The sequence below is a fragment of the Arvicola amphibius genome, chromosome 7 (genome assembly GCF_903992535.2).
Source record: "Arvicola amphibius chromosome 7, mArvAmp1.2, whole genome shotgun sequence".
NCBI lineage: Eukaryota > Metazoa > Chordata > Mammalia > Rodentia > Cricetidae > Arvicola > Arvicola amphibius.
Genome location: NC_052053.1, coordinates 138,593,922 through 138,658,583, shown reverse-complemented (window position 1 = coordinate 138,658,583; position 64,662 = coordinate 138,593,922). Strand labels below are relative to the sequence as shown.

General features: G+C 44.4%; 1 protein-coding gene and 1 pseudogene across 1 annotated transcript; both read right to left on the bottom strand.

Moving 5' to 3' along the window:
- Window positions 1–4,157: 4,157 nt before the first annotated feature.
- On the bottom strand, window positions 4,158–5,136 carry LOC119819933 (annotated as a pseudogene).
- An 8,892-nt stretch (window positions 5,137–14,028) lies between these two features.
- On the bottom strand, window positions 14,029–25,593 carry LOC119819932 (tyrosine-protein phosphatase non-receptor type 11-like). The gene is given in 3 exon segments (XM_038338140.1): window positions 14,029–14,352; window positions 14,354–16,017; window positions 25,578–25,593. Coding segments are annotated over 3 exon segments (2,004 nt in total).
- Between the last annotated feature and the right edge of the window lie 39,069 nt (window positions 25,594–64,662).

Genomic DNA, 64,662 nt, shown 5'->3' with positions numbered 1-64,662 from the left:
CCAGCTCTCCAATTATTCATAATTTCATATGTAGCCGGCCAATACCAGCTCTCCAATTATTCATAATTGCTCATTTAGCCGGCCAATACCAGCTCTCCAATTATTCATAATTTCACATTTAGCCGGCCAATACCAGCGCTTTCATATTCTTTCCCATAATTTCATATTCTTTTCTGTCATTACCGATGTACTCAGCACCACTGGGCCATTACCAGATTTTTCCCATCCCCTTATATGCAGCTGCAAATACCCAGTCATTACCGTTAAGAGTATATACCATTTGCTGTTTAAATCCCATTTCAGTCACTGTGCTGCTGCCAACCCTAGTCTGCCCTGCCCCTTGTTAACTGAAGAGGGGGGTTCTACTCATTCTTTAAGTCTCTCTTTCCCTGAGGGAAAAGCCTAGGTCTTCGTTCTTAGGTTTAATATTTTATTCAAAATGAGTTCTGTGTCCCATAACCCGAGAACACTCACATGCTCAGGTCAGTATCTTAGTTTCTGAAGGAACAGGTTTCACCCCACACCGGCAGCACAGCAGACACCGCGGTCAGCTCATCCCTCAGCGGGATCTCTGTCCAAGTCTCCCTGCGGCGCAGCAGCGAGTTGCAGGTCCGGATCAGGCTCCTCTCTGTGGGCCAGGCGACCGGATTCCCTCCGTTCCTCCTCTGGGCGGCTGTCGGCTAAGCCATCCTGGGGGTCCGCTGCCCTGCTGCTGACTACACAGCCTGAGTCGCCCTGGGAGCCATCCGGCTTGGTTCTCATCCTGTGAGGAAACAGACGCGCCCAGCGACCCCTGATTAGGATGGATCGGGTCCTTTACACATTCCAGAGCAAGGGTCCTTCCGCCTGGCTTTCGCAAATGTGGTTTTTATATTTTTTTTTATCATTAGGCCACAATCGTCCGCGGCTGATAGCTCACGGGACGTCCGCATTTAAAAGAAGTTGAGCGATCGTCAACAATGCGTGATTTAGGCATTGTGTGGCGTCTGAGAGACAACGCCCCTGTCTTTATTTCAGGGGTTGTGTGTTTCAAGGAGCTATGTGCACGCTCCACAATTCCTTGTCCTTGAGGATTATATGGAATACCAGTCTTAGGAACAATATCCCATGGAGTACAAAATCCTGGAAAAGCCTTGTTAACATATCCGGGTCCGTTGCCCGCCTTTATTACCTTTGGGGTTCCCATGCATGAAAAGCATTTTAAGCCATGAGTTATTACGTGCTTGGCGCTTCCCCAGTTTGTGCTGTGGCCGTCATGATTGTCACATGCACATATCTCAATTTCCCAAACTCAGTCATGTGAGTCACATCCGTGTGCCATATACGGTTTAGGAAGCAGTCCTCCGGGATTCACCCCCAAATGAGGCACAGGTAGATATCGCGGCGTCTTTCACATCGTTTCAGAATTTGTCGAGAAGCTTCTCAGCGTAAATTGCTTTCTCCACACTTAAGCTGTTTTGGTGGTGCAAAGCAGGTTCAACCTGAGACACAGCAATTATTTTTTGTAAGTTCGTCAGCTAGAGCATCACCTTCAGCTGACGGACCAGGAAGACTTGAATGGGCTCTGATGTGCCCCACAAAACGTGGCAGTTTTCTACATTGTATGGCTCTCTGAATCTGTGGAAACCATATTTTAACTTGTTCATCGCTAGTTCCTACATATGGCAACTGCTGCCAGGATTTACAATGCGTCAAATATCCAGACTATCGGTATATAGATTAAAAGCCTTATTATCAAAAAATTCTTAAATATCAGAGCCACAGCCCGCGGCTCCAGTGTTTGAGCCGAAGCCGGTTTCTGCCCGTACCCCGCGTCCTTTGCCGTCGGCTACATAAGCAGCTTTTCCGTTCGCGGAGCCATCCGTGAAAATCCACAAAGCGTCCTCGAAGGGATTCTCGGCTACGATCTTAGGAAAAAATGAATGTTGTCGAGTCAACGGTCAGCTGGGAAAAGATTATCAATCTGACCGTGAAACTGAGCAAACGCAATTGCCCACGAGTCACTGTTTTGAAAATAGCCATTCAATTTGCTGCTTCGTGTAAGGAACATCGATTGCAGCTGGTTCTTTGCCAAAATATTTTCTAGATTACATTCTGCTCTTCTGGGCTAAGCAGGTGGCTGCTGCTGCCAAATAAGGATTGAATGCTTTTCCTGGTGATCCAGGCAGAGGCAGCCATGAACGTGGCGTCCCTTCCGCCGTAAGACTGCTGTCGGGGCCAGTCGTCTTGTAGGTCAAAGACACGCTTGCCACGTTTGGCTGTCATCAGCACAGCACACGTGCATGTTCCCGTGTAGCCGCTCTATCTGTGAGAGAGTCTGTCTGGCAGCCTCTGAAAGCTGCCTGCTAGGAATCGGATCACCGTCTCCTTCAAGGATCTCAGTTAAAGGCTCGAGGTCTCCTGTAGGAACCTTAAATCAGGCCTTAGCCATCGTATGTTTTCCTAATAACCTTTGAAAGTCATTAAGAGATTTTCAGCTGCTCTATCCTGATTCTATCTCCCGAGGCTTCATTTCTTTGGGGTATACCATATGACCCAGATATTGAAAAGGCGGGGGGCCTCTGGACTTTCCTAGTCACAATAACTGTCCCTGCATGGCCCGGGCTTTGCTGCAGCCCACGTGTCTCCAGTAAAGTATCCTCATCGCCGATGAGCCAGCAGAACGCCATCCAGGCCAGAACGCAGACCCGGGGAAACGGATCTCCAACCTCCCGTACGGCCTGGGCCGCGAACCTCCAGCACAAAGAAGCACCGTTCCCCAATGCCCAGGGGCCAAACGTCCCAGCTACATCTCCTCTGCCCAAGATGCATCAGACGAACCCAATCCGTCTTCTCCTCTCTCTTCTTTTAAGATGTCAACATAAAACCAACAACACTTAAGCTCATAGAGGAAAAAACTGAGAATTAACACTTGGAGGCCCTGGTACCACTCGAACACATCCAGTGTGCGTGCACATGGTAGGAGAAACAATTAATCTCTTGAACCGAGAAGCTTCTGGTCTACAGTAAGGGGCATAATCAACAAGACACAGCAGCCTACAGAATTGGGAAGATAATATCGTCACTAATCACTAATGATTACCCTACTTACTAATCATCCATCTACTTTAAAAACATACAAAAGAACTAAGGGAATCGGTCATCAAAAGAACAATGAATCCCACTAAGAATATATGTGACAGACCTACCCTGAAAACTCTCATGAGGTGAACTTAAAACGAGCTGAAAGACATTCAAAACGTGCTCAGGTATCACCACCCTTAACCACGGGTGAAATGTAAACCAAATCAACGTTGAGACTCCATCTGTACCACGAGCAAGACCGTAAACACCGCTCAGGCCTCCTCCACGGCTGTCGAATTCCCAGAAAATTAGGGAACAAACGACTTTAAAACTCAGCTATAGCCTCTTTTGGGCCGATAGACAAAGATGCTCAACCGTGCCGCAGGACACGCGCTCCACCGTGTTCACAGCAGAATTACTTTTCATACACAGAACCTGAAACAACCCAAAATGTATCGCTTCCACACACGCCTATAACGAGATTCCCACAGATATCTTTGGGTCGCTCATCATCGCACAACTGGAAAACCCGTAGAACAAGAACTTTGAATTCTTGGAAGAAATTTAAGCCATTATTCTATGGAAAGATCTCCTGTTCTCTTGTAAAAGCAGCGCCCAACATAGGCAACATGCACAGTCTTACTGACAGCCATCCACAGATTTAATGCAAATGCCCATTAAACTATAACAACATTCTTCAGACTCTGAAGAAACCATCCTCAACCTTATTGAGAAAGACAAAGATTCCGGATAGCCCAAAAAAATCTTAAAAAATCCTCTGTACAATCAAGGAACTTCTGAATGCATGACCATCTCTGACTTTAAACGTCACTACTGAGCCACAGTCCTGAAGAAAATAAAATCAGCCCACCTTGGATACAAATTCACCTGCCTAAACACAGCGGACTTTTGACAAAGAAGCGAAACTGTGAAATGGAAAAAGGAGCCTTTTAACCTGCGTCTCTCAGAGGCTACCGAAATCGGGGCGTACACCTCCAACCCGGGAGCAAACTCAGTCAAGTTCAGTCAAAACGTCCAAATCCAAATACAAGGCAGAGAAAGGTGTAATGTGGAAAAGTTCCGGATCTTCATCTTCAGGAATTCCCAGAAGGTCCAAGTCCTCGCTGGGCTGCAGCGGGGGCAGGCAGATCCTCAGTGCAGCTCATCTGGACCCGGGCCTTCAGCCCCGCGCCGCTCGCGCCTCTCCCCCCTGCCTCTCTCCTCCTCCGCTCCGCTCCCACTCCACAAAGCTGTCGAAGATGCAGGGCCAAGCGTCGTCCGCATCGTAGTTGCTGAGGTCGGGGTCAATCTCCTCGACGAAGCAGAGAAACATGTTCCAGGGGTCCCAGGAGATGCCCCGGATGCCCGAGGGGTTCTCCGCGAGGAAGTTGAGCCACGGCTCCAGTATGGGAGGAGGGGTTCTGGGTGACACGAGTTTCCACGGGCGATGGCCGTCTCACGACGCAGGGCCCGCTGCTCGTGTTGAGGGTCCAGGCCAAACTGAATGTAAACCGGTAGAGATCCTTGAATCTCTCTTCTTGCTTGGCTTCTGCTAGGAGGCTGGGGAACTGTTGCACGGATCCCATCGATGCTGTCTGCACGGATCGCTTTACAGCCGTCCAAAACTCCTTCCTGGTGAACTGGAACATGTTCGCCGCCCGGAACTTCCAGGCCAGGAGCAGCACTCGAAAATCCATGGGATCCACACCGAGGTCACGGCAAAAGCGCTCCATGCCTCCCACCAAGATGGCATCCTCCCACCTGTCCCGGTAGCGTCCTGAACAGCACCTCCGACCTCGGCAAGGGAGCCTGCTCAGCGTCGGCCTTGGGCTTCCCCCAAGCATCTCTGGAAGACATCGGCAGCCGGCAGGCCTCCGCGACGGCCCTGTCCGCTCTCCTGGCGTCATAGACGACGATCTCCCCCGACGGTGTGAAATAAAGTAGCACCTGTTCCGCGCGGTGGCCGGCTCTCCGCCGGCCGTAGGACCTGCTGCTGCTATGGTAACGGTCTCCATGCCTGCTGCCCAGGGTGGGTGAAGGCTTCTTCTTGCACTTGGTGACACACTGGCCCATGGTGGCGACGTCCTGCCTTCTAGACCGGCCGCCTCTGGATCCGATGCCCTGGTTGCCACTGGCCCTGCGTGAGGACTTCACGGTGCCGTCGGGGAGAGGAGCCGGCCAACGGCTGCTCCACAGGGTCCTCCAGTCGAACCCTTTCTGGAAAGGACGGCCGCCCGGCGGGTGCAAGCCACCTATCATACCCCCGCTTGCATTTCCAGGGCGCCACCCCCGCCCCCACCCCCACCCCCACCTTTTCTGCCGCCGCCGCCGCGGCCTCCTCCTCGTCTGCGGCCCACCGGCGGCCCCACAACAACTCACAAAAGAGAGAATTTCATTGGAGCTTGCTGACACTTTCAGAGGCTTAGTCCCAGCGCGGCGGGAGGCACGGCGGCACGGCGGGCTGGAGGAGCAGAAAGTCCGACGTGGAGATCAGCAGGGAGCAGGGACGGAGAGACGCTGGTCTGGACCCCAGTGACTCACTTCCTCTAACAAAGCTGCACCGGTTCCAAGAAGACTGTAAACACCACCTACTGATCACAAATCTATAAATATCTTATTCTACGGGGGCCATTCTTATTCAAGCGCCCACGCTTCCCATTTACCTCCCTTTACTTGGCTCCCCCACCCACCCCCTCCACTGACTCTTCCCTTATCCTGCTGTAACACTGGATTCCATTTTCTCTTTTTGGAGGAGCCCCTACCCTGCCAACCCCTTCGTCGATACCTGACCTCTGTTTAGATCCTAAATGAAACACACACGTAAAGACAGCATCCGTGTATAACGTGGGGAAAAACACATTATTATTTGTCTGTTTGGGTCTTGGTTACCTCGCTTAGCCGGATGTTTCTTTTCAATTCCATTATTTACCTGCAAATTTTATAATGACATTTTGTTTTCACAGCTGAATCATACCCCACTGTATGAATGGATTATATTTCCATTATCCCTCCCTCTCTTGATAGACATCTAAGCTGTTTCCACTTCATGAGTAGTTGGGGAGAAAAGCCATGAGCGTTGGTGTGCGGACGGCGGGTGAGGCCCTTTCCGTGTGTGTGCAAGGGTGGTAGATCCAGCTGGAGCCAGAGGTATAATATTTGTTTTCAACCCCGAGAGGCCTCCCCACTGATTCAGTAGCGGCTGTGCCAGTCTGCACTCCCGCCAGCCATGAATATGTGTTCCTCTTTCCCCACAGCCTCGGACGCATGGGCTATCATTTCTGTCTTTCATCTGGGCCATTCTGGAGGGAATAAGATGAGGAAACCTCCAGGCAGTTACAGGTTTTGTTGCTGTGGTGGTTAAGGATGTGAAAACCATCGCCTGCTCTATCCACACGCAGTGACACACTCGTACGTGTAAAATAAAGCAAGCAAATCGTTACAGAAAAAAAAAAAAGTTGAAACGAAGAAACCGGGACGGGGCTGGCGATGAGGCTCTGCAAAAGGCTCTGCAAGGAAAGGCGCTTGTCGCCAGGCCTGACAACCCGAGTTTGCTCCTCGGAACATTCATGATGAGGGGAAAGAACAAACTCCAGCAGGTTGTGCTTTGACCTCCAGGGCACACCCCTCCAATAAATGAATAAAAACTACTAAACTGCCCAAATTAATAAAATTCTTACAAATAAACCATTGAAAATTGTGGATCAGAGGGTCAAATTTCTCTCCCATACCACCTTGAACTGTTAGTGGACCAGAAATTCCCCTCAAATCTATTGTCATTTCTTTCTGGGTACTTCCAGAGAGTCTTGTTGTTAATGTTTTTTTTTAATGATTTATTTACTTATATTTAACGTGCATTTGTGTTTTGCCTGCACCAATGTTTGTGTGAAGGTGTTGGATTCCCTGAAACTGGAATGACAGGCAGTTGGGAGCAGCCAGACGTGTGCTGGGAATCGAACCTGGGTCCTCTGGAAGGGGAGCCCGTGTTCTTACCTGCTGAGCTAAGTCTCCAGCCCCTTTGTTCTTGTCTGTTTGAGACAGGATCTCACTCTGGCCCACGCTGGCTCCAGAATGATCCTCCTCCCTCAGCCTGACAAATGCTGGGATTCTAGGCTTGACCCAATAAAAAGGATTTTTTGTTTCAAATAAAAGAAAGTTGCTAGCAAACAAGTTCAAGACCCAGGAAGGAGAAGGCAGGTGAAGGCACAGCCAGCTTAACTTCTTAATCACACAACAGACAAAGAAGAGAAAAATCAACGTGCATGTCTGCCCACGAGCACAGGACTGATCAGAGAGATGGGTCAGTACACAAAGGTGCTTGCCGCTAAGTCTGACGACCTGAGTTCAAGCCTCAGAACCCCCGAGGCAGAAGGAAACATGGACCCGAGCTGTCTTCTGACCTCCACACCCATGCACTCACACACATGCACGCCTTAGTGGGAAGTGGCCCGTGAATTTAATCCCAGTTCCCGGGAGGCAAAGGCAGGCGGGACTCCGTGAGTGTGAGGCCAGCCTGATCTACAGGGTGAGCTCCAGGACAGCCAGGGCTCCGTAGAGAAACCCCAGCTCAGAAAGGCAAAAGGAAAAGAAAAATAGAAAAATGTGAGCCAGGAGAGTCCCCCACGCTCCGAGGACGAGCCTGTCTGACGAGAGGAGGCCGCGGGTGCCCCTGAGAGGGTCTTCATCCGGGAGGTCAGCTGACCCCCAGGTCTCTCTGGCGGGCGCTAGGAGAGAAGATCCCAGAATTCACCACCCTGGGGACAGGACGGTGGCTCCTCAAGAGTACAGTGAATTCCGGGTTAAAGGAATGATCTTCCTAGAAGTGACAACCGGGGTGGGATGGTGAAGACCTCTGAATGGCAGCACCGGGGAGGCAGGGGCAGGTGCAGCTCTTTGAGCTTGAGGCCAGCCTGGTCTCCATCGCTAATTCCAGGCCCACTAGGGCTACATAAGAAGACTCGGAAACAAAGAAAGGAAGTGAGAACCGGATGGACTTTAGGATACAGACCTGAAAACTCAGCCTTTGGCAGGGGATACCAGAAAGATCAAGAGGAGGGAGATCGCGAGCAAGGAAGCCAGGACCGCGAGGAGCGCGTTCACCCATTGAGACGGTGGGACAGAGCTAACGGGAGACCACCAAGTCCAGTTGGAATGGGACGGATGGAACAGGGGACCAAACCGGACTCTCTGAATGTGGCTGACGGTGGAGGAGGACTGAGAAACCAAGGACAACGGCGATGAGCATGGACTCTACAGCATGGACGGGCTCACTGTGAGCCTTGTCAGTTTGGTTGCTCACCTTCCTGGACTTAGGGGGAGCTGGGAGGACCTTGGACTTAACATAGTGAAGGGAACTCTGATGGCTCTTTGGCTTGGAGATGGGCGGAGTGGGGGTATGGGTGGAAGGGAAGGAAGGGAATGGGGAGGAGGAGGGGAGGAGATGGAAATCTTTAATAAAAAAAATGAGAAGAAAAAAAAGAGTTCAAGACCACCCTCAGCTACAAAGTGAGTTTGAGGACGTTATGATTATACAGGATAATAACTCAAAAATAAAAGTAAAACTCTGAAACAATACAAACCAAAAGCACAAAAAAACCAAAAAAAAATAAAAATAAAAAAAAATAGAAAACAGGGAAACCCTGTCGCAAAAAACCAAAAATAAAAAAAAAAACCCAAAGCATCTCCTATGTCTCTAGGTATGGGCACCGACAGACGAGAGACATGCGTACCTACAGACAGAAAGTCAATTCTTTTCCATTTTTTACAAAGCGATCCCAGTTTCCAAGTCACCTCGTGGTATCAGGTGGATATTCCCACAAGGCGTGGCAGGCAGGGGACACGGCGGGCCCAGCGTCCACAGACTGACTGGGGTCCTCGCAGGTCAACCTCGGACAATCCTGTCCTGTGGTGACCATCATTGTGCCCATTGCACAGAATGGGGAGCAGAGGCTCAGGGGAAAGGAAATCCCTCGGGGACGACGGTGCTATGAACTGTGTGAGGGCAGGATTCGAATTCAGGTCTTCTCGGCTCTCAGCCCCACACGCTAAGCGTTTGTCCACTGTGCAGCCTCCCGCAGGCTTTACTGCCTTGGTCCTCACCACTCTATGACTTCTCCCTCTTAGTGAATCAGCCACGTGTGGACAATTCTAGTCTCAGTCGAGTGCGTTGTTCATGGAACGGATGGAGGTTGCTCCCCAGTTGAAGTTTATGCAAACCTACCTTTATATTTATAAATAGATATTACATAATATCAATGTATTAGTGAATATGGATTATATATTTATTTCTACTTTCCCTGCATAATTAAACAAACATGATTATTATTATTTCAAATACCTATCAGTCGATCTTCACACATCCGTCATGTGAAAGTTTATTTTAAAACGTCAGAAGAGAGATATAAGTAATGTTTACAATAATGAAAACTTATAGACAGCTCCAAACTGTCTGTCACTCCCCATTCCAGAGGATCTGACGCCTAATTAAACAAACATGATTATTATTATTTCAAATACCTATCAGTCGATCTTCACACATTCGTTATATGAAAATTTATTTTAAAACGTCAGAAGAGAGAAATAAGTCATGTTTACAATAATGAAAAATTAGAGACAGCTCCAAACTGTCTGTCACTCCCCATTCCAGAGGATCTGACGCTCTCACAGAGGCATACATGAAGGCAAAACACCAGTACGTATAAAATAATTTAAAAAAAATGGATTTTTATAGGATCCAGTGGGGGCAGGAGCACCACAAGAAATCCCACAGGGCAACACCCGATTCCGCGTCACGCCCTCGGGACAGGTCACGCGCCCCTGCACCGCGGGTGAGTCGGTCGAGGGCCTGGAGATTGAAGAAAACACGCGGAGAGACCTGGGTCATTCTAATGCAGATCAGCCGAATGCCGTTGATTTAATTTTGGGGAAATCCTCACAGTCCTCCTGCTGCGCGAGGATTTCCACCCAGACAGGTCAGAAATCGCCAAACCTCGACGACGGCGTCAACAACGCCCTGCAGCTCATCCCCTGGCGGAGTGGGGGGCGGGGGGACCCCAGGACCAGACAGGATGCTTAGTGAGCTGACCAGAAACCGTCCTCAAGGTGAACCCCAGGCACGCGGGCCCAGAGCCCAGAACTCCCCGACCCGGGGTCACAGCGGCTCGCGGAGGCTGAACCCGCATCCAGAGGGCCCGCGTGGGACGGCCCCAGGCCCCCTGTGGAGACGCTGCGGGTGTGGGACTCGGCTGTGCTCGTGGGGCTCCTCACGGGGGGCGCAGGGCCGGGCTCTGGGGCCGGCTTTCGGGGACCCATTCCTCCCACGGGATCGGCTCCATCCGGCTGTCACCGCGGAGGACGAGCCTAGTGTCGCCCCTTCTGGGTAGAGCGCGTCTGGCAGGGACCCCTGTGACGTCCTCCTTTCTCTGAAGACCAGAGACGGGAGGAGGAACGGGTGGGGAGTGGGGGCGGGGGAGGGAGGAGGCCGTGACTGGGGGGACGGGGAGGGGGGATTGTGGTTGGGATGTAAAAAAAAAAAATAATAAAAAATAAACTCACGACAAAAAAAGGAGAATATCGATGGTTTTCATAGTTAAACTTGAGGTATTGAAAGAAGGGCCCTCTGGGGACATTGGCAGTTATTGTGATTTTATGACGTGTCTGCAGCTGTGTAGGAAGAGTGAAATCACATTGGGCATCGTGAAGATCGGACCTCACACATCACGTGTTGGCCTCCTCCTTGGAATAGACACATCACGTTGGATAGAACAGTTATATCAGGCATGATCATGACCTGGCGTTCCACCCCCCCCCCTGAAATAAACCAGTGTAACCCTGAAACGCGTCTGAGCTCCTGCTGCTCCTGCAGAGGGCGGAACCTCAGTTCCCGGCGTCCGTAGGGCGGAACCTCATCCTCTGTCACCTCAGTCCTGGGGGACTCAGCGCTCTCTCTGGCCGCCAAAAGCACCGGCGTCCATGTGCGCACACATCCCTGCCCCCCACCAGAACCCAAACGTAACAACCCCAGAACAAATAGGAACAACAACGGAAGACCCCAACATCTCGGGCCTGCTGCGCCCGGGTGTCGTCCATCTCTTGTCTGAATCAGAGCGCAGGGAGAATCCAATCCCCCCCTGATGTCTTCATGAGTTTCATCTAGACTCCCACAGGTGACAGACTCTCTCAGACACACACACACGAATAAAAATAAATATTGTGGTTGAGGGGGATGGAGAGACGGCTCAGCGGTTAAGAGCGTTGCCTGCTCTTCCAGAGGTCCTGAGTTCGAGTCCCGGCAACCATGCGGTGGCTCACAGCCATCTGTAGTGAGATCCGGGGGCCCCCTTCTGGCCTGCAGGCAGAGGACTGAGAATACTGTATACATAATAAATAAATCTTTAAAAAACGGGGGGCCAGAGGGTCCCCCAGAGGAGGTGCTGCTGTTCTTCCCAGGAGTCTCCATCAGAGGCTGAAGGGCTGGGCCTAGGAGGTGAGGGGAAGGGGGACAAGGCAGGGACTGCAGAGTGGAGGGGAAAGAGGGGCCATGCGGGAGGCTGTGACGGAGTCAGGCCTTGCTGGTCTATGCTGGGCCAGGCTAGACGGTTACAGGAACGAATCTTTTCTCTGCTGATTTAAAAAATAAGAAGGCGGGGAAAGCAAGATCTCAGCAGTCAGCCAGCCAAGCGTTACTAGGGGTATACTGACTGTTTTTTCTTTCTTCATGGTTTATTTATTTTTTTTTTGTTTTTTTTTTTTTTCGAGACAGGGTTTCTCTGCAGCTTTAGAGCATGTCCTGGAACTAGCTCTGTAGACCAGGCTGGCCTCGAACTCACAGAGATCCGCCCGCCTCTGCCTCCCGAGTGCTGGGATTAAAGGCGTGCGCCACCACCGCCCGGCTGGTTTATTTTTTTTTATATTTAAAAATTTCCCTCCCCTCCTCCTCCCCTTCCCCCTCCCTCCCCTCCTCCTCCCCCCCCCTCCTCCTCCCCCTCCCTCCCCTCCTCCCCCCCCTCCCCTCCCCCTCCTCCTCCCCCGCCCTCCCCTCCCCCTCCCCTCCCCTCCTCCTCCCCCTTCCCTCCCCTCCTTCTCCCCCTTCCCTCCCCTCCCCTCCACCCATACCTCCCCCTCCCTCCCTCTCCAGGCCAAGGAGCCATCAGGGTTCCCCACTCTAGGCTAAGACCAAGGTCCTCCCAGCTCCCCCCAGGTCCAGGCAGGTGATGACCAGGCTGAGAAGGCTCCCACAGAGCCCGTCCATGCAGAAGAATCCGAGCCCAGCGCCTCTGTCCTTGGCTTCTCAGTCAGCCCCCGCCGTGGGGACACGGATGAGTTTTATGTCCCCACAGGGAAAGCAAGCCAGCACGCAGCAGCCCTCTGTGACCTCTGCATCCGCTCCTGCGTTCCCGACGGCTCTGGTCCCCCTGCTGCTCCCCTCTCACGCTTCCCGCTGTGCAGCTTTGGATGCGGGGGTCATTTTGTGAGACCAAAACCAATTATTTTCCGGGACCAGTGGCAAACGGTGGCCGTCCTCGGTGCCTGGCCTTGCGGTGGCCTCTGCTCACCTCCTGACCAGCCAGCCTGGGACTACGGCTCCTGCCGCGGAGGGGCGGGCCTCTCCCTGGCCGACAGCAGCGCTAGCGCCGACCGCTGCCCACGGAAGCCTGGACTCCCGAGGCAGAGAGGGCAGGGAAGGCTGGCAGAATCTACCGTTAAATTCCCGAAACCCTGGAAGTGGGAGCAGAGGATCCGAAAGGATCTGGGGTGCGGAGGAGCCTCAGCCCGTGGTAGACACGAATTTAATAACAGTCGCCACGTGAGCCTGACCGTAGGCAGTTTTCAACCTGGTGTGGCAATCACACAGAACAGGACAATTAAACAGATTTGACGAGACGTTGCTGCCTGCTGGGTCACGGGAGCTCTGATCAGTCCCAAAGGATTGTCACCAAATGACCCGATGGCCAGAGGAGGAACTGGAACAACCCCCGTTTCCCTCAGGCGCTGGGATTAGACGCCTGTCTACTAGACATTCTTGAGCCCGCAGATTGTCCAGACACCACCAGATAAAACCAGAAACTTACCAATTGGTAAAAACAGTAATAATAAAGTTTACCAGAGACCAGAGACTGGGGTGCCCCCCACCCAGAACCAGGTGTGTGCTTCCCTGTGTGGGTCACCAAAATGTTAGGTCCACAGGGGGTTGTACAAAAAAAAAAAAAAAAAAAAAAAAAACACCACCAAAGTCTAGTAAACCAGAAGCAAACTTTATTCCAGGAAAAATAAAAATAAAAAAAATAAGTAAATAAATCTCCTTGAGACCACAGCCAGAGATGAACTTGTAAGACCGTGGCAAACACTGGCATCTGAACTCCTCCTTATGGTAAGAAGCAACGAGAATTAGGCAATCACAAAGGAAATTTTACAATTTGGAGGCCAAACTCAGATAATTGCCCTTCTTTACAATTTCCATTAACAGGGTTTCTCCAGTTAAACTGTGTGTGTATTTAGCCCATCGTCTCTCTCTGGTACTTGTGGATAGCGTTTCCCGAAGCTCTGCATTCCCCCCTGACACGGCCACTTTCACATAGCAGGGAAGGCTCTGGGGCAACGCAAAACCAGTGTGTCAAACGTCACACACATCCCATCATTTAAAACTTAACTCAGGGGGCTGGAGAGAGGGCTCAGAGGTTAAGAGCACCGCCCGCTCTTCCAAAGGTCCTGAGTTCAATTCCCGGCAACCGCACGGTGGCTCACAACCATCTGTAATGGGGTCTGGCGCCCTCTTCTGGCCTGCAGACACACACACATAAATAAATATTAAAATAAATAAATATTAAAAAAAATGTTAACTCAGCTCACATCAACTATGCTGGTCCCGAGTGGCCAGGGGATTATCTCAGGGGCCAGCTCAGTTGGTAGAGGGATGATTTGTCCTGCACATGGAGAATATAAAAGCCAAAATAGAATAGCACTGAACATCTACCTCGCCTGTTTATCCACATTTCCCACGGTCTTAGGTGTGACAGCCCCAGCATCAAGCTTGGACACGGTGCTGCCTATGGAGTGCTCCACGCAGTCCCCACGTCCTGCCCGTGCCTGGAACTCTGCGTGGAAATCCCCGTCGGAGACGCTGTCCCTGCTCTGCGAGCCCTGCCCACCGTCGTCGTTATCGTCCTTCTCAGAGTCGTTCCGTGTCCTGGGGAAACTTCTCATGCTCACGGGACACGGTGATGAGCTCTGTGCCGAGCCCAGCACGTCCCTCCCTTCTGCACTGGGCGGTGTTTGAGTGCAATGTGCCCCCGGGGCTCTGGCCACCGGTCGCCTGGTCCATCCGGGAATTCTTAACATCGCTATGTTCGTGTCCTTTCCCTCGGCTTCTGCGTTCCTCCCCGATCATGGGCTGCAGCCTCCGGATGTAATGCTGCACAGCCGTGTAGATGAACCGGTCCTGTGCCTCTTTCTGGACCATCCCCGGCCTCTGGGACCGCACCATCCGAATGGTTTTGCAGATATCGACGTCGTGGTCAACGCCTCTCTCTCGAATGGCGTCCATCAGGATGTCGATCACGATGAGCGTTCCCGTCCTGCCAATCCCGGTGTCGCAGTGCACGACCACAGGGCCCGCCTCCGCCGTGCTCTCCTGCTTGTGGCGGACGTCCTCCAGGAAGTCCAGCACTCCCGCGGGGTCACCGGGCACCCCACGGTCGGGCCAGGCCTGAAAGTGGAACTGCCAGACCGTTCTCTCTGGGCTCGCTTGTCCGACCTTGGAGAGCCGGAGTTCCCTCAGGGTGTAGTGACGGGCGGCGGTTTCTCTGACGTTCCTGACGCGCAGGACCCCGTAGTCTTTGAGGGCGTCCTCGTCGGGCCAGTACCTGACGTACTTGCTCTTCCCTCTCTCCACCTCCTTGGTGGCCATGCCGATGACCCGAGAGTTCTCCTGGAACACCATCCTCCAGAAATCGCTCACCGTGTTCTGCAGGCAGCCCTGGGCGGCAATGTAGCCCCTTTTGGGTTTGGAATGGCTGCGGCGCTTGGGTTCAAGGTCAGGCCTGATGATGCTGGCGTTGATGTAATCAGAAACGGGCTCGTGGGGACCGCCGCCGCTGCGCAGGACAACCCGCGTGTGGTTGAACGGCAGGATGTTCCTGTATCGATTTTTGTTTCGGTTTTCTTGTCTCCGTCCTTCTTTTTGGCTATAGAGAAATTTGTCGTCCTCTTTCTGTAGGGTCTCAAATTCTTCCCAGAAGCCCTGTCTGACCGCACCTGGGGTCCCAGCTACCTTGCTGAGCTCTCGAACCCTGCTTTAAATGTCAGCGGCGGTAAGACGCGTGGTGTGGAGAGGCTGCTCCAGCTGCAGGACGGTGCCCCGTGTCCCCACGATGGGGTTCTTCTTGTAGTGCTCCACCAGGTCCGTCAGGGAGGCAAAACACGCTCCTCCACCCACGTCGTATCCCAGTCCCTGACATCGGATCATAACGTGGGTCACGCCGGACCCGCCCTCACGGCTCTTCCGTGTGTCCTCACCAGTGACCACAGAGAGAACGCAGTCGCCAGGGCATCTCTGGCTCCCTCGAACGAGAAAGCTGCCACGCTGACCCTTCTCCATCAGCAGTTCCTCTGCTTCCTTTGCGGACAAGGGACCGTGGAACCACCTTTCAGAGGTGGGGTCCGCACGATTCAGTGGGTACCTGAGCTCAACCACGTCTCCGTTCTTTTCCCTGAGCCGCTCGGGATGTTCCATGTAATACCGGAGCAGTGCGGCCAAGGTGGCAAACTTCTCCCCACCACAGAGGCCGTAGAAGTTCCCGGTGCACTGAACCTGGATGTGGCCGACGGCTCCGTTCCTTCTGACAGACAACGTGAGATCTCCGGGGCGACTCTGACTAGGCCTGGTCAAAAAGCTGCCGTCCACGCCTCTGGTTAGCAGGAGGGTCTCAGCCTCCACACGAGTGACTTTGGGGTGAAACCCTCCCTGCGATGCCATGTTCCCCCTGGGCCCCGGCTCAACAGAGACCCGCTGCTCGCTCGGGCTCCTGGGGACACTGCCCCGTGGGTACTGGAGGGGCTAAGCAAAGCCCCGCTGAGGAGTCAACACGCGTGCAGGTAGAACGGGCCCAGTCTGCGGGCACGGTCCCCCACCAGACCTGGACCCCGCGTGCTGGCTGGGCACCACTAGGCTCGCTCTGCCCGCCGTCCTGGGCTTGGGCTCCCGCTCTGGTCTCACCGCCGCGCCCACCTCAGGCAAACGCCAGCACGGAGATGGGAGCTGGGGCTGCGGGTGAGGTTGGTCTGTCCTTCAGCACAACGGGTACCCCAAGGGGCAGGGCTCAGGCCACGCTCTGACGGTCACCCCCAAAAGCAGGCCGGTCTCTCTGTCCCTGTCCTTCTCTAGATACGCTATGCAACCAACAGTCTTAGAGCTTTAGACAGAGCTGGTCGACCTCACCGCAGCCCCTTACGCAACATCGGTGACCTTGAGAAGTTGCTGCCCGTACCATAACCATAGAATTTTATATAGAAATTGGGCGTATCAAAAACATTTACCAAAAAAAATAAATAAATCATAAAAAAACATTTACCGTGTAGCCAACACACAAGGTCAAGGATAGACGTATTATTATAAACGCACGTATATTTACAATGACATCTCTGGTTATAGGAACAGAACATACAACCCATACACAAAAACCCCACAAGAATATAAAAGCCTTTGCTCTGTATTTACAGCTTTACGCCTGAGCCACTCACCACACAGTCCCTTTATTTTTATCTCGCACTCACTTTTAATTTGTGGTGTCGATCCCTCTACGCCTGTGCTCCAGCCCCAGCAACATCCAGCGCCATTGGTCTTGGTCCAGCCGACTTGTCCATCTGTTCCTGAAAAGGGGAGTGTGGATTGAGGAAGGAAACGGACACAAGACTGAAGACGGAGTCAGGAGGTCATTCCAGTGGATACTGAATCTGCCTCAAGGTCATTTTTCATAGCCCTTTTATTCCCCAAGCCAAAGGGATGGGCGAAAGACTTGTTATTTTTATTTTTTTGATTTTTCGAGACAGGGTTTCTCCGTGGCTTTTGGAACCTGTCCTGGAGCTAGCTCTTGTAGACCAGGCTGGCCTCGAACTCACAGAGATCCTCCCGCCTCCGCCTCTGCCTCCCGAGTGCTGTTGTTTGTTTTCTAAATCATTATATAAGGAACAAAGAACACTGATTACTTTCTTAACATTCAAAACGTCGAACAGCAATGCCCCAGGTCAAACATCCCGCTATTGGGAGCAAAGCATCCGTTAGCCACACCTTAGACAAAACATTCTGTTATTGGGGCAATATCTAGAACAGCTTCCCCTGAGGCCCAATGTCCTGCTGTTTGACCTTGAAGGAGCGGAAACTGTGCTCGACCTCTCTGACCTTTTGTCAGGACGGAAGCAGAGCCACTTCTGTGGGCCTCCACACACCCTGCCTTTGGGGACACAAGACCCGGGCAGGGTGACTTTTTGAGTTTCAGACACCGTGGGGGACTCAGTGTGCCCACTCCGGCATGCGAGGACCCCGGGCTGGTGAATGGAGAGATCTTCCCAGGCCACCAGAGGCTGGGGGCTCAGGGCCCTAAGGTGGTCGGCCTGCCCAGACGCCGGCTCATTCCTGACTCACCCCTTCCAGGAGCAGTCACTGCCCACGGCCCTCCTTGGCCCTCGGCCCATCATCCTAGACACTGGGGGTCTGGGTGCCCTCTGCCCCAGCACCGCAGGACGCCACGGTGGCCAGAACACGCGGCCTTCATTAGACTTCACTCCGAGCTGCGGCCTGGGGCTTCCTGCCCTGTCAGAGATTTGGCAAAGAGAAGACTCAACGTGGAGGAGAGGACCACCCGACAGCAGAGCGCCCACACCCGCAGACCCACCAGGGTCTCACCCTGGCGCGCACGGGAGGTTCCGCGTGCAGCCTGGACGCCGAGACTGGCAGGGGATGCTGGGATTGAGACGCAGAGGCTTCTCTTCAGGTGGAAGAACAGCAACCTTTATTTGGCCCCGGAGAACGCCTTTTATGCCTCCACTGCTTCTGTGGAGAATCACCTGCCAGGAAGAACACAAACATCCTTGTCAATTACAGGTCAGGGGGAGTGAGGGCAGCTAGGTCACAACAACTCCCCCCCACCCGCCCCGTGGCCCACGCCTTTAATCCCAGCACTGGGGAGGCAGAGGCAGGCGGATCTCTGTGAGTTCGAGGCCAGCCTGGTCTACAAGAGCTAGTTCCAGGACAGGAGCCAAAGCCACAGAGAAACCCTGTCTTGATAAAACAAAAAAAAAATACAAAAAAACTAAATAAAACCCTGTCATGAAAAATCAAAATAAATAAATAAATGAATGAATGAATGAATGAATAGATAAATAAATAAATAAGTAAATAAGTAAATAAATGAATGAATGAATAAATAAATAAATGAATAAATAGATAAATAGATAGATAGATATAAAACAAAAATAAATAAATAAATAAATAAATAAATATATATATATATATAAATAAATAACGGTGCCTGTCTTGTTACGTTAAGTGGAACACCTTTCCTGTCGTGGGGAAGAGCCCTCTCCTATTCCCTCTCTTAGGTGGCCTCCTGCCCCCCCAAAGGATTGCCCATCCGTGGCCGCCCAGACACATCGCCCTAAACCCAGTCTCCGCAGGACTGACTGACGGCACCCACGAGCCAGACACGCGCGGCCACAACCTAGCGTGCCCTACCTGGGTGGTGAAATTAGCAAAGTCTCTGTCCCATACCCCCTCTCGTAGGACATTTGAGTTCCCTAACAGCAGCAGAAGCGTGCAGCACAGTGCCGGGAGCCACGCACATAACACGGTTAATGGTTGAAAAGCCCAAAGAGAGTCCACGTCTTCCTGAACCAGAGCCACTGGGCATTGTGAACGTCCAGAGCGTTGCCAACTCTCTCAGCCAGCCGGCTCACAGTCTAAAGGGAAATCACGGCAGCCATATCTGCAGGGGCAGAGGTATCGACATTCCAAGGTCTCTCTCCCGACAATCTTCCAGGGTCCGGCACTTGTCGCCCTATTTGCTGATACTCCTGACCCCGCCGCAGCGAGCGTCCCCCAGGCCGGGCACTGACTGGGTCCTGGCGACTCGCCTTCCGCCGCAGCCGCCGATCACAGCTCCGCCCCAGCCGCCTTCCGGCCCCAGCTGCGCTCTCCCTGGGTCCACACTGCTGCGTGGAGCGGAGCAAACCTCACGGAAGCCAGCGCCCTGCACGGCTCCGGAACCACGGAAGGGGCCCCGGTCTAACAATCTTTGAGGGAATGCGGGCATCTCTGGGTTGGGAGCAGGGAGACCCCAGATCCTGAATTCCTCGTGATCCCCTGACCTGAGTGCCCACAGCTGCTCTGAGCACGAGACCCGCAGGAGTTCCTGAGGGCAGCAGAGTGGCTTCTGGCGGGTTTGGCGGGGGCGTGGCTGTCTCCATATAATCTGCCCCTGAACACAATAAAGGGGGCGTTCTTGGGGAACTCAAGGACGACCCGTGTCGCCGTCTCTCTGTCTGTGTGTCTTAACCTCCTGCCCCTCGCCTGAAACTTGCACCGAGCGCAGACACGGGGGCCGCGGCGCGTGTCCCCTCTGGGAATGAGAAAACACACACGTGCTCCTTTTAATCCGACTTGGCTTGTTCCTGGTCGGAAATATTGAAACGCCCTCCCATAAGAAACCAGGGGCTAACTTGAGCTGCCGTGGGTACAAAGTCTGCGGCTGTCTTGTTCCTCCCGTGCCTTGTGGCTTTAAGTGTCTCAGGTGCTTTCTGAGGCCTTCAACCCACCCTCCCGCCTCTTCTTTATGCTCGCTAGTCTTTGGGAGGACGCCCCCCAGAGGATCTCTGGGGAGAAACCACACACCTCCCCTTCCCCAATGTGCTCCTTGATTTACCCGCTGGACGGAGCGACCCCGTCCATGAACCCCGCTCTCCAGATCTCCGCGGAACCTTCACTCGGCCGCGGCCAGGGCAGCCTGGACGCCGCGACTGGCCGGGGTGCTGGGGTCGAGACGCGGAGGCTTCTGTTCCGGTGGAAGAACAGCGACCTTCATATAAATACAAATAGAACCTGTGGTTCCATTGATACCGCGGATTGGGAACGGTGAGCTACAGGGGAAGGAGGCGTAGGACAATCGACAGAGTCAGACATCACAGAGTTTGGTGACAAGGGAGAACACCAGAGAGCTCTGGAGGGGGCAGAACTGTTGTACATCCCGATTTTAGTGGCGGTTACACTATTTCAAGTGGTGGAAGCAGGCAGACTCGGTGGCACACGCCTGTAATCCAAGCGTCCATGAGACGAGGCAAGAGGACCGCCACGGATTTGAGGTCAGTCTCATCTACAAAGTGAACGCCAGGCCAGCCGTAGCTACACACAAAACACAGTCTTGAAATAAATTCTGTCAACGTGCAAAAATATGGGTGTGCTGGTCTGTGTATTTTGGGATAGTAATTACACAGGTACATCCGTAAAAAGGGGTGAGTTTTAGTCTTTGTCAATTATACACCAAAATGTTTATTTAAAGACTCCATTGAACGCCAGCACCGCCTGACTAGGGCGAGCATCCTCCAAGTGACTGTCAACCTGAGGTTGGTATGTAGAACACAGGACTAGAGAATTTAGTCTGGGGGGAAATGACATATAGTAAGTTCTTGCTGCCCTAAAGAACAGCAGAACGTTCAGTTCAAGATTTTTGTAAAAAAAAAAAATGGTTTTCCTCTTATTACTGAGGACTTTTGATGGTGGACAGCGGTTAAGAGCATTGCCTGCTCTTCCAAAGGTCCCGAGTTCAAGTCCCGGCAACCACACGGTGGCTCACAACCATCTGTAATGGGGTCTGGCGCCCTCTTCTGGCCTGCGGGCACACACACAGACAGGATATTGTATACATAATAAATAAATAAATATTTTAAAAAAAGAAAAACTGTCAAAAAAATTAAAAACAAAAGAAAAGAAAATGCCTGGGATCACAAGCATTTTAGATTTCGGGTCTTTCTGGAGATTTGAACATTTAGGAATCCAGAAGAGGGAGGAGCTGGGCATAGGAAAGCACACCTGGGATCTCGGCACTTAGGAAGCCGAGACGAGGAAGTGCACGACTGACTGCAGTCCCCGTCGTCGCAGGCCAGCCTGTGTCTCAGACGCCGCTCTTCTCCTGGCTTCCGAGGCCAGACCTGAGGGCTCGGCAGCCACCCCATGCTCTGTGCAGCCTTAAGGAGGCCTGAGGGGGCTGCTCCCTGGGTCGCCAGCAGCTTGTGGAAGGAGGGAGGAGAAGTCGGCTGACCGGGGAGATTCCCCCCTCCAGGGCTGTAGCCAGTGGCGAAGCTCAGACTCACAGAGGGGAAGTCGGGTCTCAAGCTTGGACGCTGGGTCGGCTATGCAAAGTCTCATCTCTCAGTTCATTTCTTTTCTTTTTAAAATATTTATTATGTATACAATATTCTGTGTCTGTGTGTCTGTCCTCCTGCCGAGGCCCGAGTGTCACACCCGATTCCGCGCCACCCCCTCGGCACACTCCGCGCCCTGGCCGGCCGCCGTACCACACGCACGCATGCGAGTCGGTCAAGGGCCTGGAGATTGAAAAAAAAAAACACACTGAGAGACCGGGGTCCTCGGAAAGGAGGTCGGCCAAGGCCGTTTATTCAATTTTATAGACCTCCGGCTGCGCAAGGATTTTTCTTCCCTCCAGACAGGCGGGAAATCACCACACCGTGGACGGACGGCGTCAACTACGCCCCGCTGCGAATCCCCTGGCGGGGCCGGGGGAGCCCAGGAACAGACAGGAAGCTGGGTCAGCTGAGCAGGAACCGACCTCAGGGTGAACCCCAAGAACACGGGGGAGGGGGGCCGACCCGGGCCCCGCAGGTCCCCCTTTTATATAAATTAATATAAATTCTATGACCAGGCGTGTCAGGCGATGCCCGTGACCCCGCCGTGGGAAAGCGTCCAGGTCAAACCCGTTTCCCGTCTTAGGTGGGGGCAGCCACCCCCATCCCCCCCCCCCCGAAAAACTATCCTTTCCCGTCATTGGCTCCCTCGTCCCCCATCACCGAGTTCAGCGGGCACCCACATTGGATCGTCGGCATCCTGCGGGAAAACACAAACAGCCCCCCCTTCCCCACACCAGCACGGGATCAGGGCCACGCCAGGTGGTATTTACCGTCCTCAGCAGCCTCCTCCCAAAACACGGGCTCTGCAAAGCCGCCTTTCTTCTCCTCCTAACTCCTTTACCCGTGCCATTTTTTTCTTTAAAAACAGTTTTTCCTTCCTCTTTAATATTTTTAATTTTTAGTTCTCTCACACATCCTGCTCCTCCAAACTCTCCGTAGAACTCGTGGGTTCTGCACCCCGAATCTCCTCAAAGGTTTTGTTCGAATTCCCTCATCGTCCTTTTCCTTCACGTTGCCGTGGAGAACGGCGTCTCTGAGTAAGCGCCGCCGTGAACGCGCCGCGACGGGAAATCCATCTGGCGCTCGCTCGCTTAACGCCTTTACTGTTACCTGCTCCCAATTAGTTAACAGGAAAGCCGTCTGCTAGATTCTTCGTTTGCCCTGAGTCACCCCGGAAGAATGTGGACACCAGTGCCGGCCAGCGGCGGCGTGAGACTGAGCATCAACACTCAAACATTTAAAACGTATAAAACGAAAGACAAATGGTCTCTGGGGGAGGAACCTTATCCCCCCCCCTCCTTTTTTTTTCGTTTTACGCACAGAGGCTCTGCGCGCACGATGCGCTCGTCCCACGGCACCCTGTCCTGGAGGATGACAAGGTTTTCCCGTTTTATAACAAATGGAGAACCCAGAGCAAAATTTAGCAAAGCCCGTGCCGGTGCAGGCTGGGCCGTTATCAGTTCTTACAGTGTTTGGAGCTCCCGCGTGGGCAAAAGCCTGGAGACGGCGACTTTTAACAACACCTCGTAATCTTCCTCCCCCGTGAGCCGAGGCGAAAATAAGACGGGACTGCGCATCCACGGGTGCGCGGACATATCGCGGGCGCCCAAAAGAAGGCGCATGGGTGACATCCACCTGCCATAAATGGTTCGGGGCCAGGCTACGGGGGTCAACTCCCAAATGGGGAACAGGAGAAAGTCCTGTACACCGAGAGCACTGTTTAACGACGGCCGTGGGTTGCTCTCGGGAAATCTTAAAAGGAAATCTTCACGACGCACGCAGCATCGAGATGAAAATCGATTGTGAGCGTTTATTTATTTTTTGCAGCTTGCCCCACGGTACGAATCCGGCGGGTAAGCTGACCCGCCACTGCATTCCCCTCGCTCAAGGGACCGCGGAGGTCAGCGTGAGCCCGCGAATGCCCCGCGGAAATGGGAACAGACCGGGCGCAGTGCCAAGCTCGAAGAGCCAGTCACTGCGTCTGGACTCGACGTGCAGAGGCCATAGAAGCTGCGGTTTCCAAAGGTGCAAGAATTTTGCCCACGGACTGACTGTCGGTAGAAAGGTTACATGGAAGGAAAATCAGCGTATTTCTCTGAGGCCATTCGTACGGCGGTCAATGCCGCCCCCGGAGCAGATTGAGTATCAGCAGGGTGAATATCAGAATCAGCAGGGGAGGCCACCGCAGCTCTCCCGGAGGAAGACGCAGCAGCCAACGCATTCCCTGCCCCTGCCAGGGGCTGCAGAGAAATCATAACTTTAGGGAAACACACCGGGTGATTTTTGAAAAAAAAAAGGTGACCGACCGATCGGAAGGATAAGGATGACCCAACCTGCGGGGATCCGTGCGTATAAACAAGGTCCGGTCTTCCGCAGAATTTCCGCAACCCAGTTATTCCTGCCTGGGTCTGCGGTGTGATAACCTGGTCAGGTGACATCCCAAAGGTCTGCAAACTAAAAATGACACGTCACCCAGCTGACGGGGACGAGATAACAATTGTTACGGGAGACCCGTGATCGCGCACGCACCCACAGGCTGGGTCCTCGCTGCCAAAAAAAAAAAATAATAATAATAAGTTTATAACCTTTCTGAATAACACGTGGCCCAGCTGACGGGTACGAGATAATAATTTTTTACAGGAGACCCGTGAAACTCCAGTAGGGCTACGCTGAGAGGGGAAAATTAAATTATCAATAGCAGCGGCTGACGAGAGTCAATATAATGAACATAAGCAGAGGTGAGCTTCGTTTAAGTAAAGCAACACGTTGTCTTGCCTGAGGCGTCAGCTCTGGAAAGGAGGCTGGGTCTGGATTTCCCTGCGGTTTCTGTCCCTGCAGCCGTGTGCCGCTTTGAGATCCCACAGCAGCTTCCATTTACCAGACTTTTTTTTTTAATTTTATTTTTAATATCAAAGACAGGAGAATTCCTGGGAGACGTGGATGCCACCACCGACCGGCTTGGTTTTTTTTTTTAATTTACTCTTTGTGTGTGTGTGTGCATGTTTCGCCTGCATGTTTGCGTGTGCGCCACGTGTCAGGCACTAGAATTTCTCAGAGCCGCGAGCCGCTGCGCAGGCGCTGGAGTTGTGGGACCCAGGCTCTCCGGAAGAGCGGCCAGGGCATTTCGCTGCTGAGCGATCCGTCCAGCACACACATGGCTGCAAATGCACACAGGAAGCACATACGACTGCATGTGCGGGACAGAACATGCGTAGGCCATGGCAATTACATGGATTATGCATCATGGGCTCGGCAGGGATTCAAGTCCCCCTCCCCCACTTTACTCAATCCGTGAAAACGCTTTTTGGAGGGGGACGTGCACACCTGACGTGCACACCTGACCTGCGCACCTGACGTGCGCACCTGACCGCACACCTGACGTGCACACCTGAGATCCCGGCACTTAGACACAGAAGCAGGAGAACCCCGAGTTCTTTGAGCTCCTTGGCATTCACGTCTTCAAAACAGCTGTCTGTGCCGCAGCCTCCCATTCAGTGCTCCCTCCTTCCCCCCTCCTCCCTCCCTCCTTCCCCCCTCCTTCCCTCCCTCCCTCCCTCCCTCCCTCCTCCCTCCCTCCCTCCCCACTTCCTGTTTTGTTTCCTTTTTCAAGACAGGGTTTCTCTGTGTAGACCTGGCTGTCCTGACCCTCGCTTCATAGACCGGGCTGGACTCGAACCCAGGACCCACAGAGATCCGTGCGCCTGCTGGGGCCTCGGGAGTGCTGGGATGACAGGCATGAGCCGCCACCCTCGCCAGGTTCCCTTTCTGTGTCAGGCACACTGCAGTATCATCCCTGGGTTCCTCCAGCCCCACAGATCCCCGTGACCAATGCTCAGTCTTCCTGTCCTCGCTCGCCGCGGCACATGGGCCACCGAGGTCAGAGCGCTCTGCTCCCCATGGGGTCGTCCACCAGTCCTGCGCTTGGAACATTTAATATTCGGGGTCGGGATCCATGTGGAGTGAATTCTGGGGAGCGCGTCCACAGCGTTCCCTGGGCTGGGGGGACGGCTCAGTGGTGAGAGCACGGCCCGCTCTTCCAAGGTCCTGAGTTCGAGTCCCGGCGACGACACGGCGGCTCACGACCATCGGTAATGGGGTCTGGTGACATCTTCTGGCCTGCATTTTATGAGCTCACCAGAATTACCTACAGACAGATCCTAAACCTAAATGTTTAAAGTGCAGAATTTCTGAAGACCCAGAAGAGACCAGTAGTCTTCGAGTTTGGAATATTTGGTGATATCTCTCTACATGCAACAATATAAGCACTACATGAACCAACATTTTTGGCTACTAAAGCTCTGCTCGGTGCAGACACAGCCCAGGCCTTGAAGGTACTCAAAGGCTACCAGCAGGAATCACTTAAAACTACTTAGGATAAGGCAGAAAGAGGCAGGAAGACAATAAACTCTGTGTCTGTCCACTGGCTCCCCACCCATGCAGGAGAGGACCCACCACACCAGCCGCGAGCCTCAGCAATAAGCTCCATCAAGTTTCAGGACAGGGACCCCTTACCTGCCAAGCCCAGCCACTCCTCCACACATGGGGACAGTGACCCCACCACCACTCCCGCATACAAAGGCCTACCCCTCTTCCCTGCCCGGAGACACGGGTCCCTTACTCACCTTGGCACACCATTCCTCCTGTCTGTGGAGAGCAATCCCTCACTCACCATGGTGAAGCTGCTGAGCTTACAGTCTCTCTACCAACAAGGAAGCCCAAGGCGAAGTGCAGAAGTGAAACTATGATTTCTTCAAGAAGAGCTAAACCGGAGGCACTAAACCAGAAGCATGGTTCCCAAAAGAACCCTCCCATTTGACTGGTGGGTCTGCTGGAGACTCTGATTGGCTAGTGAGGTCTAAGTGACAGAACCAGGTGAGCAGAAGGGACACACTGCAGCATTCCCAGCACTGGTGGCTAATTAGAATTTAACAACAAGTCTCTTGCTAATGTAAATCGGTTTGAAAAGGAAGTATACAAGTTCAGAAAGAGGCTAATCAGACAATGTTGCACTAGAGGAACATTGGGTAACTCAAGAAAATTATAAACAACATCCACAGTGGTGTCAGGACTGATAACCACATTTTCTGCCCTTCTGTGAAAAGTCCTAGGAACTGTGATAGGAAACAACCCTTTTCCAAAGGCCCTGGCCCCACATCTTTACCAGCTATCCCAAGCATATTCCTAAGATTAGAGACAGAGCTCTGTTATCCCAAAGCCTAGGCAGGTTGCTAAACTCAGAGAGGATGTAAATATGTAAATATGGTTACAGTAGTGATGCCATGAATAATGTGAAGGATGTCTTGTGTTTTATCCAAGGTTTAGTTGTACAGTTTGGACCTAGGAAATTATTGATTTATTACACTGTCTTAAACAGTTTCTATTCATCTTTCTTTTATTTGTTGTTTCTCAGCACTATCTAAAGACGAACAGTTGGCACCTTCTTGTGATCAACTATGCCTGCTTACAAAGGACGACCACTACCAGGTTTGCTGACTGTTGATATTCCATCATGAAAGAAAGTTTGTGTATTCGATCTGAGTACACAGCATCTTCACCAGGCAACTGTATGCAATTCTCCCTTAATGATATATGAACTAGTGGTTTTAAGGATGAGCTGGAGTACATAAAGCAAAGCTTTTGACTTATTTTGGATATTTTGACTTATTGAAGGATAACTGATTAAAGAGAGACTTGAAGAGTCTGTGATTCCTTCCAAGCACAAGTGACCTCTGAAGACGAGCTACTCAACTGGCCTTGACAACTCAGAAAGAAAGATTAATTTTTGCCACATGCATTGGTCTTTAGTACTCAAGAAGAAAGTTTAATCAAAGGATAAGAGAATTGGTAACAACACAAGGGTTCAAACACCACAAATATTAGATGTAAGTCTACATGAGATCCTATTTAGGTAGCAAACCTCACTAATATTTTCTTCTCAATAAAAAGATGTTGTCCAAATGTGAGATATCAGGCCTTGGCTCCTGGAGCACCTGCACACAGCAAAGAAGGACAGGCCCATATTTCTTTTAACCTCCAAATTATATGATGCTAAATACCTCTTCTCTCCCTATGGGAAGGGCATCATGCTAACTTTTGGCTGATAAAAGAGGTATAAAAGGGTATGAAAGTTGGTTGTGGGCTCATCACTCTGGAAACCAACTGTAGAAGTTAAATGGACATTTCTAACAGATGGGAGCTATTGTGAGCCCCTCAAGAATGTCTTATGGACTTTGGACATTTTAGTGTTTTCCAGACAAGAGTAAAGGAATTCCTTTTCTGTCTACATCTGAGAGTTTGGTCTTTAAGAGAGATGCTTTGGAAAGGTATCACAGTACTACCACCTGATAAGCCAAATTCAACTTGAAGAAACTAGATCAAGTCATTGCTTCAACCACACGATGGTAGTTAGTGTTACCTCTTCAGAGGGATGTGAAATAAGAACTGGAGGTAGAAATGAACTATACAATTCAACATAAAAAAAAGCTAACACTCATGGCTCCCTATGGGCTCCCATATGGCTTACAATCTACTTCCAACTGGTACTCCTGATTGCTAGGCTTGCCCAGAGTCCCTCATTGCTAGAACTGCCCAGCTGAGCCTCAAGACAGTAGCAGTTTCCCTACTAGATGTACAGAAATCAAATGACTAAGCCAGCACAACTCTTCTTAGCTCTGCCATTCCACCCTAGGGGAACACAGGGCTCTAGTCTGGAAAATTGGTATTTTAGTAGAAATTCTTCCACTCTCTCAGAGCACTTCCTGTTCCTCTTCCAAAATATGCTGTCCCTTGTGTGTGTGTTCCATTACAGGACCACTGACGAGTGAAATCAACCCTTTCCCTCATAGCTCAGATATTCTGAAGCCAAACTAAGGTCACATTCAAACAGTGACTCTTGCTAAAGCAAAATTCATGATTTTTCTAATTTCTGGAAAGTCTTAGAGGCAAGAAAGTGATGATGTAAATAATGTAAGTATAATCCATGAAAATTAATCAAAAAAGGTGAAGCAGGTTTATGGTCATGTGCTCCAAAGTTTAGTAATTTATATTAGAGCACACCAAGGATTAATAACACATTTTATCTCAGGCTGTACATCTTAAATATGTAAAATAAGTTTTTTTTACTCAGGGGAATACCATTTTATCCACTTCTATTTTGGTCAGACTAGTTTAACTACTGTAATTTGGTTTTATAAGTTTGATTCTTTATTACAATTCTTGATTCCTTACTCTGTTGATGCAAGAAATGGCCAGTAAGAACATTTAGCAATCATCTAAAATTGATTGAATCACTACCTATTTCTTATGTGAGCTATGGTCTAAGGGGGGAAAGCTTTCATGCTCCTTCTTGCCTGTACAGCTCTGTACAGGGACTATATCTGATTTACAGTTTGTCAGTGAACTCAATTCTTACATGAGTTCCTCTTTATTTGCAAGTTCACAATAAAATCCAGATTAGTTAGAAGACACTCAACTATTTTCCTTCTCACTAACCATTTAAGGCCCAGCCTTGAAGCAGTTGCAAGAGTTTCTTTCCAGCACTGAACAACAGAGACAGGATTAGGTGTTCAAAACCATTCTAAACTACATAGTGTGAGAAAGGTAGGTCTCTTTAAACTCAAGGTCGCCTGGTCTACAAAGCTAATTGAAGCACAGCCAAAGCTACACAGAGAAACCCTGTCTTAAACAACAAAAATGTATTAATTTAGTTGTCTGTGATGTGCCCAACTGTAATCCAGGTACATTGGAGATAAGGTGGTCAAACTTTTCTGATTTTCTACAAGATCCTAGTGTATATATGGAGTTCCAAGACAGCCAGAAATTCATAATGAGGCTATTTTTTAAGATAAAAATATAGAAAAGAAAAAACAACAAATTATTAATAAAACTAATAAACATGATAATTTTTGGTGTGACTAATTTGGAACAGTGATGAAGATATAAGGTATTAATTTATCCTTGGAGTCCAAACAGGTTGATATAGATGACAAGGGATATACACATCTAAGTTAATATAACTAAGTCATATAATGAAAGTATTCCCATCTCTAAAACCTTTCCCAAACCTCAGCTCCTGTCTCTCCTGTAGACATGGTCTCACCTGGAGGAATCATTCTTTTCCCACAGTGAAATTACCAGGGAAACAAATTTCATAGTATCTATTATTTCACTAGTTATTAGCCTATGGAGAGGACCAAGAGAAGAACTCTAAATCACAAGCAGTGAGAGAAACCCAGGAAAACAGAGCAAGAGAGCAGGCTAAAAGAGACCTCAGTGGCTTCCTGAGACACAGAACATACCAAAAACAGTTTCCAAAGACTCAGACAGCCACTGTAAGAATCAGACCAAGATGCAAAGACACTGCCAGCATCAAATGAAGGAAAAGATGGGTAGGCTCCAATGCAAGAATTTATCCAACAACCTAATAAACCATATGGTAACATCAGAACCCAGTAATCACAGATCATGCTAAACAAATGAAAACAAAAGGAAATTATTTTAAACATAACTTCATGAAGAGGATAGTGAACTTTAAAATGAAATGAAAAATTACCTTTAAAAACAGAGAAAAAACAATAAAAAAGGAAGAAAATAATAAATCCCTCAAAAAAGCTCAAGAAAACATAGAAAAAAACAATCAAACTTGATTTTGAAAAAAATGGTTCAAGACTGAAAGACTGTAATAGAGGCAATACACAAACCAAGGAAACTCTGGCTAAGTATCATGGGGATGGGTGATCCCTCTGCCCATTGCCTTTCAAGAAAGAGGGGATAAGAAGCATTTCTCTGTAGGGATGTGTGATCATTACATTCAAGCTACATGGTAAGCTTATTTACTAGGGTTGAAAAAAATGAGAACAAATAATCTCTCTGAAAACCAACACACTTGGATTTACAAGTATTCAATCCATTAATTGATTCATAAATTTCCTTGTATTTTTTCTTTCTGAACCTCCATTTCCAGGATCTCATTTCTAAAATGGAAATGCTGAAAAACTCAACATGAATATAAACCAATTTTTGTCAAAAGTATAGATGTTCTTGTTTATGAAATATGTATGCAACATCAATAGCATGCTATGTAATCAGTCAGATACACAGGAGAATACACATATGCTTCATTGAGCACTGTGCATAAAACAGGTAACCTTTCAGATTCCAGATTCATAAAGGGTGTGTTTCAAGTTCTTGGCTTTGTATGTATCCTATGCCTTATTTCATCACCATTTTCTCTTCTGTGCACTCAAGAGAAGTATGCTCCTGAGTCAGAACTATTCTGACAGTTAAATGATCTCATAATAGAAAGTGCTTGTCAGAGTGGCCAGCAAGGAGTGAGGGTTGACTTTATAGTAACTTGATCTCAAATATTACTACATAGTCTTAATGACATGAGGTCTAGATTGATTAATGAGCTAAAGTTCCAGGTTTGGCAACTATGCACAAAGAGACAACCTATATGATACAGAACTGATAATGACTTCATATTAGATATTAGAAATAAGTGTTATGCTATTAATTCAGCACCCAGAGTGCTGCAAATTGTAAACTTTATATAAGCAATTGCCAAGTCAGGCTAGTAAAATTGTACTTTCATTTATATGAAGTCCTAACTAGCAGTGTCCACATTTGAACAATCCAACATCATACCACCATCTAGAGATGTGTTGGTCCTTATTCACACACATCCAGAGGCCCTTAAGTTAGACATGCCTATGCCTTGATCAAGAAAAATCTGTCTCAAACATAGAAACAGCCTAAATGCCCCTCAACCAAAGAATGTATAAGGAAAATGTGGTACATTTACACAATGGAGTACTACAGAACAGAACAAAATAATGAAATCTTGAAATTTACAGGCAAATAGATGAACTAGAAAATGTCATGTAGAGTGAGGTAGCCAATATGCAGAAAAACAAATATCATATGTACTCACTCATAAATGCCTTTCAGACATAAAGCAAAGAAAACAGGCCTACAATTTGATGTAGGTGTGTCTTCTAACTATCTGTTAATTTCATTTGGTAATAAAGAAACTGCCTTGGCCAGCCCTTAGGTGGGTGGAGTAGACAGAACAGGAAGAAGGAAGTGAGGTAGATGGCTCAGACAGATGCCACGCCTCTCCTAAATTAGGCTGACCTCTGTGCCTCTCCTCAGGGAGAGAGATGCAATGAAGCCAGCTGCCAGGTCAGAAGTGCTGAATATTTCCCAGTTAGACACCGCTCATGGTGTTACACAGATTATTAGATGTGGGTTAGTCAAGTTGTGAGTAAGAGGCTGGAATTAATGGGCCAGGCAGTATTTAAAAGAATACAGTTTCCATGTAATTATTTCGGGTAAAGCTAGCCGTGTTGGGAGCTGGGCAGGATGAAAAGCAGGCCTGCCCGCAGCCCCTCACTACAACAATTCTCTAGACAACAAGGATGACCCTGAGAGATAGATACATGGATCTAATCTACATGAGAAGTAGAAAAAGACAAGATCTCCTGAGTAAATTGAAAGCATGGAGACCTTGGGAGAGCGCTGAAGGGGAGGAGAGAGAAAGGTCTGGGAGCAAAGAAAATGTTGTTCATTTAAAAAAAAGGAAAAAAAGAAAAATCTGTCTCTTTTATTATAAACAAAAGGGAGAACTACTTCAAAGAGGAAGAAAGAGAATATGAGGATCAAGATTTTTTTTGTATCATGATGAACATGGCATTTACTCCAACTCACACACATAGAAATAAGTACAATTTATGGTCAGCTATTGTTTAGCAAAAGTGACCAAAAGTTAACAGTGGAAACATTTGTTTATGTAGAACTTACACTAAAATTAAAGTTTCAGAGACAACCAATAGAATCTTGAACAAGATCTATCAGAAGGCCATACTTCAGATATAGTTGTCCATCATGTTGTTAAGAGCCATGACTTTAAAATCTCATGCTGTTGAGTGTTTTCTGAGGAAAGCCTTAGGTATGTAAAACAGGAAAAATCACTTGCCATCAAACAATGAAGAAAATAAGAAATATACCCAGCGGGGCTGGAGAGATGGCTCAGCGGTTAAGAGCACTGACTGCTCTTCCAGAAGACCCGGGTTCAATTCCCAGCACCCACATGGCAGCTCACAACTGTCTGAAAATGCAGTTCCACGAGATCTGACACCTTCACACCAATGTACATAAAGTTAAATAAATAATTTTAAAAAAAAGAAATGAAATATACCCAGCTTATTACATTATTCTCCAGAATGTTAGATCCATATTTGGTGAATTATAAAAACTCCTGTGACCACAGACCTCTGAAATTCTCTGGGTTTGTGATTTAGAATACCAGAGTAATTACCTGGGGACAGAACTCACAGGATTTCTTCCCTTTTCTTTTTCTTACTAATAAGAAAGAAAATGGAACAACTTTGTGAATGATTCCCAAGAAAAAGTATAGTATTAAAAGCTTTATTTGTATATTGGTATTTTTAAATTATTTCTTTTTTTAATATATTTACTTATTTATTGATTAAAAATTCCACCTCCTCCCATCCTTCCATTTTCCTCCCACTCAACCCACTCCCCCTCCTCTCCCTCTCCAGTCATAAGAGAAGTCAGGAAGCCCTGCCCTGTGGGAAGTTCAAGGCTCTCCACCCTCCATCCAGGTCTAGGAAGATATGCATCAAAACAGAATAGGCTCCCAAAAAGCCAGTACATGCAGTAGAATCAAAACCCGGAGTCATTATCATTGTCTTCTCAGTCAGCCTTCATAGTCAGCCACATTAAGAGAGTCTGATTGGATCATATGCTTATTCATTCAAAGTCCAGCTGGCCTTGGTGAGCTCCCATTAGATCAGTCCTGTTGTTTCCAAGGGTGGATGCATCCCTTGCAGTCCTGACTTCCTTGCTCATGTTCTCCCTCCTTCTGATCTTCATCTGGGCTTTGGGAGCTCAGTCCAGTGCTCCAATGTGGATCTCTGTCTCTATCTCCATCCATAGATCAAGATTCTATGGTGATATGCAAGATATTCATCAGTGTGGCTATGGGAGAAGACAAGATCAGGCACCCTCTCCTCTGCTGCCCAAGGACCTTCTGCTATTTTCTGTAAATAGGATGTCTGATTCACTGAGGTTTAATTTGCGTTGGGGGGGGGGTCTTAAGAAAATAAACTGCACAGCAGTATCATTAGATTTCTGAAATTTCATTTGATAAAACTCTCATTATCAAAACGTTAATGCCAGAAATAAAACAAGCCTCAAATGCCATAACCGCATGTTTGAGTGATAGGAGGTGAGCTGGCATGCTTTCAGGGAACAACTCGGAGTGAAAAACTCTTGGAAAGAGCACACAGACCAACATTACAGAGGATACATGTGTGCCTTCTTTGTTATTGATCTACCTCGTTATCACATAGTGTGTATTTCTACATTTGCAAAACAACAGGAACATTTTCTAAAATCTGCTTATGGTATTTAAAGACACACACACACACACACACATATATATATATTTGTATATATCTATATATACATATGCCTTCGTCCACTTGAACTTAAAAGCTTTAGTTCACCTCTGCTTACACATGAGCCTCTTTAAACTTATGTAGCACACATTTTTTGCATTTGTATTTGAGACAATTATGAAAAACAAATCCCTTGGTATGTCATTGCAATGCATCTTGTTATCATTTAAGATAAACAGAAATGTTAGAAGGGTACAGAGTTTTCTCTGAGATGATGAGTAAACAGTGAGCCCTCTTCCCCCTTCCCTGATCTTTCCCATTACTTCATTAGTATTTGTTTAGATACAGTAGGCAGAGCATCCCTGTGAAACATCTGTTTGTACAACACGGTTTTCACTGAATCACAATCAGTCACTGAGACCTGCAACAAAGAAAATTATGAGAAGAAACCTTTGAAAGCTCTCATTTTTTACTTGTTTTCTAACAGTGAATATGCTTTTAAAACATAGAAATAATAGAAATGAAAGACACATTAAAAGCAAGTCACACTACCAACTCCCAAGTGTGCTCGTCACTGGATCTGAGAAGCTGAACATCATTTTCATATTAGATAGTGAAACAACTGCTTACATGATCAGGAAGAGAACATTACCTTAAAACATAGCATGAATTCCCAATATCATACACAAAATCAACAAAACACACAAAAAAACAGGACTGGAAATTTCCACAGCAATGTAGCCTCCTACTTTGAAATTAATATTTAGTGAGCTGGATCTTTTTGTTGTTGTTTTACTAATTATGATCTCAGTGGCAGTTTATTCTGCAGTAAATCTGCTGGTGTGAGATTAAATCTGCTATTGAATGGAGTTGTGCACTATGGCGAGGCACTCAATACTGCTGGAGACTGAACATTGCTGTTATCTCATTTAAAAGTTGGCCAACAAAGAAGCCCATTTGTTTAAAATACAATTAAGCTGGTGTCTTAAAGAGAAATTAGCAAGGAAGAGTTCATTTTGGAGGCATAAGAGGTCTGTTCATAGAAACATTAATCCTGCCATTTGGGACTTCAGTGAAATTTGAGACTACCTTTTGAAAGGCTATTCAGGAACACAAAAGCACAAAAGGGGAGCAATAGGTAAATCGTGGGGACAGGTCTGTTCTTGTTCAAGAGGAAACCTGTCTACCTGCATACAGCCCAAAAATTCAGCATAGCCACTGGTTTTCTAGGAACCAAGGGAAGAATTTAGGATGTGAATTTAAGGAAGATAGCTGTGGAGCTGTATCCAAAGGTCAGCCATTTTTCATACAACTGTTCCTACCGAACAACCTGCTTTTAGAAGAAAACTACTAATTTCATACTAATTTAGAAGAAAAATACTAATTTCATTGATGGATAATTGTTTTAAAAACACTTAGTACTGAAACAGTTTTAATGTCATGATGAAATGATTACTATGAAAACAATGGTGACTGTGTGCCATGGAATTTCCCAAAACATCGGTTACATGATGCATGAAAGACTTCTTTTCTTTTTCCAGTGTATTTCTGGATCTTATTTAGAAATACAGATTCTAATTACACACACACACATACACACACACACAATACCTATGAATATATCCCAAACTTAACATTTATAAAAACAAACACTGTATCTTGCTTCACAATGTGAAACATATGCTCAGGTAGAAATGGGAATAAACTACACTATGTAATTGCAAAGAGAAGAAGAGGTTGCAGAAAATGACCTATGTACTGCCAGTATGAAACAATTGAAATTATGGTAATGGTTACATAAACAACAGATTTATTTTTGATGTTTTTCTCAGGAGACCATGACATATTCCAAGCTGATAAGGAATTGAGCAACACATTGACTCTTAGAAATCAGGGCTGAAAGGAAGCCAGACACTGATGGAAGAGGCAAAGGCAGTTCTTGGTATTACAATTAACAGTGCTGGCTTTGCACAGGAGGAGTAACAGTATAGAAGGCCAAATGAGCCTACCACAAGTAATGATCCTCATGTCTTTCTTATGCATAAATAATATATAATACATGTTTATGTACATGTTATATATACACATGGATAACATACACAGGAGCTAAACAATTCGAGATTGAAAGATTTTAACATGGAGAGGGGAGGTGGGCATCTAATCTCATGTCATTAGTTAAGAGATGGCAATAAATTATCCCCTGACGACCACACACGGATTGTAACATGTAAACACGATTGCTGTGTAACACACAAACACACACACACAGAGAGAGACAAAGACAGAGACAGAGAGACAGAGACAGACAGACACAGAGAGAAAGACAAAGAGACAGAGAGAGAGATTAAATAAATAAAACACTCATCCAGTATCTCCCAGGTTAAATCAGTTGACTATAATATTGAAGAACTCTAACACATTGCACATATTTATGTAATTAATAGTCAGAATTTAACCTTCAGACTAGAATTCCAAATATTGGAAGTGAATGGAGAACAGACTCTTTCTGCTGCAGCTCCTCTCCATCTATATGCACAGATCCAAGGACAAGGTGGGCTAGGGTCTGCATCCTTAATACATGTAAACTCCTGGCTTTCCAAGGTGGTGTGCTGTCAGGACATGCCAGGTGGCAGCCACCACCTGCAGGATGAGGAGAAAAGAAACATTAAAGAAAGTCAGAAAGGAATCAGGGGATGGGATGAATTATCCCAAGAGTCAATAAAAGAAAATAGCTTCTTACTTTGACAGGAAACAGCAAGGTCCTTCTCCATCAATGTCAGTGACCACAAGACTTACCTTGATGACTTTTTCCAGGAGTGGAAACCCCTTGGTAATTTTCCAAACTAGGTTCTCAATCTGATGTCTAAAAGGAGATTCTGGTCATTTAGGCTCAGCTGGTGCTATTGTTTGCCAGGGAAGGTCATTCTTCTTCAAAGGCAGGCTAACAAGATCAAAGTGCAGTCTTAACAAGTTTAATGTTACTTTTATAAGAGGAGAGTAAGCCCTTCCCCGAAGACCCTAGATTCTCTATCCCACTCCTGCTTTCAGATATTTCACCTGACCTGAAGGTCAACTGAATCCAGCTGCCAGGACTCAGCCTCAACATCTTCTCTGTTCCTTTCTTCAAAGATGGCCTCATGGGCCCAGGAGTTAGCACCAGTGAAAGGAAAGACTTACCTACATGTGTAAAAGTTTTTAAAATGAGGGTTTAATCCAGAGAGTGGTGGCTCACGCCCTTGGGGAGTACAGGAAGGGGATTTGTAGTCCAAAGCCAGCTTCTACTATAGAGCAAACATCAAGGCCAGCCAGACCTACATAGGACCATGTATCAAAACAAAGCAAGCAACCATTAAATGAGAAAAACAAACATGAGAAAAAAGAGAAAAAAGAAATTAGAAAAGAATGGGGCAAAAACCTTAAAGAATCAAATAGAGGGTGGAATTTCCTGAATGTGGCTACCTCCCACATTGATCATTTCCCTGAATGTTATGTTAGGATTTGAGAGCATAGTTATTATATTTACATGGGATACTCTTTGTTTAGGTGACCAAATTACTTTCAGTTGCTGAAAGGAAAAGGAATAAAAGGTAAGCATAAAATAATTAACAATTGCAACTATCACTTCCTTTATGCTAAGGCTCAGAAATCCAATATCAAGACTCACCAAGAGAAGATATGAATATGAAAAAATTTTCTTTGAATGCACAGCTGGAAGATGGGTTGCTTCTCCCTCTGTGCTTCTACAGAAGATGTAGGTAAGCAATATAAGATAGGAAGGTTTATTTCAGCTTTCAAAAGGCACCAGCCCATTCCTATGGACCTTAGGGAAAGGAAAACACCCTGGTGCAGGGGCACATGGTAAAGAAAGCTGCTCACCTCCTGATGGCAAGGAAGCAAACACAACAGGGGTGTAGAGAAAAAGGCGTGATCTCATAACATCTCAGTCATCCCTAAGCTCATTATGAGCTAAGCCACTGTTACCATTACCACCATGAAGATTCAATTACCTAATTTTATTTAATTTAGAAGGAAAACTTAAGATTGTGAACTTTAATTGAATCTCTGTGGACTTCAATAATGCATCATAGGGCTGGAGAGATGGCTCAGTGGTTAAGAGCACTGACTGCTCTTACAGAGGTCCTGAGTTCAATTCCCAGCAACCACATGATGGCTCACAACCATCCATAATGAGATCTGGTGCCCTCTTCTGGCCAGCAGGCACACATGTAGACAGAACACTGTATACTAAATAAATAAATAAACTTTAAAAAAAAAAAAAGAAATACTTTAAAAAAAAATAATGCATCATAACTTAGTTGTTCAGTCATTCCATTGAATCCACCCTCTGCATAGCAACCACCCCTACCAGACTAAAACAAAATTTAAAGACAAATTGAAAAAATACAGAAACAAAAAAACAAAACAAACCTGAGAGAGACGGAGGCAGGAACAAAGAGAAAAAGAGAGGGAGAAAAATAATAATTGTGACTTTGGAAGTTATAGGATGGCTCACTGAGAAACAAAGTAAATACTATAGTCCTTTCTTCTTAACTTTCAAGTGTTCATTTAAAGTCACAATATTTGGAAAGGTTGGAGGAGAGATAGAAGGGAATATCTGTGTTCACACAACAGCATCACAATCAAGAGTGAACTGTGTGTTCCACTGACTATCTTTGGATAAAGTCACGGAACTAGATCTTGAAGATCAGAGTGAGAGGCTTATATATGTTCATATTTCTATTCTACCTGCCTATTTCACTGATGAAGTGGGCTATGGGTTCCTAGGCAATAAGGACCTGGCGATTTATGAGCTGGGACATATCAGGGAGTCAGAGGTGGGACTTGAGGGGTAAAGATATGTGGGATCTCTTTGAGATGGAACCACGATATAGGGCATATACCTACTCAGCAGCAGGTGCTTTAATGCACACTATGGCTGGAAGTGGAGGACTTGATCTCAAGGATAAGGCAGAGTTGAAAATGTGTGCATCCTATGTGCATCCGTGGGAAGTGTTGTAATGCAGAACTGGGGATGCGAATGAGAAGTTCCTTTATTGTATAAGATTGTTTTGGCTATCCTGGGTTTCTTGTTCTTCCATATAAAGGTGATTATTGTCCTCTCAAGATCTGTGAAGAATTTTGATGGGATCTTTAAGGGGATTGCATTAAATCTATAGATTGCCTTTGGTAGTATTGCCATTTTTACTATGTTGATCCTCCCAATCCAAGAGCAAGGGAGATCCTTCCATTTTCTGGTGTCCTCTTCAATTTCTTTCTTCAAAGACTTAAAGTTCTTGTCAAATAGGTCTTTCACTTCCTTGGTTAGAGTTACCCCAAGATATTTTATGCTATTTGTGGCTATCGTGAATGGTGACGCTTCTCTGATTTCTTTCTCTGCTTCCTTATCCTTTGTATATAGGAGGGCGACTGATTTTTTGGAGTTGATCTTGTATCCTGCCACGCTACTAAAGGAGTTTATCAGCTGTAGGAGTTCTTTGGTGGAGTTTTTTGGGTCGCTTATGTACACTATCATGTCATCAGCAAATAATGAAAGTTTAACTTCTTCCTTTCCAATTCGAATCCCCTTGATCCCCTTGTTTTGTCTTATTGCTATTGCTAGAACTTCAAGTACTATATTGAAGAGATAAGGAGAGAGTGGACAGCCTTGTCGCGTTCCTGAATTTAGTGGGATGGCCTTGAGTTTCTCTCCATTTAATTTGATGTTAGCTGTCGGCTTGCTGTAAATAGCCTTTATTATATTTAGGAATGACCCCTGTATCTCTAATCTCTCCAAGACCTTTATCATAAAGGGATGCTGAATTTTGTCAAATGCTTTTTCTGCATCTAATGAGATGATCATATGGTTTTTATCCTTCAGTTTATTTATATGATGGATTACATTGATAGATTTTCGTATGTTGAACCAGCCCTGCATCTCTGGGATGAAGCCTACTTGATCATAGTGGATAATTTTTCTAATGTGTTCTTGGATTCTGTTTGCCAGTATTTTATTGAGAATTTTTGCATCGATGTTCATAAGTGAGATTGGCCTGTAGTTCTCTTTCTTGGTTGAGTCTTTGTGTGGTTTAGGAGCCCAGGACCTGATGGGTTCAATGCAGAATTCTACCAGAACTTCCAAGAAGACCTAATACCTATACTCCTTAAGGTATTTCATAATATAGAAACAGAACAGTCATTGCCAAATTCCTTTTATGAAGCTACAATTATCTTTACTCCTTTAATCTATCTGTATTTTTATGTTACATTTACTGTCTCTTTACTCTTTTTCTTCTCTCTCCAAAGCCTACAAACATTTTTAAATACACTGTGTCTCATTTAAAGGTTTTTTATGTCTGAATCTGTCCTATTGCGTATCTGAAAGCCTTTTTTGTCCAGAAGCACTTCTTAAAATTCTAATCAGTGGTGTTATTAAGGACTAAAGTTACTTTGCTTTTGGCTCCACCCAGTCCAACATAGTAGAGGTCTATTTAGGGCCTCTGAGACTGCTGGTGGGAGCCATCCTCATCACCTCAACTCTGAGTAGCACCATGTGGAGCATATAAACCCTGAGTAAAAGCTAAATCTGCCATGCAGCACACTGCACATGGTTGAAGGAACTTGCCATGCTCTCCTGTCTGTGTATGCCTAGCAGACCTGATTCTGCTGCCTGGGCATGGTCTCAGCTACTTTCCTCCCAACCCCAAGTGGGCATACAAGCACCTGGGCACACAAACACCATTCACATGCTTGGCCTCCTGAAAAAAAAAGAGCTTTTTGTGCCACTGTTTCAAAACCAGGTGGTGTTTGTTTGTTTGTTTGTTTTGCTAATTATGAATCAGGAAGGCCTCTCTTAAAGGAGCTACACAGTTTTGCTGCTGCAGCTGTATCAGGAAGCCTTCTCTTAAAAGAATCGTGCCTCTGGTTGCTTCTAGCAAACAGACCCACCTAAGAAAATGCTGCTACCAAAAAGCCCATGCTTAACTCTGTTCTATTGTGTCTAGAATTCCTTTTTAAGCTTTCTCGGGTTTACATGGATATAGTTGACCACAGTGGCATGCCAATTTGTAGGCAGAGGTCACTTGTTCATTCCTGGCTGCCCAGACCACAAAATAATCACAAAAAAGCTATATTATTTGCAATACCATTTGGCCAAATAGCTTAAGCATATTTCTGCCTAACTCTTATATCTTAAATTAACCCATTTCTATTCATCTGTGTATTGCCATATGGCTATGGCTTACCAGAAAATTTCCATCTGGTGTCTGTCTTCAGAAGGGTTACAAGGCTTCTTCCTGACTCAACCTACGCCCTCCTCCTCTATCTGCTTGGAACTCCTGCCTTGTCCTATTCTGCTAAGCCACTGGTGAAAACAGATTTATTCATTAACCAATAAAAGCAACACATAGACTTCCCACACCATACCACCTCTTGGGAATGTGGGAATTAATGTTCTTAAAATTACTTCCTGTTGTCTGGGAGGGGTGATGTCATCTTTAGGGGACCCTGAAAAAAATAGGATAATTGTCAAGTCCTGGGAGTGGTAGCTGTATCATCTGTTATTCAGTCTCTGTGTGATGGGAAAGATTGTGTCAAATCCTAGCTAGTCTGTGAGGTTAGACCACAGATTATGCTTCTAATATGTAGACATGGAACCTAAACCAGGATACCAGTGTGATTTTTTTCACTTATTTTTATTTAAAAATAAATTTCATTTTACATACCAACCCCAGTTCCCCCCTCCTTCTCCCACCTCCTACTTCCCTCCAACCCACCCCATCCACTCCTTAGAAAGGTCAAGGTCTCCCTTAGGGCATCAAAAAAGTCTGGCATACCAAGTTGAGACAGGACCAGGCCTCTTCAAATGTTTGAAAATCACTGTGCAGGACTGACTTTAAGTATACTTCTGACCTCTCAGAGCCTGATGATAGGACAATTTCTTATTTATGTTTCTGTCTCCAATGCAGAGCTCTGCTCCGCTCTGGGGCAGAGGCCCTGGCCTGTTTTTTGTGAGACCCTGGCCTGTCCTTTGTATGCCTCATTCAGAGGCTGATGCTTAATTGTTACCAAGCAAGCAGTCACCAGCTGGAGAGCAGTTTGGAGTAGATCATAGAGCAAATTGAACTCTGGTCTAAATATTTTGAGTATTATTCTGTTGGCAGTGAGAACTAGTTTGGAAGGCTTTGTTGGCAGCAGTGTAAAATATGGACTGAGCCAAGGACAGAAAGGGGAGAATAGCCAAGAGTTATTGTAGAAACACAAGCAGAGTAACAAGAGGCAGGTTTGAGCGGAGGTTCTGAATGTGGACAAAGATAATTAATAAGTATTATCTCCCATCCAGTATAAAGACTGAGAGAGATTGGAATCTAGCAAGCATGTTAGGGGTTTTGTGCTTATATGCCTTCAGGCAGATGGAAGAGGAGTGTTTCTCCTGCTTGGACAGAATAAAAATTGGGAAATAAGTGCATTTTTATTCTTTCACAATCAGACAGAATCCCTAACGTACACACAGAAGTATTATTTTTCCCTTCGTATTTTGGACAGAATTCCACAATTGTGAAAAAATAAGATTGTCTATATGGAATATACTCAGTTCATCAGTGCATGGGTCACTGGGCACTGCCTGCTTTCAACTTTATTTTTGGGTGTAATGCAGGTTCAAGACAAAGGTTTGAGAACATTAATCTCAGCTGGCCTCTGGATTGTATCCAGGCAACTCAGATAGAGCATATACATGCCAGGAAATCCTTCTCTTCTGAACTTTTTCAGGCCATGGCTGTAAGGAAAGCAATTTACATTCTTCTCTGTTTTTTGGTGTGTGTGTGTGTGTGTGTGTGTGTGTGTGTGTGTGTGTGTGTGTGTGCTGTTGTCACTATTTTGTGAGACCCAGTTCCTGGGAGCCTTGTTACATGGACTGGATCAGGATTTGCCATGTTTCTCCCTGGAACTTGCCTGAGATTTGTTGTCAACAATTTTTCTTTTCTCATGGACTTTACCATAGCTGTTTGCTATAAACCCCAGGCACCCATAAACTCCTACCTCTTGAGAAAGCAGAGAGAAACATTCCTGAACTGTATCCGTATCTGTTTTGCTAGAAGAGGATGGTTATAAAATGATTTTCAAAAAGTAGCACATCTGGGAAGCATTATTAACCAAAGGGTTTCCTAAAGATACTGGAGCGGCACCAAGAGTGTGTACACAAGCTCTTTATCCAGGAAGAGAAGCTAGAAGTTGGAGTGATGTGTTTGAGGGGTTAGGCTTAAGGAAGTAGCAACTGAATGTTTGTGTAAGAATAATAAGCAGCAAAAATAACAAATTTTGGACAAAGTATCTGCAATAAAAGAACAAATGATTTTTAAAAAATATTTTTGGCAGTGCTCTATTGCAACTTAGCTTGTCTATTTGAATAGATAAAACACTAATTAAAACATAGTGACCTTTTCATGATTTAAAAAACACACCAAATTTCTTACAGTTCTTTTCAACATATTTATTTTTATTTATTTATTTATTTATTTATTTATTTATTCGCATTAAATAAAATGTGAGTGAATGATAAGAATGACCCCTATAGGCTCATATAGTTAAGTGCTTAGTGGGTGGCAATATTTGAAAGGATTAGAAGGTGTGGTCTTATTGGGATAGATGTAGCCTTGTTGGAAGCAGTATGTCATTGAGGGTAGGCTTTGAGGATTTGAAGCCCAAGCCAGGCCCAGTGGTCCTCCCTACCTGGATCAATATGTAGAACTGTCAACTACTTCTCCTACCTGCATGTCTGCCTGCATGTTGTCTTGCTTCCCACCATGATCACAATAAACTAAACTTCTGAAACTGCAAAGAACCCCCAATTAAATGCTTTTCTTTATAAAATAAAATAACAAATTTTTCCCTGATGGGGCTTTTTCTCCAAAACCAAGAAATTACCAACATGTGAGTAGAGATTTTCAACCAGAGGCATGTCAATAGAGGCTGTTGTTTGCATTCAAATCTTTCCCTGCAGCAAGAGACTATAAGCCAATGATCCCTCTCATCCTTCCTACCAAAATGCCTACTTCTCACCTTCTGAAGGAGAATTGAGAAAGAATAAATGCCAGTTAGAAAAAGAAGCTTCCAAAGACGTTCTGGTTAAGCCTACATCCAACCTTCTCCCTTCAACTATGTTTCCTGTGAGAGTGGTGTAAGGGAGCTCAGGACTCCTCAGAAGACCATATTCTGGGGTAGTCATTGCACATGCAAGGTATCTTTATAGGCATTATCTGGTATTCTTATGATTTTTTTCTGGGTACCTATAGAACCTCATTGTTTCCCAAAGTCCTTTTCTCCAAATGCTCTCAAATGCCTTCCTGAAGTTGATATAACAGACAAATAAGTCTTTTCCAAATTCTTTGTATTTTCTGCCAGTTGCCTCAAAGTGATGATCTGATCTACTGTACTTCTGTTACCTCTAAATTCTCACTGGGCCTATACTAGGATTTTCTCTGTTCTCTCCTCGATTTTTCACAGGATTAATGCAGATCTTGTAGCTATGACACAACAAACCAATGACCCTGTAGTTTGAGCAGTTCAGCTTGTCCTTCTTGTGTATGGGAATTATGGCTGACTGCTTCCATTCTGTGGGAATTACCTTGTATTCCCATATCTCTGAAGAGTCTGAGGAGTGCCTCAGCCCCTGAGCCTGTTGTTGCCGCCTCCAACTCCTCCATTGTGATGTGTCCACTCCTGGGGCCTTTCTGCATTTTGCTCTCTTGATAGCTTCCTCTATCTCATGACTATCAATATTTAATATTTTCTTATCATCTCTGGTGTTCAAGTGGCTACTGATATATTTCTCATATTATAATAAAGAATCAGAACCTCAAGCAAACAGTCAACTTTGTCTATCTGGGAGGAATCTCAGTTCAAAGAAGTGAACTATTTCAGATGTCAAGAGGCAGATGGGGATAGCGAGGGCTGCATTCCAAGCACTAGGAAAGGTTTGGTTAGCAAGAGACAAAACGACAACAAAAAATTACAAGTATATGAGACACTTGTCCTGAGCTGCCTTCCTTACAACTGGACAATGAAACACTCCTCAGAACAGCAGCTGAATATTTTTGAGAGGACAAGACTCAGAAGGCATCACACAAAGAGATAGGCTGCACAACGATGACATTAAGAAACATCTCCATCTACAGAAGGAAGTTAACTACAGGATATGGAAATGGTGCTTGAGATACTTAAACCATGTTATGAGAATGGATGGCAGCAGATACCCAAAGATAACACTGCTTGGAGAAGTGTATGGAAAAAGGCAAAGAGGAAAGTCCAAAAATCACTGGATAGACAGCATAAAGGAAGACTGTGGAACCTTGAGTATGAAAATAACACAAGCATCTATGACTGCTCAGGATAGGAACAACTGGAGAACCACCATAAACAGGCTACCTATGCATGATTAATTATTGCCAGGTTATAAATGATGGTGATGATGATGAGTCATTGCATCATGTGATGAGAGCTGATGACCCAATTTGAGATAGGATGTAGTTTTCTGTTGTTGATAAATCAAAACCAAGGACTTTAAATGAACTTTACCATGTTGAGCATAAAATTCACTGGAAAAAAACAAATGTATGTATTTGTTCATAGAATATCTCCCTGGCATCTCAAAACAAAATACAAAACTAACAATGGCAACAGCAACAAAAATCTTTTCCAAATTGTAAGGTTTACAAATGTAGCTATGTTTTCTATATATTGTCCTCCTCTCCCTCCCCCGTGTGTGTAACATCTTCTAAAGGATTCCAACTTGCTATCCTTTGCTCCACAGTCCAGAGCCATGATGAACTGATCAAATTTTTTAAAGATGGGTTGATAATTAGACCTGTCAAGAAGGTTAGGGATTTTCCCAGTCCTATGAACTATAGTTATAGACAGTGGGAAAATGTTCTTCCTGCCTCAATAACAATCTACACATATTGGAGAAAGACATTCTGATATTTTTCAATTCCAACACCATTCCAAGTGAACTAAAACTTGCAAATTCAACTCTGTGCACTATCCATTATAAGTGAGGTGTATGAGGATATATAATATATATGAACATTGAAAAATATTTCTGTATCCTTTGCCCAACATTCTTTGATTCCTTCCTGTCTAGTCCACAGCTAACTGGGATATTCATGCCATAGTCAACACCCCTAAAGGAAACAAGCACTGTACACATAAGAAGCCACAAGGAGCATCTCCAACTTTTGCTTGACAGCTACTACCAGGTATGGTATGCATAGGACCCCATCTCAAACATGAAAAGGCTCTGAGAGGGGGCTGGAGAGATGGCTCAGAGGTTAATAGCATTGCCTGCTCTTCCAAAGGTCCTGAGTTCAATTCCCAGGAACCACATGGTGGCTCACAACCATCTGTAATGGGGTCTGGTGCCCTCTTCTGGCCTGCAGGCATACACACAGATGGAATATTGTATACATAATAAATAAATAAATAAATATTAAAAAAAGAAAAGGCTCTGAGAATCTAGACCATATATCAGCTTTGCAACAAGGATAAGTAAATGGGGAAGGAAATAGAAATATCAAAGGAGATATCCCATTTTTTGTGCACTATGTGCTACACTACCTTGTTATTCAGTATTACATTGCAATGCTCCTAAGAGCTCAGTGATGTTGTCTGTATCTTTACCAGATGAAAAGAGAATTGAGATGCCTCTCCAGCATACAGTGGGGCCAGGATTGCAGCCCAGAGATAACCTAACTCTAACTTCCTTTTCTGTTCCTCTGATGGCATGGAAACGTGATAAACTCTACAAACCTGAAAATCAGTTGACTCTCAGTAGCTTAGAAGCTAGGTGAGAAAAGTTACTGATGTTAAAGCCACTCATTTTGCATCATCAGAGATGATAACAAAATGGAAAGGAGACCCTGTTAGTATAAGCACGATAGCTAGGATAGAATGTATCAGTCTTATGTTGTCTCCTGGGAAGTCATGTAAACAAAGTTTCTCAGACTGCACTTCAACATAATCATGGTAGAGCTCCAGAGGATCCATGAATGTACTGTCCAAATGCTTCCCAATACCCTGGTGCTGGTGTAGACCTCAGTCTTGATTGAACTCCACAGTGAAACCCTTCACAGTCCAGGTGGGATGATGCCAGGTACTGTGGCCACTTAGATAATATCATTGTACTTTTATCACTGAACCTTTGTATCATTTTCTTAAAAATAGAATCATGCTGCTTCCTAGACCAGTCAATTTAGAACCAGATTGTCATATTCCACATTCCATTCTCAGCCTTTGAGCAGAGAGTCCCATGCTCATTCTCAAATCTTGGTTATTATGTATTCTGACAGAATGCTATTACAATGCTACTTTTAGACTCGAGTAGGTTATTCATTGACTAGTAGAAATGTATCTGTTTAATTACTCCAGCCACTGAATAACTAAGGTAAACTGCATATTATAGCATATATAGTAACTGCCTAGAGTGCTTTATTTGCGGACAAAATTCAAATAGCTTGCTTAAAATTGCATTTTTGAATATTTGTGGAAATATTCTAATTTCATGATATAATTATCATGCTGGCCCTAGAGAGTTTTGACAGAACATACTTGGTCCCAGTTGTGTATATTTTACCTATATTTGCTTCTTGACTAAAAGGCAGAGTTGAGGTTTTCACAGAGAATTTACAACCTTAAAAGCCAAAAATAATTACTATCCTTCCATTTTCAGGCAGCTTGTTAACCCTGAGTTAATGAGTTATATACTTACATTTATAAATTAAGCATTAAAATTTCAACCATTAAACACTTGAAATTTAAAATCCTTGAGCTCAGTTGTATTTCTGCTTACAGAGAACTTAGGCATACATATTGTGGGTGTCATTTCAAAGAGTTCCTGCCATCATTACCTCAAGGCATTATTTGGGAACGATTTAACTATAGTAGGGTGGCAAGATCTTTTAAGAAAAAAGAAGGAAGGAGGGAGGCAGAAAACTATACCTAGTTAAATTTTAGCTTCAAAAACAACAAACAAAATTCAGTATATGTCTTAAATGTTACAATAGATGTAATTATATGAAAAAAATATTCATTTTCTCTGACATTTAATTTTACCTAGATGATCTGTATTTTACAAACTTGAACAAACTGGTTCAGGCTTGCAGAGAGAGGATTATTTCATAGTTGACAGAGTGTTCTGCTGCATTGTGGTAGACTAGGACTGTATCTATAAACAAGCCTATGAGTTACAAAAAGGAAGAAAAATTAATCTAAAAGATAGAATTCAGGTTGGAAAAATGTCTCAGCAATTAAGAATGTTTACTGTCCCATCACAGGACCAGAGTTTAGATTCTAACACCTATATTCAGCTGTTCACACCCACCTTAACTCCAGCTCCAAGGGATCTGGTTTGCCCTTTGGACTTCCATGAACAGAAAGCACACACACACACACACACACACACACACACTACACACATAGAGGCACATGCACACACATAAAATAAATATAAAAATAAAATTTAAAAATAATAATAACTTTAAGGGGAATAAAAAAAGAAAATGGTAGAAAACTAACAAGGTTGTATACCTCTAAGGGATATTATTGATGACAATCATGATACTCAAATCTATTCAAATCCACATCCTAAATATCTCTAATTGTATACATTCCAAGGAATAAAATATTATAATGAGTGATTTATCCTCTTAATGTATATGGTCCTGGCACTGTGCTGTTCCTGGTTGTAAAATGCAGTTCTTACTCTCAAAGAATTCTCAGTTCAATACAAAAGATAAATATATGTATCATGCATGTATGTATGTATGTATGTATGAATTCTCAGTTCAATACAAAAGATAAATATATGTATCATGTATGTATGTATGTATATTATTTTAAAAGATTACATTATTGAAAAGATTTTGGATAGGTACAGTAAGTAGATAATTTGAAATTAATTATATAATACATTCATTTGTTCAGTTTTAAAGTAATCATTTTTTGGCATCTAGTTATAGAAAACTGCAGACCATGAATCAAAATTGGATCAACGTAGATCTTCAGGTATACACAGACACATATGTAAGAGACATCAATTAAAATTCCAGATCTCTATACACTGCAACCCAGTGTTGCCAAGGGTACCAAGGAAGTGACTGTGAAGTAATGGGGCTTGTGTAAAAACTCTGAGGAATGCATACATGTAGGGATGGAAGAGAGACAAAGATACTTTTGTAGGTGTAAAGTAAATCCAGGTGGCAAGAAAATGAGTTTCCAAGAAATCTGACTGTTCAGATTTCAAGGGGCAGAGATGGGTAATGGCAGGAGAAATTATGAAATCAGAAAGTGACTGGGAAGATGAGAAAGTTGTAAACACATTTAGAAATCAGCTGGAAGGAAGAGGTGAAGCACCTGGTGGTAGAGATAGCAGCCAGACCATCTTCCACTGTAAACTTCCCTTTGTAAACTTGAAGAGCCAAAAAGTCGTGACACCCTTGAGCTGGAGTTTTGAAGGTAGAAAGTTAGAGGTCCTCCCTCTTGTTGCCCTGTCTTCTCAGTGAAGAAGAAGAAGAAGAAGAAGAAGAAGAAGAAGAAGAAGAAGAAGAAGAAGAAGCCACATTCTACAGGGAGTGCAGGTAATACAATGGCAACATAAAATAGGAAATGCTGATGACTGATGCAGGAGGGATATTCTGTACATGGGTGTACCAAAGGTCCATGAGGGAAAGATTGGAAAAGGTTGAGGTGTGGGCCATGGCATTGACTTCAGAATGCACAAAGCAGAGAAAGACAGAGCAGATATATTTGTGATTTAGTTTTTTAATTCTTTGACAATTATGTATATGCATATACTGGTTTTGTTTAGTTTTACCCCTCTCCATTTTCTTCTCTCATCTTCCTCTCTCTCCTTCTGAAATAAAACTTCTCAACAAGCCCCTTCTACTTTTATCTTTCACTTTGTTTAGTTTTACTCAATGAGAAACAGTATGCTATGATTTCATTTATAAGCAGTCTAGTTCAAATCCAAAATAGGCATGGTGGCACATCTGTAAGCCCAGCATGTGGAAACGTAAGATGTTGCAAGGGGTGGGCCCTTTTGTTCTGTCCTGGCCACCCGGCTAGCTTACACCTGAAATAATCACACAGAAACTGTATTCATTTAAACACTGGCTGGCCCATTAGCTCTAACTTCTTATTGGCTAATTCTTACACCCTAATTTAACCCATTTTCCATTAATCTGTGTATTGTCATGTGACTGTGGTGTGCCGGCAAGATTCTAAACAGCGTCTGTCTCAGGCAGAAGATCCATGGCTTTTCTCACTCTGCCCTTCTTCCCAGCATTCAGCTCTGTCTTCTCCACCTACCTAAGTTCTGCCCTATCAGGCCAAGCAGTTTCTTTATTGATTAGCCAATGAAAGCAACACATAGGCAGAAGGACCTCCTACACCAGTAAGATAACAAGATCACAAGGTCAAAGCCAGCCTACACTGTCCAACAAGACCCAGTCTCAAAGAGCTAAACATAATAACCAAAACAAAGCAAATGACAACTGTATTATTAAGTAAATATATAATAAAAACATATCAATAAGAATTTTTATTTTCGTTGTCATGATGGATTAGTTTAAACACTAAAGATTGATTAAGTCACTGAAGATCATAGAATTATAAAAGTCCCAGACAATTTGAAAGACTGGCCTGAGTGCCTTTTTGAGTTTATATTCTGAGATTTGCTTATGCACTGAGACTCTTAGACAGCAGAGTTGGAACATGTGTCTTCTTTTCTCATCATATCAAAAATTTGGCCTCATTCCCTACACCAATTCACTGAGGATTTCTGCAGCGAGCAGGATGTAGCTGAGTATGAACTAAAAACTGTGTTGAATGGCCTCAGGGTGGGACCTCAAGTGCTCCCAGCAGTGTGTGAAAAGCCCTTGGTCAGGATGTCCGCACAGCTGCACAATGAGGGCATGGGTGAGTGTCTTTCTATGACTCTTCTGAGGCACTGTGATCCTGCAGCTGCTTTTTGGAATGTAGGCTAATAGATCATTTTAGCATTCACTCCAAACAATATACCCATCAGTCAATGATTAGATGATGTCCATGGTGGTCTCCTGGCATGGTAGAATCAGACCTGTCAGAATGGTAAGTGCACAATGAGGAACTTCACTGCAGGTAATTGAGTTAGTCTGCTGGGTCAATGGTCCAAACATGCATTTGGGATCCTAGAATTTTAGGACTAGAATGAACTCTAACCAAGTTATTCCTCTCATACTAGATAATGATATAAAAATAAAAAAATTTACACAATCTGATATTTACTTAACTATAACTCTACTGAGATTTGGAACTGGATAATTCTTTGTGTGGAGCTATGGGAGTTTGCCTTTGCATAATAAGATTTTTACCTCAACTATGACCCCCAGGGTCAACATCCCTCTCCTCAATTTGTGACATCCAAAAAAACTGTTTCCTAACTTTGTCAAATGTCTCCTAAAAAGTGAAATTAGCTTGAAATTGAGAATTCATGCTATCCACTGACAGCTATTTTGAGGGCCTACTCACAGTCTCATGAAATGCATGGAATAGAAGCCATAAAAAGCTTCTTGCTGTATATGTTAGTTTTTATCACTGTAATGAATTCCTGAAAAAAATAACTTGAAAAGCAGTAAGTTGTTTATGGTTTCAGTTTATAGTTAGGTGGCTCCATTTTTTTCTGAGCCTGGGATAAAACAGACAAAAATGCATAAGGGCAATATGGAGTAGAGCTACTTGCTTTATGGTCATCAGAAAATAGAGACAAGGAAGAGGCCAGGGAAAAGTTTTACCCTTCTAAGTCACACCCCTAGTATTTATTTCCTTCAGCCAAACCCCTCCTCCTAATTTCTAGCACCTCCCAAAGCTGTCATCAAATTATATATTCACCAATGGATTAATCCACTGATGAAGGCAGAGCCTTATGTCCTTATGATCACTTCTCAAAATCTCTATCTCTTTCTTAATAGTTTTGCAATAGGAACCAAGACTTCAACATGTAAACCTATGTGGGATACTTCATTAATGTGTGTCTCTGCCCCCACACATCAATAATTTAAGGTATAATGACTCCCAGAGTACACGTAATCAGTCATTTAAAGCAGCTTGTGTTAAACCTTTCATTAGATTGTTCAACAAAGTTCATTTAGCACTTACCATATCCAAAACACATGTTTCCATGTGTAAATCCTGACTTATCACCATCTAACAGGTAAGAAGGTTTAGAAAGATACTAAATGAAGGAGACAGGAACTAAGCACTAAGGAACAAGTTACTTCTCTGCCTACCCTCACCAAAATCTCCCTTCCTCTGTCCCCTGAAGCCTGCAAGTGTCATCCTCAGTGTGCAACCAGGTGCAGTTGCAGCCCACTTGGAGGCCAGTGTCAGTGTAAGCGCACATTATGGGGCATTGTTGTGACAGGTGCCCAGCTGGAAGGTATGGTTTGGGGTGTCATGGCTATCATGGTATGTGGCAAAACAACCCACAGCAAACACCTTGGTGGTTCACAGTGTTGGTGTTTTAAAGGTAGATAAGAGGATGTGCAAAGTTTTAATAGGAATAATATTGGGAATTTGACTATTATTATACAGTTATTCAAGCTTTATATACATAAAATATCCTGAAATGTTTCCTGCCATGTTTTATTCATCTACTGATGAATGGGGACTGACTATATGAAGCTCTATTAGAGACTTATAAGGGATGAAAAAAGATAGGCAATGCTTCTTGGAGTTTACAGTACAAACTAGTTGTCTTAGTGCTTCTATTGCTGTGAAGTAAAGGCACATCATGAAGATGGTAACTCTTATAAAGCAAAATATTTAATTGTGGAGGCTCACTTAAGTTTCAGAGGTTTAGTCCATTATCTTCACAGCAGGAAGCAAGTCAGCATGCAGGTAGACATAGTAATAGAGAAGGAGTTGAGAGTTCTTACATCTTGACTCACAGGCAACAGGAAGTGGTCTGTCTCACTGGGCATGACTTGAGCATATATAAAACTTCAAAGCCCACCTTCACAGTGACACACTTCCTCCAATAAAACCACACCTACTTTGATAAGGCCACACTTCCCAAAAGTGTTACTCCCCACTCCCTTTCAGGGCAATTTTTCTTCAAACTACCACAAGAGCAAATGGGAAAGAGTTCCAGGGAAAATGGAAACACCAAGCAAATGGTCATGCATGCCAAGTTTAGGTCCTAGACTGTAAACCTAGTGTCTAGATAGCCTTACCCAACCATGAGATTGTGGAGGGATGGTCAAGAAAGATTAACTCTGTCCTGGCAAGGCCTGAAGGACCATCCACTAATTGCTCACTTTTACTAAAACAGCTTGGTGTTTCCCCCATACCTGCATTGTAGTATGTAATCTCATGTGATGTGTATATGTAATCTCTTGATTACATCTCAAGCTTATGGGCACATATATCTGTGGGTGGTCAGGAAGATGACTTTGCATTTAGCTATATAATTTTGTTATATAGAATATATATTAGTATATGCTTCATAAGTAGATCTATTTGTTCCATGAGGACTATAGACAGTTTAAAACCTGCCTTGTTCTTTTATGTAGACTAACTGCACACATTCAGCTCACTTTCACCTCAAAGCAGCTTAAAACTAGATTAAAAGATTTTTGTAAATAGATCATAAGTTTGGAATTTTATTATTATTATTATTAATTATTATTATTATTATTATTAAAAATTTCCGCCTCCTCCCCACCTCCCATTTCCCTCCCCCTCCCTTAACTCTCCTCCTCCTCCCTTTTCAGTCCAAGGAGCAGTCAGGCTTCCCTGCCCTGCAGGAAGTCCAATGTCTAACCCACTCCATCCAGGTCCAGGAAGGTGCGCATCTAAACAGACTAGGCTCCCCCAAAGCCAATACATGCGGTAGGATCAAAACCCAGTGCCATTGTTCTTGGCTTCTCAGTCAGCCCTCATTGTCTGCCACGTTCAGATAATCTGGTTTGATCCCATGCTTTTTCAGTCCCAGTCGAGCTGGCCTTGGTGAGCTCCCATTAGACCAGCCCCACAGTCTAAGTGGGTTGGCGCACTCCTCGCGGTCCTGACTTCCTTGCTCATGTTCTCCCTCCTTCAGCTCCTCATTTGGGCCTTGGGAGCTCAGTCCTGCACTCCAATGTGGATCTCTGTCTCTATCTCCATCCATCGCCAGATGGATGATATGAAAGATATTCTATGGTGATATGCAAGATACTCATCAGTATGGCTATAGGATAGGGCCATTTCAGGCTCCCTCTCCTCAGCTGCCCAAGAAACTAGATGAGGACATCACCATGGATACCTGGGAGCCCTCTAGAGTGAAGTCTCTTGCTAACCCTAAAATGGCTCCCTTAATTAAGATATCTTCTTCCCTGCACCCCTATCTACCCTTCCTCCATCCCAACCATCCCATTCCCCCAGGGTCTCCCCATCCTCTCCTCCTCACTTTTCTCTCCACATCTCCCCATCACCCCTAACCGCCACCCCACCCCCACCCCCAAGATCCCAATTTTTGCCTGGCAAACTAGTCTACTTCCAATATCCAGGAGGATAACTATATGTTTTCCTTTGGGTTCACCTTCTTATTTAGCTTCTCTATGATCAGGAATTATAGGCTCACTGACCTTTATTTATGTCTAGAATCCACTGATGAGGGAGTACATACCAAATTCATCTTTTTGGGTCTGGGTTACCTCACTCAGAATAGTGTTTTCTATTTCCATCCATTTACATGCAAAGTTCAATATGTCATTGTTTTTTACCGCTGAGTAGTACTCTAATGTGTATATATTCCACACTTTATTTATCCATTCTTCCATTGAAGGGCATCTAGGTTGTTTCCAGGTTCTGGCTATTACAAATAATGCTGCTATGAACATAGTTGAACAAATGCTTTTATAGTATGATAGGGCATCTCTTGGGTATATTCCCAAGAGTGGTATTGCTGGATCCTGGGGTAGGTTGATTCTGAATTTTCTGAGAAACCGCCACACTGCTTTCCAAAGCGGTTGCACAAGTGTGCATTCCCACCAGCAATGGATGAGGGTACCCCTTACTCCACAACCTCTCCAGCAAAGGCTATCATTAGTGTTTTTTATTTTAGCCATTCTGACAGGTGTAAGATGGTATCTCAAAGTTGTTTTGACTTGCATTTCCCTGATCGCTAAGGAGGCTGAGCATGATCTTAAGTGTCTTTTGGCCATTTGACCTTCTTCTGTTGAGAATTCTCTTTTCAGTTCAGTGCCCCATTTTTTAATTGGGTTAATTAGCATTTTAAAGTCTAGTTTCTTGAGTTCTTTATATATTTTGGAGATCAGACCTTTGTCTGTTGCGGGGTTGGTGAAGATCTTCTCCCAGTCAGTAGTTAGCCCTTCTGTCTTAATGACAGTGTTCTTTGCTTTACAGAGGCTTCTCAGTTTCAGAAGGTCCCATTTTTTCAATGTTGCCCTTAATGCCTGTACTGCTGGGGTTGTACATAGGAAGTGGTCTCCTGTGCCCATGTGTTGTAGAGTACTTCCCACTTTCTCTTCTATAAATTTCAGTGTGTTCAGATTGATATTGAGATATTTAATCCATTTGGACTTGAGTTTTATGCATGGGGATTGATATGGATCTATTTTCATTCTTCTACAGGTTGACATTCAGTTATGCCAGCACCATTTGTTGCTTTCTTTCTTCCATTGTATATTTTTAGCTCCTTTGTCGAAAATCAGGTGTTCATAGGTTTGTGGGTTAAGATCCAGGTCTTCTATTCGATTCCATTGGTCGACTTCTCTGTTTTTATGCCAATACCAAGCTGTTTTCAATACTGTAGCTCTATAATAGAGTTTGAAGTCAGGGATGGTAATGCCTCCCAGAAGTTCCTTTATTGTATAAGATTGTTTTGGCTATCCTGGGTTTTTTGTTATTCCATATAAAGTTGATTATTGTTCTCTCAAGATCTGTGAAGAATTTTGATGGGATTTTAATGGGGATTGCATTAAATCTATAGATTGCTTTTGGTAGAATTGCCATTTTTACTATGTTGATCCCCCCAATCCAAGAGCAAGGGAGATCCTTCCATTTTCTGGTGTCCTCTTCAATTTCTTTCTTCAAAGACTTAAAGTTCTTGTCAAATAGATCTTTCACTTCCTTGGTTAGAGTTATCCCAAGATAATTTATGCTATTTGTGGCTATCATGAAAGGTGATGCTTCTCTGATTTCCCTCTCTGCTTCTTTATCCTTTGTGTATAGGAGGGCAACTGATTTTTTTGGAGTTGATCTTGTATCCTGCCACATTACTAAAGGCATTTATCAGCTGTAGGAGTTCTTTGGTAGAGTTTTTCGGGTTGCTTATGTACACTATCATATCGCCTGCAAATAACGAAAGTTTAACTTCTTCCTTTCCAATTCGAATCCCCTTGATCCCCTTGTGTTGTCTTATTGCTATTGCAAGAACTTCAAGCACTATATTGAAGAGATATGGAGAGAGTGGACAGCCTTGTCGCGTTCCTGATTTTAGTGGAATGGCTTTGAATTTCTCTCCATTTAATTTGGTGTTAGCTGTCGGCTTGCTGTAAATAGCATTTATTATATTTAGGTATGAACCTTGTATCCCTAACCTCTCCAAGACCTTTATCATAAAAGGGTGTTGAATTTTGTCAAATGCTTTTTCAGCATCTAATGAAATAATCATATGTTTTTTTTTCAGATTATCTGTAGAATGCCCTTCCTCTCAAACAATACTTTTCTTATTAGCCTGGGGTTCTAGAATGTAAGAAGACAACCAGGACCCACTTCAGCACATAAGACTAAGATGACTAATCCCTGGTTGTGCATCATGGTCACCTTATAGTAGTGTTTGCCAGGTTTTTATGCTGTACACGTACCTCTTCCTCCTACACTGCACTTTTGGATAGGAAAGTCAGCATAAACAGACCAAACTTACAGAGTAATGAGTTCTATCAGTCTCTTGAAGGCATCACATCTCCAGGAATCACTGGGATTCATCTGTCCTGGAAATATGTCTGTTGTCCCCCTTTTATTCAGTCATATATATCACTATGGATTCCTTGGTATTTGTATTATACTACTCATAATGGTCCAACACTATTTTATTGCTGAAATGATTCAGGCTTCACTCATAAGAAGTTCTTTTAGTTAGAATGTATGCCTCTTTCATAATCAATCATTTTATACTTCTTTCATACTCAAATATTTTAGAATTCTTCAAGGTACCTCAGTTTATAGTTAGAGCAAAATATTCTGAATTCATCTTATACATTCCCTGCCCCACTTTTAGGATCAGGCACAGCTCTAAAGCGTGTTAGTTCCTTTATTAGACAGTAGTGTTAAAAACCAAGATATGAGTACTAGGTAATTACACCCATCTGGCATATTCCCTTGTACTCTCTATACCTGCCGTCACCAGACCAGCCTCCCCACGAATGTGTGGCTTAAGTCATGTAGAACGTCTAACATTCAAGATATCACTCTCTGGAACACTTTTTTGGCCTTCTGGGGAAGCATGTTTGTAGTAGCATGCAATGTATAGTTTAACCATGGAGCCAAGAGCAATTTTTGACCTTAAAGATCAGATAGCATTAATTTAACTAAAATCCCCTCATCGCAAGGCTGCTTTAAATTGTTTGGTCCATGGGGCAATCCCTTGAGAAAGGTTGCATTCTACAATCAGGAAACACTTTCATTTGAGTACAGAGAAGACATATGGCTAATTAGATTCCCAGCTGTTTAAATAACTTCAGATAAATCTCTGTGTCAGCCAGGAAGTTGTCTCTAGTGCATCCCCACAGAGAGATCCAACTGGGCTGTCCAATATTTTGGTCAACTTTAGATGGAGTTGGAGAAACAAGTTTCTCAAATTATCAGATGCTACAAAACTGTAAGCTAATATGTTAAAAGTGGAACACAAGACTAGACAGCCTGATAGACTTTCATGCAGAAACAACAAGAAATTTTAACAGGGTAAAAAATAAAGTTGTGTAACTAGTTATTTAAAATTACTTGCATACGGGTGGAAGTAATTACTTGGCACCAACTCATGTGAAAAATAGCTAAGGATTTTTACTGTGTGAAACTACAAGTGAGCCAACAACGTCCAGAGCTGCCAGAGAAGTGATGCCTGCTCGGCTTGGAGTAGAGGCATGCTGTGCTCAGTTCAGTGCAGTTACCACCCAAAACTGGCTTTCCTAAGCACATAACTCCAGGATCATTATTATCACTTCATAACAAGATAACATTTTTATAATGTTTTTAAATTTTGGATAAGCTTTTATTTTTGTTTTGGTTAATTTTTTGTTGGTTGGTTGATTTTTTGGTTTTTTTGATGTTTTGTTTTGCTTTGTTTTTCAAGACAGGGTTTCTTTGTGTAGCCCTAGCTATCCTGGAATTAGCCCTGTAGACAAACTCACAGAGATCTGCCTGTCTCTGCCTCTCAAATGCTGGAATTAAAGGTGTGTACCACCACCAGCAGCTTTGATTAGACTTTCATCCACATAGTTATGGGGTATATAGTGATATTTTGGTGCATATTTAATGATTGGAATCAGTGTAATTAGCATATCTATACTTCAAACTAATAGATTATCTTTAGCTGTGGTCATCCTACTGTGTTATAGCATATACTATGCATGTTTTCCTCCTGTCTGGCTGTATTTTGGTATTCTATCCTTTCCTCCACCTTCACTGGCAGCCACTACTCTACTCTGTAGTTTTCTTTTTTTTTAATATTTATTTATTTATTATGTATACATTATTCTGTCTGTGTATATGCCTACAGGCCAGAAGAGGGCACCAGACCCATTACAGATGGTTGTGAGCCACCATGTGGTTGCTGGGAATTGAACTCAGGACCTTTGGAAGAACAGGCAATGCTCTTAACCTCTGAGCCATCTCTCCAGCCCCTACTCTGTAGTTTTCTAAGATGAACACTTAACTTATACACTGGTCTACAAGAGCTAATTCCAGGACAGGCTCTAAAAACTACAGGGAAACCCTGTCTCGAAAAACCAAAAAAAAAAAAAAAAAAAAAAAAAAATCTGGCTACTTATTCACTGCAAGTATACTTACAGAGTTATGTTTAAGCATATTTAGTCAATACAATTTAAGATTCCTGTAATAGTGACTTGTTTTTTTCTTTTCTCTCATTATTTCAACCTTTTCAGTTTCCAGAAAAGTGGAACAAGAACACAAATGGGAAGGTACAGGAACATTCAATCTTCTGACAAAAGCACAAATACCACAACATGACTGATTATAAAGTAAAAAACTGCCATTTTATAGAACAAAACATTAGCCCACTTGGTAAAGTTACATCATGTATTTCCACAAAAGAAATATTACTTGCCAGAGTGATTGATGAATGTTAGCCCACATCTTTGGCCTGTGCCCCCGTCAATTTGGGGAACTCCCATCGCTGTGGAGTTAGAGAATGTGGAATGTTTCCCAATATGTGTTTTGTTTTCCCTTACATCTGTGTATGTTTTCTAGTCTGGGGCCACCTGTCCCTCAACAGCTGGAAGCAGGCAGTATGGTCAAGAATTCTAAGCCAAAACACATTAACTAGTGATGCTTGGTACTGGCTGGGGTGACTGCCGACCGTGGGAATTACCCATCTTGAACTTTTACACAGCTGTATGTTCTAACTCACTGGAGGAAAACTGTTTCCTCAGAAATTCATTGTTTTTAGACCATAAAGTTTGTCAGCTCAGCACCCACACTGCTCTTACAGCTTACAGGCTAATGTCCATGCAGGCCAGGTCACGGTGGGACACACTGCAAGGAGTGTGAGGAAAACTCGTACAGCAATCCATCTGGAAGATGCATTTGTAAGTGAATGTTAAAAACACAAGTGCAGTCAGTTGGATTTACTATGGACATGCCACAAAAAAACCAATGGAGTTTCATATTATATATTTTTGTGTGTGTTGATTTTTTTAAGACAGGATTTTTTATGTATCCCTGGATGTCCTGGCAGCCACTCTGTAGACCAGACTGAACTCAAACTCACTACCTGCCTCTGCCTACCAAGTGCTTGTATTTGAGGCATGTGCCACCATTGCCCAGCAAGTTTCATAACCTATTATTTTTTCTAAGGAATTTGAACTTAGAAAATGAATACAGCTTAATTCTAGCTTTGAAAACAGTATTTTTATAATCATATAAAAGACTTTTTTCTTTTTAGCATTATTAACCTACGTTAAATATTAGCCTTTATTAAAATTTCTCTGAGTTATTACAATGGAACAAACACCTAAGGCCATAGTTGACTTTAGTCAAACTTCTGCTATTTGGAAGGCTGTGGAGGGAAATCGATTCCTCTGAACAGAAGTAGAATCTGATAGCTACGTAGGTCACAGGAAGTCAGAGATGTGTCATGTATGATTCTCAGGACTTTGGGTCTATCACATAGTTACTATTTATTGAACATTCACAGAATGCCTGATGGGTACTGCAGATGCTACAGGGTGATCCTCTGTCTTTTTGGATTTGAAGTCCATGCCTTTCAGTTCATGTGTGAGTTCTATCTATAGGATTCAGAACAGTCCTGCCCACTCCATCATTCTGCAATGAAGGAGGCATTCAACATTCATGCTGCCCAATGGAGAAGCTACTAGTCATATGTAACTATCAAGAACTTCGAGTATACGTATTGCAAGTGAGGGATGTAATTGTGCATTTCTGAATTTTACTCATTTAACATGTGGAACCATGTTGAAGGAGAGCCATTTGTTGATTCCCAGTCGCCCAGCTAGCTTAGACCCAAAATAATCACACAGAAACTGTATTAATTAAATCAGTACTTGGCCCATTAGCTCTAGCTTCTTATTGGCTAACTCCTAGTAATTTAATCCATTTCTATTAATCTGTGTATCGCCACATGACAGTGGCTTACTGGTGAAGTTTTGGCATGTCTGACACTGGTGGCAACTCCATAGCGTCTGTCTGATTTTGCCTCCTTCCTCCCAGCATTCAGTTTAGTTTTCCCCATCTACCTAAGTTCTTCCCTGCTATAGGTCCAAAGCAGTTTCTTTATTTTTTAATGGTAATAACAGCATACACAGGGAAATCACACATCAGAGCCAGTGAGTTTGCTCAGTAGATAAAGGTACCTGTCACTAAACCTGATGGCCTGAATTTGATGACTAGAGCCCACATAGTAGGACAGAAGGGACTCCTATCAGTTGTTTTATGACCTCCACACATGTACCATAGCACATGTATATATACAAAAATAATATAAAATATTGCATGTGATTAGTGGGCACATATTAAACAACATAAATTTGGTTTTTGCATTGATGTTTGCATTGATGTAACAGAATTTTTACATCTCAGTTTAAAATATGCTTCTAAAGAAAGTCAATGTAAAAAATGATAAATATGATGTGACCATAAGTCATGGTGACCCCTACATTATCTCCTGTATAAATGTGTACTTTTGGCGAAAAAATTTGTCACTATGTCCTTGCCCTGCTTCACTATATATCCTTAATTATTTTCTTCAGACAACACTTATCTCAGTTTTCTATATATAATTGGCTATTTTAAAACTAGAAATAAAGGGAAAGCAAGATAGCTCAGTGAGTATAGGTGCTTGTTGCCGACCTTGACAATATGGAAGAAAGAGCTGATTCCTACAAGTTGTCCTCTGACCTCCACAGGAACAATCAGGGAAGAGGACTTGGGTTGATATAATGCTTATTTAGAATGCAGGAAAAAAATCAATTTTGAAACATTTTTTATTTTATTTATTATGTATATGGTGGTCTGCCTTCATATATGCCTGTACTCCAGAAGAGGGTACCAGATATTACTACTGATGGTTATAAGCCACCATGTGGGAATTGAACTCAGGACCTCTGGAAGAATAGCCAGTGCTCTTAACTGCTGAGCCATCTTTCCATGGCAAAAAAATGTTTTGAAACATTTTTAAAAGAAGGAATGTTGTAATGTGGGATTCTCTTCTGTATGCTATGTTTTATTACAACTGGTTAATAAAGAAGCTGTTTAGGCACAATGGCTTAGCAGAGTAAAGCCACGTGGGAAATCCAAACAGAGATATTTACAAAGAGTAGGTGGAGTCAGAGAGACACCATGTAGCTGCCAAAGGAGAAAGACACCAGAAAGCCTTACCAGTAGGTCACAACGTCATGGAGATACATAGATTAATAGAAATGTGTTAATTTAAGATATAAGAGGTAGCTATAAAAATTCCTGAACTATAGACAAAACAGTGTTGTAATTAATATAATTTCTGTGTGATAATTAGATCTGGGCTGTCTGCTCTCTCCATATCTCTTCAACACAAATAATAAAGAAGGAGAGAGGGAAGTGAGGGAAACATCACCTTTCACGATAGCCACAAATCACATAAAATATCTTGGGGTAACACTAACAAAAGATGTGAAAGACCTATTTGATAAGAACTTTATATCTTTGAAGAACGAAATTGAGAAAGATACCAGAAAATAGAAAGATCTCCCATGCTCTTGGATAGGAAGGATCAGCATAGTAAAAATGGCAATCTTACCAAAAGCAATCTATATATTCAATGCAATCCCCATCAAAATCCCAACACAATTCTTCACAGACCTTGAAAAAACAATAATCAACTTCATATGGAAAAACAAAAAACCCAGGATAGCCACAACAATCCTGTACAATAAAGGAACTGCCGGAGGAATTACCATCCCTGACTTTAAACTCTATTATAGAGCTACAGTAATGAAAACAGCTTGGTATTGGCATAAAAACAGAGACGTTGACCAATGGAATTGAATTGAAGACCCAGAATTTAATCCACATACCTACAAACACCTGATTTTTGACAAAGAAGCAAAAATTATACAATGGAAAAAAGAAAGCATCTTTAACAAATGGTGCTGGCATAACTGGATGTCAACCTGTAGAAGAATGAAAATAGATCCATATCTATCCCCATCCATAAAACTCAATGTCCAAACAGATTAAAGACCTCAATATAACTCCAGCCACAGTGAACCTGATAGAGGAGAAAGGAGGAAGTAACCTTCAATGCATGGGCACAGGAGACCACTTTCCTAAATATAACCCAGTAGCACTGACAATAAGAGCAACGATAAATAAATGGGACCTCCTGAAACTGAGAAACTTCTGTAGAGCAAAGGACACACTCACTAAGACAAAAAGGCAGCCTACTGAATGGGAAAAAATCTTCACCAACCCCACATCAGACAAAGGACTGATCTCCAAAATATATAAAGAACTCAAAATATATAAAGAAATTTGACATTATACTCTGAATACACACTACTTCACCTATGACACAGGAAACTGGAAGTACAGTACTTTCCAATACAAATAGCATGTTTTCAATGGTACACACAAGGAAACTTTGCCAAATCTTCCAAGATTCTTCATTTAATTAGAAGCTATTCATTACTTGTTGTATTATACCAAGGATAGCCATTCCTTCATAATACAATATCATTTTTATCATCTAGTACTGAATTAATTTTTCATTCATCAGTCATCTTTCAAGATTGCATTGATTGCTCTGAACCAGGGGATCAGTAAACAGGTCAGCCCACAGGTCAAATCTAGCACAGCACATGTTCTTGTAGATGAAGTTCTGGTGAATCACAACCATGCTGTAGTGACAACCCCCTTTGGGTGTTCTCCCTCTGTAGCAACAGAGGTACTAAGTGGTGACAGACACCAGGAATTTGCCTTTACTAACCTACTCCAAGCAAAAACTAGTGTGTATTTTCTCCTCCAAAGAAGCAGAGTTTACCAAGAATGCCCCCCAAATATCTCTCCTTTTCCAAAAAAGTTCCTGAATTAAGGAACTTAACACAGTCATAAACATAAGCCAGACATTATCAACAGGAAAATAGACTCACAGTAAATAGCACTTACTTAAAAGTTACACAAGGAAAAAGAAACAGCCTATCTGTATAATTCTGGTATACCTCATGCTAAATCCAGCAACAGGTGAAGATTTAGATAGACTACATGGCTATCTAAAGAGAAGAGGCATATCTCTACCCCTCTGTTATTTTGAGCATGTGGAGGCCTATATAACCAGATCTCCCTACTTCTCAAGAGATATCAGACAGCTACATTTTCATGAAAATAACCCTCACTGAAAAGTATAGGAACTACTCAATATCACTTAAAAACCACACAGTATGGCCCAAAGTTCATCTGAGGATGAACTTTAGTCTGTAGAGCATTGCTCTGTAGTTATAGCTATTAGGAAAATGTTAAAGTAACACCAAGCAAACTGACTGAGCTACAAGAACACGTGAACAAGCCTGAGAGGACAACAAGAGGAAAGGAGCTCTGAGTCATACAGAAGTGATAAGAAAATAAGAGCTGCTGAGTCCTTCCAATGACATGCCTGTCCCCTGGGACAGATAGCATGCAGAAGTCTTGATGTTGTTTGGTGGCCACCCAAATACCATCTTCCATTTGCAGCCTTCTCATATCTCCCCAGAGAACAGATTTCTATCTTCTCCACCCTCTCACCTCATTGTGCTCCTCATCATGGCCTCAGTGGGACACTCACATATGTTTATTTCCCAGGCAAAATGTAGTTATGAACTATTTTCTAGATGAACTGACAAGGGAGATCAGAAGGACAGGTAAGTGAGGGCACCCTGAGCTTAAATGTAGAGGTCAAGGTACCATGATTCAAAACCACTCACTACCTGCGTAGCTTCAAACAAATCACATCTCTAGCTTCAGTTTCATCATCAGA